The sequence below is a fragment of the Wolffia australiana genome, chromosome 6 (assembly GCF_029677425.1).
Source record: "Wolffia australiana isolate 7733 chromosome 6, ASM2967742v1".
NCBI classification, from domain to species: Eukaryota; Viridiplantae; Streptophyta; class Magnoliopsida; order Alismatales; family Araceae; genus Wolffia; species Wolffia australiana.
The window spans coordinates 4,192,935-4,265,023 of NC_135840.1; the positions used below are offsets into that span (position 1 = coordinate 4,192,935).

At 38.1% G+C, this 72,089-nt stretch overlaps 4 protein-coding genes across 7 annotated transcripts; 3 read left to right on the forward strand and 1 right to left on the reverse strand.

Annotated features, from left to right (window-relative positions):
- Positions 1-4,265: 4,265 nt before the first annotated feature.
- Positions 4,266-9,529, forward strand: LOC144704470 (transcription factor TGA6-like). The gene is made up of 9 exons (XM_078576909.1): positions 4,266-4,328; positions 4,617-4,853; positions 5,673-5,747; positions 6,285-6,344; positions 6,415-6,492; positions 6,887-6,950; positions 7,047-7,318; positions 8,295-8,531; positions 9,182-9,529. Exons 1-9 carry the CDS (start codon positions 4,266-4,268, stop codon positions 9,335-9,337), a joined length of 1,242 nt encoding a protein of 413 aa, XP_078433035.1. The 3' UTR covers positions 9,338-9,529.
- Positions 9,530-12,630: 3,101 nt separating this feature from the next.
- Positions 12,631-22,547, reverse strand: EMB1427 (Spc97 / Spc98 family of spindle pole body (SBP) component). Of its 3 annotated transcripts, XM_078577098.1 has the most exons (18): positions 22,423-22,547; positions 22,252-22,347; positions 21,634-21,749; positions 21,150-21,410; positions 20,938-21,035; positions 18,368-18,530; positions 18,175-18,285; positions 16,626-17,600; positions 16,099-16,251; positions 15,932-16,031; positions 15,766-15,860; positions 14,717-14,905; positions 14,580-14,636; positions 14,434-14,505; positions 14,101-14,199; positions 13,893-14,024; positions 12,997-13,170; positions 12,631-12,904 (listed from the first exon to the last, which is right to left on the reverse strand). In XM_078577098.1, exons 2-18 carry the CDS (start codon positions 22,313-22,315, stop codon positions 12,755-12,757), a joined length of 3,009 nt encoding a protein of 1,002 aa, XP_078433224.1. In that variant the 5' UTR covers positions 22,316-22,347; positions 22,423-22,547; the 3' UTR covers positions 12,631-12,754. The 3 variants fall into 3 exon arrangements, with proteins under 3 accessions (XP_078433224.1, XP_078433223.1, XP_078433225.1); XM_078577097.1 differs by having other exon boundaries at positions 22,252-22,544; XM_078577099.1 differs by lacking the exons at positions 21,634-21,749; positions 22,252-22,347; positions 22,423-22,547 and having other exon boundaries at positions 20,938-21,075; positions 21,150-21,266.
- Positions 22,548-45,836: 23,289 nt separating this feature from the next.
- On the forward strand, positions 45,837-48,582 carry LOC144705007 (uncharacterized). Of its 2 annotated transcripts, XM_078577593.1 has the most exons (6): positions 45,837-46,135; positions 47,592-47,674; positions 47,748-47,812; positions 47,884-47,933; positions 48,007-48,081; positions 48,168-48,582. In XM_078577593.1, exons 1-6 carry the CDS (start codon positions 45,924-45,926, stop codon positions 48,487-48,489), a joined length of 807 nt encoding a protein of 268 aa, XP_078433719.1. In that variant the 5' UTR covers positions 45,837-45,923; the 3' UTR covers positions 48,490-48,582. The 2 variants fall into 2 exon arrangements, with proteins under 2 accessions (XP_078433719.1, XP_078433718.1); XM_078577592.1 differs by having other exon boundaries at positions 45,844-46,135; positions 47,592-47,933.
- Positions 48,583-63,833: 15,251 nt separating this feature from the next.
- Positions 63,834-66,234, forward strand: LOC144704657 (glycosyltransferase family 92 protein Os08g0121900-like). Its single transcript, XM_078577144.1, has 2 exons — positions 63,834-64,152; positions 64,442-66,234. Exons 1-2 carry the CDS (start codon positions 63,975-63,977, stop codon positions 66,061-66,063), a joined length of 1,800 nt encoding a protein of 599 aa, XP_078433270.1. The 5' UTR covers positions 63,834-63,974; the 3' UTR covers positions 66,064-66,234.
- Positions 66,235-72,089: the final 5,855 nt, after the last annotated feature.

The following is a 72,089-nucleotide window of genomic DNA, read 5'->3' on the forward strand; positions in this document are numbered from 1 at the left end:
GAACTGGAAGGTGGTAGATATAATGCGAGAAATAAACGAACAGTTTGGAATCACAATTTCGAAGCATACTTGTTATAGAGCTAGATATGCGGCGCGCAAGACGCTTCGAGATTCCTTGATTGACCATTATCACTTGCTTCCTTCTTATATTGCTGAGTTAAAGAAGGTTTACAGCGGTAGTACGTTCGACTTGGTGCTTGAGAGAGAGACTCCGGATTCTTTGGTTAGGTTTAAGAGACTCTATATATGCTTCGATTCACTAGCAAGAGGTTTCCTTGAAGGTTGTAGAAGAGTCATTTGTTTGGATGGGTGTTTTTTGAAGACCGAAATGAGAGGTCAATTGCTTTGTGCTGTGGGCAAGGATGGGAATAATCAAATGTACCCTATTGCCTGGGCAGTGGTTGAAGGAGAGAATCAAGCTTCTTGGACTTGGTTTATTCAACTGCTAATGGGAGATTTAGGAATTCAGGTCGGTAATGGTTGGACAATTATGAGCGATCAACAGAAGGTATTTACATAACTCGTGCACAGTATTGTTACATTATAATTCTTTGAAGTCTCATTGCATAATGTACAACTAATATTCTGATGGTTTCTCACATTGTGTCGGGGCTCGAGAATGCAGTGGCATATCTGTTACCACATGCGGAGCATAGGAATTGCGCCAGACATGTTTATGCAAATTGGAAGAAGAAGGAACATTCAACTGGGACATTGAGGATGTTATTTTGGAACGCGGTGAAGTGCACGACTCATCAAGATTTCCAACGGATCATGCAACAGATGACCACATTAAAACCACAAGCGGCTCAAGACTTTCGTAATATAGGCGTCAAGAAGTTTTGCAGGGCTTACATCAGTGAGACGCCAAAATGCGAGGTGATTGATAATAATGTTTGTGAGTGCTTCAATAGTTATATCTTACAGTATAGGTCATAACCTACCATAGACATGCTTGAAGATATTAGAAGTACTATCATGCAGAGGATAGTTAAGAAAAGGGAGGTAGCTTCTGATACAACTGATCAATTATGCCCTCGGATAAGAAAGTTGGTGGAAGGTAACAAATTGAAGTCTAGGACATGTAGCCTTAGACACGCAGGAGAGTTTCAATTCGAAGTCACGGACTTCGGAAACAGATTTGTGGTTGATATACGTTCAAGGTCCTGTAGTTGTAGATATTGGAATATAAGGGGTATTCCATGCTCCCATGCTATTACTTGCATTCACTGGATGAAGCAGGACCCTGTCGGTTTTGTCACTGACTGGTTGAAGAAAGATGTCTACAAGCGAGCATATCAAAATGGTATCCGACCATTAAATGGAAGGAGCTTATGGACCGAAGTTGAAGGGAACTATCTATTCCCTCCTATAGTCAAGAAACAACCTGGAGGGCCCAAGCAAAAGAGAAGAATCGACTCTAGTGAGAAAGTAGTTAATGGTCAACGATTATCCAAGAAAGGTGTGCAGATGACGTGCTCTATTTGCCACCAGGTTGGCCATAATCGGAAGACATGCATGGCCCAAATCGAAAAACATGCACCGAGTTGAGTGAATGCATTGTGGAAGGTATACGCTGGTATTTGCTACTTTTTCTCTAATATTTTCAAATTTCGCATCTCCTTGTTGATCTCTAGAATTTCATCTTCCTCTGTTTCCTTTTTTAGTGCGTGAAGATGAAGGGACGCGTCATTCCAACTTAGCCTTCCATCACATCTTTCCACCTCAACATCAAACTTTCAGCAATGCTGATTCGGCAGGCATGGCCTACACAAATCATGTTTTTTGTGATGTACTAAAAACACATCTTGTACATATTTAACCACACATCATGTTTTTTGTGATGTACTAAAAACATTCAAATAGTATATCATTTTGCATGTGACCACGTTATGCAAGGCAATATGCAGGTTAAATTAGTTCCAAGCCAGGAGCAAATAGAGGATGCTCTAGCCAAGCCCCTCGATAAAGCATGATTCAAGCATGCACTTAAGGGGGTTGTCAAATTACTTAAGAATTTATTTATGTCACGAATTCATTTTTTTATACCAATTTTCTTCTTAAAATAACCAAGACAAGTACAGTTGAAAATTTTTAGGAAGTCTAATTTTTTCGCCAATCCAAGTTTCCTTTAAATCTTACAATCTGTTAGAATCAGGAAATTTGCAGACAAGTCATTTTATTCAAATTTTATGAATCTCTACTAAATCCTGCATGTCCACACATTAGCTCAAAGGGAAGGTTCAGGTAGGGATCTTGCAAACTGGGGGCCTTAAAAATCTGTCCCAGGTCAGTCTCTCTCGTCAACATGGTGCAAGTGTGTTAATTAATCAATCGATTAAAATTGCAGAAAGCAAAACCTGACATTTTTAGGGGCCTCTCTCCCTCAGTCATGACTATTCAACATGACGTGAGGAGGCTGGCAAACCTTTGGCATTATTGTTTGTAGGAATGCTCTTACAAACTTTATTGTTTCCGTGATAGAATTTGAAAAATTGTGAGCTTGCTTTCACCAAAAATATCAAAGAGTGTTGTGGTCTCATTAACAAACTTTAATTCATTGACATCAAAATCTGCTCGTAAACTCACCCTCCAGGAACCTATCTAAAATGCTATTAGATGGAGCCACATATGGGATGAAACAAAGTTTTTTACTGCACTTTCTCAAAATCACCAATCAAACTCTTGGCTACTGTTTTATGTAGCAAGGCCCTTTCAGCTACACTTCGATGGCAACATAGTCATCCTTCCACATCATGATTATGAAATAAATGAAGTTTTCTCTTTCAGGATTTTACTTTTAACTATCTGTCCATCATGCCTCACAAACAATGACAACAATGTTATTTTTAAGAAACATAATTCAAAAATCTGTTTGTCTCATATTTATAACAAATAGATCTGGTCTGGACGGTCTGAATTGAAATGGAAACCAACGCTGGAAAATTAAATTTGCAGCTTCAATTGAATGAGACGCAATTTGTAATTGGATGATGTGACGATTCATACTACTTTCTTGCAGTTTGAAATTTCTTCATTCCCCTCAGTCAAGTTATCATGCACAAGTTTTATGACTCTGCTTTCATTGTGACGTGTGGTTGGATTTGACTCCAGCTCCCCATATCATTTGGTCTTTTTCAGTGCCTAAGAGGGAGTACTTTGAGCACATGGTTCTGAAATGAAATCTAATGACAAATCTTGTTCCTCTGGAATGGTTGGTGCTACCACAAGGAAATATGTACCATATATTTCTTGATCAGTGCCATTTCTGGAGTGATTGAAGGATAGAGAAATAGAGACTATGATGAAATAAATAAGTACTGAAAGATAGTTATAGCGAAAGAGACTATCGTTCCACCTCATGAACAACAGTTAAACACCTCACAACAACCGAGTATGTAGAAGATTTGTGCAGAATTTTTGCTAGCTGCCCTTTTATTTTTGAAGAAAAAAAAACGTGGCAAATTTTGATGAATGGAATGCTAACAATCTAAATATAGCCCAGATGAAAACATCGTTTTATTCACGTAAAATAATATAATGAATCTAGAACGGGATTTTAGTAAACCAGATGGGATTTAACATCACAAATAGTCGCACATCTGAACACTATAAATAAAGTCAACGAACATTACAGATTATATAATTTGTGGCTAGAATTTTCAAAGAAACTCTTTTCACAACATCTGGTGCTCATTCCTCTCCTCAATAAAATTCTTTTTTTGCGCCTAGAGAGAATCAAAGAGGACGAACAGCCATGGGGGACCAAGCCAAATCTCCCATCAAACCACTGTATCGACGATCTTGTAGATTCCCAGCCAAAGTGAAGATGGAAGAAATCAATGAGCGCGGTTATGGCTGTGAGACAACGTTTGTGATGAAGCAAGCTGGTTACCACTCTATCTGCGTCTATTCCAATTCTGAACAGGCAACTGTTGCCAGAAGGAACAAGACGGCTAGAGAGGAAGGTCTTGGCCCACGTTGAAGGAGATCGAGAGAAGGAGAGAAGAGCCGTAGAGATCGTCGAGGCCGGCGCCGAGGGAAGTATCCCGGCGCTGTCGCTGTCGTCGTCGTCGTCTCCACGCCCGCCGGATTCGATGTTCAACCCTAGAATTCCCTCTGCAACTCTTTCCCTTTCCCTTGCCCTAGAAACATCCTGCTCCTTCTCCTTCTCCTTCCCCTTGTCCGCCGAATCCTTCCCCTTGCCAGAGCCCCGGCGCCGGCCCTCGATCTCTCTGCGACCGGCGGAAGACTCTGTGCTGTCCATGGCCCTCGCCACCCCTGAAGAAGCGCCTTCTTCCTGCGCCTGCTTCTGCGTCGGAGAGGAGGTCGAGGCAGCGCCCTCTTCTCTCCTTCTCTCGATCTCCTTCTCTTCTCCCACTCAAACGCGTCTCTCTCTCTCCCCCTTCCCTTTAATTAATCTCAAAGTGGCTATCCCGGTGATGACATGGATATCCACGTGGCAGGCGACGTGGAGATCCATGACGTCACCGCGATAGCCACTTTTCAATATCATGAGTTGGGGATATACGGTGCTAAAAAAAAAAGTTAAGGGTAGATCTCAGATTTTCGTAACAGTTTGGGATGTACCGTGCTATTATCCCTAAAATAATTGAACTCCAACTCTTCCGGAGAAGATTTTGTCTCGAATTCAACTGAAGATCTCGAAAGATTTCAACCTTGTCTCTTCGATCGATCGAAGAAAGAAGTTTTGGCGATTCAATGCATTTATTGTCTACGATAATTGTAGATTTGACGCGGTATTGATCGTTTATTCTTCTTCCACACCGCTCGTTTGCGGCGATGTGGTTGCTCGTTGGAATGTAATAGACGGGAATGTGTCTTCTTTTTCGGTAATTCGAATTCCATTGTAATTTTTTTTCTGGGTCAGTTGTTTGGATCGGAGAATTTAATTTTTTCGGTTCTGATTGCGTTGTTTTTCAATGATTATATCCTGGGATTGTTGCTGGGATCGTGTTGTCTTGCCTCTGAAAGTATCTCTACATGATTGCATCGATTGGTTTTTTCTGAGATTGATTTATAAGTCAAAATTTTCTCTCTTTTTGGAAGCATTCTAATGGTTAATGGTTGGAGAGACGTCGTTCCTCTTAGAACTATGTGACCCTTTGACAGAATATGCATACAAACAATTCAAAAGTTGCATTGGACTTATATTCGTATAGAGGTGACATCAAATGTAATGTATATGACCTTCCGTCGATAGATGTGGCTTGTTTAGAATAAGTCATTGAGAAAAATAAACAGTTTTTGGCTTCTTACATGACTCCTTTCGTTGTTATTGATGGTTGACACCACTTTTTTCCTGGCTTTTACTTATTTATTCATAGTCTTCTCTCATAGCTAGCACACTAAAGTACAGTTTTTCTCCGTTTCAGTCTGGATAAAAAGAAAGGATTCCTTCTTCAAACCATTTATTAACCTTAAATATGATGGATTTATATGGATCAAACAACCAGTTTGGCTTGTGGGGCGACTCATGTATGGGTGGCGGCAGCACACAAGCGGGTTTATCCATTTCACTGAATGATAATTCAACTACAATGGATCATAGGGTGGATGCCATCTCTTTTTTCCGGTATTTATAACTTCCTCAACTGGATTATACTCTCCTCTGACAATCTTCCTTTTTGGTCTGTCTTATTTGTTACTAGTTGGAAGACATTGTTCTGGAGACGCCTGGTCTGGATAATAAATCGGATCAGGTAGCTGAAAAACCTAGGGAAAAGGTAAAGCTGTTCGTTCAATGGCTGTTAAATCTGATTTACATCCTCATCTCACTCTAAAGATTCGTTCTAGTGCTCGAGGCCATCAACGATGCAATGTTTGGCATGATTGTTCTTGAGGTTTATGATTTTGATGTCGTGATTGATGGTCAGCGTTTTAAAAGTGTGTTTCAAACGCTAATCATAAAGTCCTATGATTTTGAATATTCTACTAGATACCATTTTTTTTCCTTGCTTTGAGCTTGTTAGTCTGAGAAAGTATTTGGTCATGGTGCTCCATCAGAAAGTTGGTTGGGTTCATTCGTCATTAATTGTAATCCAGATAGAATAAATTTTATTTTCTCAGGTCACGAATTCATCATCGAGGGATTAGCTATAATCTCGAAGGACACATTTTATAGAGAATAACCTTCATACTGAGAAGTTGGTCGTTTCTGTGTTAATGTTATCCAAGTCAAGCAGAATGAACTAAATATTCAGCATAGAGTAAATTTTTTTAAAATATTTTCTGTTTGTCGGCTGGTATTGAGTTGTGTACAGGTACTACGGAGGCTTGCACAAAATCGGGAAGCTGCTCGGAAAAGTAGGCTAAAGAAGAAGGTAAATCAAAGAATTATTCTTCTTTTTTGCCAATTAGGAGCTATCCAACATGTGTAATTCTATGATTCAGGCATATATCCAGCAATTGGAGTCAACTCGTGCAAAATTGTCAAATATCCAGAACGAACTAGATAACGTCAAGAAGAAAGTAAGTTGAGCATTGATATGATTGCTATATTTTTTCCTTGTCATGTCTGATAATATTATTCTGGAGGAGGCATTTTTTGCTTACATCAGACACATTTATTTTTAATTGGATATTTACTCCTATCCTGTACAAAGAGGCATAATGAGAACTAACAATTTTCTTCTGCCGATAATCTATGAGCCATACAAATGCTTAAAATTTTAATTTGCATTTAATCTCAACATAATTAAGCATTATCCCATTCATTTCCATGTTCAGCTTTTGAATGGGCCGTATTTCAGTTGCAAATTGAGTGTCCTCTTCACCAAAGTTCCGGGCAACAAATTTCTTAAAATCTTTGGAAAGCCACGGTTAATCTGAGATCATCTGATTCAAGCGGTTGGATGTCCTACAGGGCCTTCTGGGCGGTGTATATGGGGCAGATTCTGCGTCTGGTTTACCATCTACCATTAATTCTGGTCAGTGAAAATCACATTTTTTCAGTTTTTAACTGCCAGCCTCCTTTTTCCAGAAAATCAAACTCAGTTTTTAATTTCCTCTTCCATCTGAATCAGGTCTCGTGGCATTTGAGATGGAATACAGGCACTGGATTGAAGAACAAAACAAGCATAGATGTGAATTGAGGGCTGCCTTACAAGCTCATGTCTCTGAGATAGAACTTAGAATACTTGTGGAGAGCGTGATGCATCATAATGATGAGCTTTTTCGCATCAAAGCGACTGGTGCAAAGGCAGATGTGTTCTATCTCATGTCTGGCATGTGGGCAACTAGGGCAGAGCGATTCTTCTTTTGGATTGGTGGATTTCGCCCCTCAGAACTTTTGAAGGTGATGGTCGAGTATAAAATTAGATAATTTACAGTGACAGTAATAAGCTGGCAATCTAAGATCAATGATCCTTCGATTTCTATTTTTTTCGTTTTTTACAATTAATTTCTCTTCAGTAAAATCTACAACTCACTGAACTTTTCCAGTAGAGATCCCCCACTCTCTCGTTGAAAATCCTATCAAAGAATGTTCACCATCTATCTCTTTTTATGATGCTTCCATCCATTTTTTCCGTAAAAATAATGACAACCGCAGATGCAACCATATGGAAAAAATTCTTAGGAAAATATTAACTTATTTCAGGGGTAAGATTCGAGATTATTTTTTGACTGAATAATTTATAAGTCCTTGGCCAAGCTTCAGTCACACGTGCAGACTAAGGTGCACGTGTGAGATTTTGAATGAAGAGGGGGAGTGCTATATAAATCAGTCGGGGGGCCCTCCATCGGACATCAAGAAAGCATTTGCTGTTAGTCGACCATCAAGAGGAGGTCCTTTTCCGTGGGAGATGAAGAGTCTGATCCGGCTTCAGCTAAACTACCTCGATCAGGGAGTTCCTTCACAGCTACTCATTGGATCTGGTTTTTCGTTATCTTTTATCTTCTATCTACTGTGTGACTTCATTGAACTCTTGGATCTGGAAATAATTCAAGACTCTTTCTTTGTTATGGTACAAGTGTTGATCGGGAAATAATTCAAGGAGTTATTCCTGAATATCACTGTTCAGTAAAAATTAGTCAGTATCTTAACAATAATCATCATGGATCTTTTGGTCCATTCATGTTTTTTCTATGGGTGTGGATTTTAAAATTTTCTGCAACAATTGGAGGATGATAGTTGAATTGACCTGGTGGAGCCAAATCTGACTGAATCCTGTCTGCACCTTGAATTTAGTGTATAAGACTGACCATGATGGTTTGTCTTCAACATTGATGTCAGTCGTTTGATTTTTTTTAAAACTTCGGCCATTTTCCAGGTGCTGATGCAGCACCTTGAACCGCTGACGGAGCAGCAGACAATGGCAGCTCATAGTCTGCTGCATTCGTCACAGCAGGCGGAGGATGCGCTATCCCAAGGAATTGACAAACTTCAGCAGACTCTAGCCGAGTCTATCTCGTCAGATTCTTTGGGTTCTTCAGTTAATGAAAAATTGACAGACCATATGGCCTCTGGAGTGAGGACTCTTGATTCCCTTGTGGACTTTGTCACACAGGTAAACAAACTCCCATTTTTCTCTCCCTCTATGTATGTATATTAAGCGGTTGGTCTTTTTATATCATTCTTTTGAAGGGATTTCTTAATATTTGTTTCTTTTTCTTTTAAGAAATTCTTAATATTTGTTTCTTTTTCTTTTAAGAAATTCTCAATATTTGTTTCTATTATGTTTTTCTTTCCGTCTGTCTCGTCTTTTTATACTATTTTACACATCTTTCCTGTCTTTATATATTCGATGCTCTATTCATCGTTCCATGTAGCCCATTTCTGTTGTTTCTATCATTTCTTTCTCTGTATTCACTCTCGTTAACCTCTCTATATCTTGCCAGCTCCAAATCTATCTATCAGCATGTACTCATCTCTACTTCTCTTTTGGCCTTGTCTCTCCTATTATCTATAAATCAGAACATTCAGACTAATTCAGATGGGCTTTGTACTTACCCCGCTTTCCGGTTATGTTTTTCTCTGCTCGTCTTTCCTCTTTTCATCATTTCTCTCCGTTCATGTCATAGACATCAGATGACGACCCAAATCATCTTCCCATATCTCAACCTTCTCTCTCTCTCTCACTAATCCTCTCTCTATCTATGTGTTTCTATCTCTCTTTGCATGTGGGTTCTTACTTTGTTTACTTATTCATCTGTACAGGCAGACAACCTCCGGCAGCAGATGCTACAGCAGATGCATCAAATACTGACCACACGCCAGGCTGCACGTGGCCTTCTCGCCCTTGGTGACTACTTCCAGCGCCTCCGTGCACTCAGCTCTCTCTGGGCTGCTCGACCCCACCATAGCCCCAATTAGAACATGCCACACGTCTGTCTCCACTGTAAGTAAGCAACCCCTTCACACCCTTTATTTATGTGCTATATAACTGTATCCATAGGGCAATGTCAAAGCCCAAATCTGTCACGTTTGTATTTTTCAATATTTGCTCACATTTATGAGGTCATGGATATGCAGTGGATTAATCATGGTGCCAACCAGAATTACTAATTTCTAGTTTTTGGATTGTCTCAGTCCTTGATTTTTCGATATCTTAAAGTTGTTCGTCTTTTGTGGATCAAGCTCATAGAGCCACTACTGAGACAGGACTCTACTATTATTGGTATAATTTTGCAACTATTATGTCAGTTTTCGTTTCTTTCTAGGTTGATGATTTATGGCTATATTATGTCTGTCCATCCTCTTCATAATATATGAAACTTAAAGAGCGTAGGAAAGTTGAACCCATGTTTCCTCCAAATGTTTCTGTAATTCTAATTAGGTTAAAGGCATCTGCTCTTATGAGGTGGTCTTATCGGATTCTCAATGGGCGAAATTAGTATTATCATGCAACATATAATTTCAGTGACATTGTACTTAAGTGATCAGTAGTCCTGTCTAATGAACGCCTGGTTTTTGTGCTGATTTATGTCTCGCAACATTACTTCGGAAAATATGCTAAATTCTTTCCATTAAAGACCTTTTCAAACTACGATGAACTTCATCAGGTCTTCAACAACCTGTTGGTTTTTCTTGACACTGTATAATATTTCTACTTTGTTCCACCGCCAGAATGAATCAACCAACCCATCACTGTACACCATTGATTATTCAACTACTTTTTACTCCCTTTGCGTCATCTTACATATCAACCTGGGGTTGTTCTTGTGACGCTAAACTTATTCTCCTATGATGTGAACATTTATGGATCTTTTATATCTGTTATATTTAATTTCTGTTATTGAAATAATTAGGCTTGATCTTACAGTCTGGTATCATCTTGGCTCATTTGCAGGTATCAAGAATAACATGTAGATATTCACCCAATTTATCATGTAGAGGGATGGGTCAACTTCCTCAGATGTGGTCCAAAATTTTTTATCCATCACTGAGATACAAAATTTCATGCAACTGAAATGTCGAATAGTCTTTACTTAACCTTGCTATCACAGTGGCTTCATAACGGGTCAGACATCTGTATCTAAAAATTAATTTGTTCTCAAAATCACAAATCTAAGAATTATTTTTCCGCACATCTGTTCTCTAGGGTTATGGTTCTTGCTCATCCACCATTGTTTTCCAATGTTTTTATTGTCTTTCCATGATAATCTTCTCCTAAGTAAAAGAGATCAGGTTCAGTCTTGAAATATCTTTTGCTAGAATAATAGGTCACATTAAGTGTCCCCCATTGGTTCTGTATACACTTTGGGAAGACATCAGAAGCACGCTCACACGCACAAGGGACATAATAAATTAGCTTACATAATTAAATTATCAGGTGTTTTGAAAAGTCTATTTAAGTATAAAATAAAAGTCAATTCCTTGGTGTGAATCCCTATCCATGGGCATCACCCTTCTCATCTACTTAGGTGCCAAGGTGTGATTAAGAATTGAGAGAGAATGAATTTTCTAGCCAGCCCATGTTCCTACATAAACCTCCATGATGCTCCATCACTTGTCTGACATATAAAAAACTCCACTTTGATAAAACTGAGGTATTTAGTGGAGTTCCAACAGTTTTATTTTGCGTGGCATCTCTGCTAGGAGTAAGGGCACCACAGATTTAACTCATTTTTGGGGTGAGAAAACAACAGATATTTTATCACTTCTTTGATCCAAAAGGTAGTTGTCTCTTGCATATGATCATTCATCAACCATTGATATCCAGACTCAGATTCTTCAAGTGTAGGAACTTTCCATTAGATGAGTGTTATAATCTGGTCTTATAACTCAAGATTTCTCCATTATGAATTTGTATCTTTCATAGGCCATCAGTGTTCCTATTATTTTCAAATAACTTGAATACCAGTTTCATTTTCAAACACTTTCATAATCCCCTGAATTTGGTTTACAAATTATTGAAGTAGGGCAACAATATTTTCTTATTCATTCATTTAGGTGGGCATTAGGGGAACTATCATGGATGCGTCAAGAAAAAATGGGGTTCTCATGATGGATAAGTTGATAAAGTCCTGCGGAGTTAATAATTGAATAAACGGAGTCCATCATTAGCTAAATGGTTATGCCATTTTGGGCTTTGTTCTAACTGATTCCTCGCGTGGGATGTCCTCATCAACAGGGGCTAATGGGGCTCCATTATTCAAAATGGTACCTATAATTGGTACAGAATATCGAGTCTTCTAAATAATGGAGGGCACCGAGCAATAAGAGATATTAGTGGGTTTGGTATGGGAGAGGGAGATCTAGAGACTAAGAGCAAGCAAGCAACTGAAAGAGAGAGAGAGAGAGAGAGAGAGAGAGAGAGAGAGAGAGATTAAGAGACTGAGAGAGAGGACTAAGAGCAAGCAAGCGATTGAGAGAGAGAGAGAGTGAGAGTGACCAAGAGAGAGAGATTAATAGACTGAGAGCGAGCAAGAGACAGAGAGAGAGAGTTAGAGACTAAAGAGCAAGCACGCAATTGAGAGAGAGAGAGAGACTGAAAGTGAATAAGAGAGAGAGATTAAGAGACTGAGAGCGAGCAAGCAATTGAGAGAGAGAGCTAGAGACTAAGAGCAAGCAAGCAATTGAGAGAGAGAAAGAGAGTGAGACTGAAAGTGAACAAGAGAGAGAGATTAAGAGACTGAGAGCGAGCAAGAGATAAGGAGAGAGAGAGAGACTGAGAGAGAGAGAGAGAGATTAAGAGATTGAGAGCGAGCAAGAGATAGAGAGAGAGAGAGACTGAGAGAGAGAGAGAGATTAAGAGATTGAGAGCGAGCAAGAGACAGAGAGAGAGAGAGAGAGCTAGAACTAAGAGCAAGCAAGCAATTGAGAGAGAGAGATTAAGAGACTGAGAGAGAGACTGAGAGACAGAGATCGAGAGACTGAGATCGAGTGAGAGACAGAGAGATCGAGAGACTGTGAGCAAGCGAGTGACAGAGAGATCAAGAGACTGAGATCGAGTGAGAGACAGAGAGATCGAGAGACTGAGAGCCAGCGAGAGACAGAGATAAAGAGACTGAGAGCAAGCATGAGATAGAGAGAGAGAGAGAGATTAAGAGACTGAGAGCAAGCAAGAGATAGAGAGAGATCGAGAGTCTAAGAGCGCGCAAGAAACTGAAGGATAGAGCGAGAAGAGAGAGGGTGGGAGTCCGGCGATGATAATAAACAAAAACTCAACTAAAACGAGAACTCCCTACCCTTCTATAGAAATAAAAAAGGAATTACAAGAAAGCCTATACCTATAATAGGGTCCTTGATTGCCATCCCCCCATTAATCTAAGACAGACTTAAAAAATATCAGTTCTTCATTACCTTGGAACTCAACTCAAAACTTGGGGTGGTTTGCAGATTGCCACTGCTGGACATGTAAAAGTGATTGTAGTTGATTCTGGTGACTAGATCTGCCAGATGAGGAAACTGCCCGACATTGAGTCTAAATGACAAGATCTGCAAAGTTTTTTCGATTAATTTATCCGCGTTGTCGTACCAAAATATCAATAAACAGATAAAAAGTGAAGATACGAGAAGAGATTTTTTACCCTCAGGAGAAATGATATGCAATCATCAAACTGTTTCTCTATCCGATCCACCTCCATCTCACATCTTCTTCTGATGGCAGGAGCAGTTGCCCCGGTTTGTAGCGTTCGTTGAACGGAGTAGAAATCAAAAGCCAAGGACAAAATGACTTTGATTCGGCTCGATATTAAAGCCCACTGCAAGATAAATAAATTACATTTATATATTATATACATTACAAAATTTTGAATTTTGAATTCCTCAGAAACTATTACTAATGTCATTCTTTAATTTTTCGCTCTCTGCATATTATGTAGATTTCTGCAAAACTTCTACGTATGGGATACTCTATTGGTCTGAAAACTATCTACTCTACAATTCAGCATTTCATTTATGATTTATCTCTGAACTCAATTAAGTGAAATTATGATGGTCCGGAAAACCAGCTCCGAGTCGATAGAAACAAATCACTAAAGAACTTCAAAGCTATTTTCAAAATAACTAAACTCTTTGGCAGAGAGCGTTTCTTTGAAGTGTCCAAATGAGGTGTTCACTAGAATCCTTGAAAAGTTTCTAGAATCAAAGGCCATCGAGAATAAAATAAGACAGAGAAATCTCAAAGGAAATACAAGTCATTAGTAGGATAAATAGTAAATAATTAGGATAAAATACTTGCTAGAATCACAAAATCATACTGCTATCAGAAGATTGTCATGTCATAACGATTATCCAACGGAATTACTCAACGAAGGGATTCTCAAGAAAATAAAACCAATTTTATGAACTGATGATGATACTGTTTAACTTCAAATCATTACATTATTGGGAAGAAGTAAAAGTTAAACCGGCTAGCAAATGAAGAAGAAAGATTAATGAAACAGAAGCGTAGAAAAAAATAGGGGAACAAAATATTCATTACCAGTTTATCTGGAGCCACAAAGCACTGGCGCTGAATAGAAGAAAGGTAAGCCTCATGAACTGCAATAACTTCATCAAGAGACCCCGCTAAAGCCATATTATGGCAGAGCTCAATCCAGGCACTATGGAAAACCTAAATATTTCACACAAAGTCGATCAAGATTACAAGTGTCTCTCAGAATAAATTTTATATGTGTGTTCTGGCCTACCCTGTCCATGACGTACTGATGAAATGCGTCGACAAAATGAAGAAGTTTCTGTTCCACTAGCAACTGGCGTTTTTGGTTTCGTGTGATGCAACTTTTCCTCTGAAAAACAACCAAGAAACGTTAAAAAACAACTCAACGGAAAACTCGATCAAAAGATGGCAGATGATAAGAGCATCTCCATTGTTAGGTTATGAACAGCAGAAAAATGGCAGATGATAAGAGCATGTAATTTGACTTTTTTATCTCATAGCTTTTTACATGTTCTAAAAGGGGAGACTATCCCTATTATTCATTCACAATACGAGAAAAACGAAAAGAATTTGAAGATACCACCTTCCACATCCACATCCTGACTTTATCAAGGACAAATTTTGCCCGCTTAACCCTTAGTAAGAACCGCATCACCTGCATTCAGGGAGGTAATAACAACAGAGCTAAGCCTCTTAACAACGGAATAATTCACCTAAAAATTGACATACCTGGCTATACTTCGTGATGGCCTCTGCATTGACGATAAGATCAAGGGGCCAGGGAACCTATTTATTGCATTACAAAATTAAATTACTGTGAGAAATAGACGTCCAAAAATATAGAGGACCTTTTGAAAAACAGTGACCTTATAAGTAAACTTTAGAAAGTCCAAGTCGTGGAAACCGATCCTCAGGCTGGGAACCTTTTGTGGCAGAGAAATAAGGCTCATTCCGAATCCTTCGGTACCAGGTGTTTCCTCTTGAGAGGAGATTGATACGGTTAGAGAATCAGGGGCGTACAGAATGGAAGCATCCGCAGAATTTCTAATTGAATCCTGAATATTGTAAGGCAAAAGTATCTGTCAGAACCCCAGAATGGTTGCAGAATGTGATTGGGATGGGTGTAAAGAGATTCATGAATGAAGACAGAGAAGTGACGATAACATGGATGACCAAAATCAAGGTCTGATTCCTCTCCTCTCTTTCACTCCTTTAAATAGGGGACCACAATAGTGGGCCCTATGCGGTCCAAGAGTATCATTATTGTGAAGAATGCAGAGAATTCTGCCTTTGGGAACAGATAGGACAAATGAGGCCTTTTTGAGACAAATGAGAAATATGCAGAAGAAGTTTATTGAGATTTTTGATACAGAGAAAAGGGGAAAAAACTCACATATAAACAGGTTGGGAAAGACTTTCCTTTATAGGCTAAGTCCTTTCTCAAGATAGCCGTTGGGGGCAACGGTCATATAGCCGTTGCCCCAACGGCTATTTTAAGGGGCAAAAAGGTCATTCTTTGGGGAGCGATAGAAAAAGAAAGAAAAAGAAGGAAAAGAGAAAGGAAAAAGGAAGAGAAAGTAGGAGAGAGATAGGTGGGCCATTTATAACTCATGGCCCACCTTTTTACATGTGTGTCAAAATAGAAAAGGATGAAATTAGATGTTTAACAATTATCATTGATGGTGATAAAATTAATTAGCATTGAGAGGGTAATTTTTTGAGATACTGTTCAACTCTCTCCCAAACTACTACTCTCCTCTCCTTCCTCTCCTTCACTCCTTTAAATAGAGATTCACATTAGTAGGCCCATGCTATCTGGTGGCCCATGATAAGATATACTAGGGGTCTAACCGTATCATTATCAATGAAGATGATAAAACTAGTTAGCATTGAGAGGGTATTCGTTTGAAATAACCTGTAAGATCGTATTCAACTCGAAATCATCATCACAAGGCTCTCCCTTCTCATGCTTCCCAAAGATGGACATCAAGAACTGGTGCAAGAAATCGCCTGTCGGGTTTTCAGAGGTCCTCAAATGGGAAGAACAATTGTCTCGTTAAATTGAAAGGAAAGATCTTTACCAGATCCACACAAGTATATTGCACGCAACACTCGGAGCTCCTCCATCAGTTGCCATTCATCCATCAGCTTCAGCAGTATTTGCTTCCCGACGTGATCAACCTGAAAAAATGTTGAACGAATTAGCATTTCGGACCAGGTCTTTTTTGCCAAGTTTTTTGAATTGTACCTGTTTCCCAATGAATATTTGCATACAATTCAGAATGATCACAGCAGGAAGGGGTTTTGCCTTAAGTTCTGCATTTTGAAACCAATTTAAAACTCTTGATGCAAGGGCGCTATCTTCTTGGAACGGCAGAATTTCTGGTATTGGTAAATCATCCTGGGTTAGGAAATAAATCATCGTTAGAATCCCACTACTAGACCATCAAAATCAAGACGTAGTATTTGCCTTATCTCATGACAAAGGAACAATTATGAGTCATCATTGTCCCTGTCATTTGTCTTTGCCAGGATGATGATGAAGAAATTGTCATCATTATTGTCCGTAGTCCACAGGTAGGACAATAACAACTTTGTCCCGTCATCGTCTCTGGTCCCTCTCTCTCTGTTAATCATCGTTGTTACGATTCGGTGACCAGGACAATATGGAAGATGATGAAATCATCAATCTACATTCAGGCTGCAGACAATGACGATGACAATTTTTGCCATCATATGCAAACATTATCTAGAAAAATTCTTTAAAGAACTCACCGTCCCACCCGGGAGGATAGTCGGGAAGGGAAACAAGCTTCGTAAAGATCTGACATCTGCCATGTAACGGCGATAGACATATTCATTATGTCTGAAACCGAATGCATAATCTGTCCCTTTTTGACAACTGACACTCGATTCAGTATCCTCGCCAAAGATAGCTAACCGAAGAATTTCATCAAGCAAGGGAGGAAGTTGGAAGCTTCTACTGATGTTCAATGCTTCTCTGAAGTCTGAGGTCTGACCATCCAGTTCGTGACATACAGTGATGGCTGGATTTTCCGGATAGAAGGATTGAAAACTAGGCTCTTTCACTGCGTCCAAGTTCTCAGTTGAACCATCACAATTTAAGTCCACCAAGTTTAATTTCATATTTTTCTTCCTAATTGTATCAATAAAGAATTTTAACCATAAATTCTCAGAATCCGGCTTCACAGGCAACTCTCCACATAATTGTTTCAATGTTATTTCTGATCCCGCATGTAACTCAGAGAAAGAATGACATACCCTGGTGATATCATCTAAAATATGACTGCCATCAGAAACTAAACCCACGAAGGAAACCAGGAAAATTTCTGACAAGGTCAAAGATCCAACATCTTGCAAATAAGACATGTTTTCACGGTAAATTCTGGATTCCAACTTTTGAGGTTTTCTTTTTCTACAAAAATCTGAATGAGACTCTTCATTCAGAAACTGAACCAACTTTAATGATTTTCCCGCAGATATGATTCCCCAAGCTATATCCTTGAGAAAAACCGGGCATGCCATGTCCTCGATATTGCAATTGTTCTTTCCTTGGGAAACAACTTTGCGGTGCTGTTTTGCTTCTTTTACTAGAATGGCAGGGTTTCCGTCAGAAAAGCTCATGGTGATATCATGCAAGGTCTTAATCGTCCATGATCTAAGAAGATAACTCTGACTCCAGAAGGCGGCCTGATCTATGGTGACAGAACTGTTTTCATAAAAGAACATCTGTTCAGAGGTAATAGTGAGATTAATCCGTGAAATAAGCAGAGACGTAGGGAGAAAACATGAGGTCCAAACTTAATGCGCATGAAGAAAACATCATTCAAGAACGTTTTGTTTTCAAGCTAAATCTTTACCAAGATACGATGCCTCTTGGTAAAAACGATGATAACAAAACAATGTCACAAAATTGACTGAAATTCGAAATCCTTAAAAATCCAAAGGAAATGTAATTTATGATTTCCACTCACTATCGGATATTACCAGTTCATAATTCATAATTATATAATTAAAACTAAATTTTTTGGCAACATGAATACCGTGCAATGAGAATAAAAGCAAATAGACGATAAGAAATTGTTATCAGTTTTAGCCGTAATGGGCGGCCACAAGTTGTTCTAGGAAAATATAGCCATTTAGGCTTACCATTGTAATTTGGGTGCATATAATCAGTTTAAGATGCATAATAGATTAAGCCGTTTTATGATGCATTCCCAAGTATATTCTCCATTCGACGTGTTCCAAATCTCACATCAATGAAATAAGAGGTTATATGAGTTCAAGAAGATAAGTAGCATGCCTCTTCATATGGATCATCAAGAACCCCATCAAAAAGCCAAGAATTTAGTCCTTTAAGATAAGGCAGACAACTTCCAATGAAAAGAAATGTGAGCATATGATACGCTTCCTCCTGTAACAAGTCAAGAAATCAATAAATGGTACATCATAGTTGATTGAAGCTATTGGTCACCTCAAAAAAGGAAATTTTCAACCTCGCCGCCTAATATAGGAGAAACTTCATTCAGTCTTTCGTAAAGATAGTCCAGGATATGAACCGATAGATCAGCTGGGGGGATGGATACTTCAGCATTAAAAAACTCCCTTGGAACTGCCCCGTTAACTACTTGAAGTAAGCTTTCTCCGCCTGAAAAAACACTGGACAAGCAAGCAACTCGAATGAAAACAAAATCACCACCTTCTGATAATTGGTTTCACGAATTTATCCCAAAACTAAATAACAAAAAAAGAAGAAGATAAAGTGTTCAATCGGATTGTTCAGGAAAGCCACATTGACACAGTGTGGTACAGAATCTCCAAAAGGTGTATCTAGATTACAGAACGCAATATTAGTATAAAAAGAACTAAGCGGTGCTTAAATAGGGGGCATTATGTAACTATATATTTATCATAAATGATATCCTGGGGAAACACAACATCCTTGATAGTTCATTATCTCTACACATTAAAATAAATTTATGAGCGATAATATCAGGACGATAGCATTTAAGTCAACTATGTGGCAGATAAGATACCACTGGGTATGTATCGTCTTCAATAGTAATTTGACGACAAAAAGAGTTCCAGGGATGAAGAAGAGCACAGGAATGGTCGGCCTGGCTGAGCAGAGGGGTAGGGATTGGCCGAGGATGAGCCGCCTGAAGACGCGGTGAAGAGGAGAATGATCACGAGAGAGGGGGATCAGCGGGGAAGAGGAGAACCTCAGACACAGAGGGAGGAAGGATGAGCACTTTTAATTGCAAATACTTCTCTGGCTGCCCTCCTAAAGGGAGGGCAGCCTATGTAAAGGGAAAGATGCAAGATGGCTCAGGGGCCTCGCCGGACAAGGCATCAGGAGCATGTGCTACCGGTCCTAGATCATCAGGGTGGGAGGAGGGGGGGGGGGGGGGGGAGGGGATGGTGGGGTGGTATGTGATGATGTGGATGTGCAAGTCCTTGCAGCAGTGATGTCCAGGTAAGAAATGCTCATTGCACTGATAGCATATGCCCTGAGCTTTGCTTTGGAGGAATCTGTCTTCTGTTAATCATAGGTGTTGGGAGGCTGAATCCTGGCGGTTCCCCCCCTGGGTAGCCCCGTACGGGTGGTGGTGGGCACTCTGGTCATTAGTCATCGAGACCCCCCCAAATCAGCTAAGGTGGCTTCAGCTTCGAATGCGCAGTCAATGAGCATGGCAGTGGACCGAGGTTGAGAGCGGTTGACTTCAGCTGTATTGCCAGATGAAGGGCTGCATCCAGGGCATGCATCACCGTGTGGTCGGCCAAATAGCCCACAAATTCCATGGAGGCGGCTACCAACGAGACTTGTTTGAGTGCCAAAAACAGTCTTCACCCTGAGGTTCTGGACTTGACAATGTGTCCTGAGGCAAATCCCTGTGCTTTTACTTGCACAATGATGCGTCCCCGCAACAGCCACACTGGAAGCTCTGATACCATGTCGACTGGAGGATTTGCTGGCGCCAGATCATTGGAAAACCTGCAGAAACCCTAGCAGATAGGAAGAAAAAGAACAAACATAGTTCTCTATTCCATGAAAAAAAGTTATATCGTTATGTGAGAGTACAATGTGGGCCACGCTACTAGAGTGGTCCTTACTGGGCCTATAAGAAAAGACCCTTTTCATGTGAAACAATTGACACTCAATTAAACTCCTCAGCTGACAAGTATAACCTAGATCTACTTCGCGAGACAGGTAAACTAGGAGGCAAGCCAGCCAAAACGCTTGCTTCTGTTGCATAAGTATTAAGGATTGGTCAACTGGCTTTCGCAGAATTATAACTCTTGTATTTATGGAGGACCTGCACAAATTGATAATAGTTTTTATTTCGATCTGAATTGGGACGGAGCATCAATAACTCTCCACCAATTTCAAGATTTTCACAAAGAGGACACAGTGCAACCGATGCTGGAAAAAACTTTTCAGCTAAACATCAACGGACTTATTTTCCAAGAATTTCACAGATTCAGACCAATGAAAGGCAAAACTGGAGGATTTATAAAACAATATCAAGACAAAGGAGCCACTTAAAAAAACTCCAAGGAAGCTCCTTAAAAAAAGAAAGTCTCAATAGAAGGAGGGACAGGAGACGAAAACATCTATGCAAGTTGGATACTCTTAAAGGCATGGAAACTAAGCTTTTTTGCAGTCCACGTTGGTTGCAGAAAAAAAATTGATCAGCCCAGACCACGTCCTTTTTTTCATTCCTCTAGTGGAACGCTCAATCCAATTGGATCAATCCCATTTCATTCAATAGATTTCACCTGTTTTCTTGCCTTGGAATTCATTTTTAATTTTTCGGAATTTCAAAATCCTATAATGACAAAAATTACGATCAAAAAATATTTCATAAAATTGTTGCATCAGCCCAAAAAAATTAGCAGCAATGTCTGTCACGAATATCTTAAAACTTTAACAGTAGCCAACAGTTTAATGTGAGGAAAACAAAAACTGTTGTTTACAAAAGTAGGGTATATGCGGAGAGAAGCTATCAATACATGTCAATTTACACCTCAAAGAAAGGTCAAAGGGGAAGCATAAAAATCCAACCTTGATAAAGAATGTGTCAACCCCAAAAGAGTTGCTGTGCTCTCTGAATCTGACCTGGTCAAATTCATTTCCTCGAGCAATGCCCTTGCCCTTAGCCTCTTTCCACCAGAAGACAATTCCCAAAAATATTTCAAATAACTGTGTGTGGCATAGAATGCACAGAAACATAATTTCCCATTAATTAGTTCCAAAATAACCAAAGAGATAGGTACCTTTAGCCATGACGAAACAGAACCAGCAAAAGCCTCTAAGGTAGGGAAACCAGTTTTCAATGCTTCCACTCTTTCGACAAAAAATTCCAAGAGCTTTAAACAAGTTCCGCTGTGTATAAATTGATCTAGGATGCAAAGAAGGCTAGTTTGTGATAAGTGAGACAAAAATACCCCGCTCTTTACTTGAAATATTTTCCCCCTTTCATCCCAAGTAAAAATAGAGCTAGAAAATCCTTGAAGCATCTGTGTGATACATTGCACCTGAAAAAGAAAATAAATTATCAAAGCAGTTCAAGCATTGATTGTTAGTTATAGACTATCCCTCATGGGCTAATGGGCCATATTCTATAAGCCCATTAGCCCTATTATCCTCTCTCCCTCTTAGGGTACATATACCCTTACATGTACTCTGTTCATATTTATGTCATTACCTTCTTCTTCTCTTCCCCAACATTGATACCCAAAACAAAGAAAGAGAGTCTACCAGGTTAATTTCATCTATTTCCGAGGACGATGCCGGTATCACAAAATGAACACCTTCACATACACTGGACGAGAGTTTGTCAATAAAGCTTCGGCAATCCTCCTTTTGTTGGGAATCTATTCACCACATGAAAGGCAAAAAAAGGGGACGATGAATATCTCTCATTAAAAATAAAAACTTCAAACAAAAATCGACTTCTCTCAGTCGAACCGCAGTATTTATACCATGCTCATGTCCAGTTAAATCAAGATACGTCAGATTCAAAAATAAAATATTCGTTAATGCAATTTTCTATCGACGAGAAGCGCCTCACGTTACAGTTTAGAATTGTGTGTGTCATGCAAACAAGCTGAGCATGAGCTTTCATCACGGATACGCCGAGAAAATCCCATAAAATCCACTATACTAAGAGCTCCAATATATGTGAAGGAAATATAGTTTTGCGCATCAATCAACTGACATTCCATGGAATACAGACACCAAGTTAACCTCAAAGGATGCGTTGCACCGACGTTTTAAACAGGAAAAGAGTACCAAACCTAGATATGCTGTTACCAGAAATTGAACAAAAGAAAAATGCACCGAGATTACAGTACAAAAATTAGAGGCATTACGCACCATAAGGTCTTTCCAGCGAAGAAACAACCGCTCTCGGAGAAGTGCGAGCTCTAGATGTTGCCATCGTTGAACATCAGGCAATCATCCACCAGTTACCTACAGCCGGAAGGGATCCGTTTACTCGATTTCTCTGATTCAACAGCCACAAAAAGAGATCACTGCATCTCATACTTGAATCCAGTGCCGATCTAGACCGTCCGAGACTTGATCATGGCGATTTCTTGCCTGATTCAACGAGCCGCCTCTCTAATCTCGAGACCTTTTTCGACATTGGGGCGGACAAATTTCTTTCCCGCTCGTTCTCGCAAACCAAATAAAATATAGTGCAGCAGTGTATAGTTCAGGGACGCGGACGGGGACGAATTTTCGTCCCAGGACGAAAAATCGTCCCGTCCCAGGATACAGACGAATTTTGGGACCCAAATTCGTCCAGGGGACCACCGGAATCTGTACGGAAAACCGCGGGATTCACATCCGACGGTTGAGATGTTGCCACGCGGCCTCACAATGACAATTTGTATCACAGTCCCTATATTTTTACGTGAGTGCAAATGGATGCCACTCAGAAATAATTGTACATATGTCCCTTTGCGTTTTATGTCCTTAGTGATTCCCTAAAAAACTTGAAAAAAATACATATTACTTAATTAAAAATATAAAATGGGTTTTTTTTCATCCGGGACGAATTTTGGGACGAAAATGTGTCCTGGGGAATTGGATGGGACGAAAAACCGTCCCAATCTGTCTGGACGGGACAGTTTTTTTATCATAGGACCAAAAAAATCGTCCCAGAACTTACTCTGGACATCGAACGGGACGAAATTCATCCCGTCCCGTCCATCGTCCACATCGGGACGATCCTAAACTATAAGTGCAGGGACGCAGACGGGATGGAAATTTCGTTCGTGGACGAAAAAATCGTCCCATCCAGGACTTCGGACAATTGACGGGATGAATAATCGTCCGCCCGTCCCTGGACGGAACAATTACTTCATCCATTAGATGAAATAACCATCCCGTATGGGGCCTTGGACGGGGGACGGGATGGTTATTTTGTCCTGTGGGAGTATAGTATCTGCCTGCTCGACACACGTGCTGCGCCACGTGTCAAATTCTGAGTGGTCTAATGCTGACACATTCCCTGTTTAGTCCTGGGACGTTGGACGGGATGAGAATTTCTCGGACGGGACGGGTTCGTACGGGACGGGATGTGGACGAAAAAAGAATGGGACGGAACAATTTAGACAAAACTCTAAAATTGGGACATAGGACGGGACAAACTTCGTCCTGTCCCATCCCGTCCAACCTCCACGTCCCGGACGATCTGGAACTTTAAACCAAAATGAAGAACTCTTTCATAATTAACTGTTTATATAGCCCAAACTTCACTTGAAAACCAATTAGATTAATGGGCTTCACTTGAAGCCCATTAAAGCGTTTGACATGAGACTGATATCGGATGATGATTGACAGTTACTGACAACCTTTTGTCATCCTTCGTGTCTTCTGTTTATCCCTCTACGTTCGTCTTGACCGTAATTAGTCCTGTTTAGTCATTTGTCTGTTTGAGCAGGGACGGATGATGGATGACGATAGACGGTTGCTGCCACTTTTCATCATCCTTCAAGTCATCTGTTCATCCCTCTACATTTCGTCTTGACCGTACATCCATTCATATGATTACATCTATTTTGACCATTGTTTGTCCACATTTTGGCATCGCCACCATTCAATCATCAGTCCCATTCAGTCATGAAAATGATTTACTCCCTCTCTCATGCTCTCTCACTCTCTCCCCCTCTAGAAAGGCGCCCAATCGGCCATTACTTTTATCATGACTGTCATGTCAGGTATTCACTCGGTCTCCCGACCACCTCTCTTACTTTCCCTCACATTCTCTCTCCCCATCTAAATGTAATGCTCACCATCTTTCTCTTGGTCTCTCTCTCTCCACCCACCACATTCTCTTTCCCTTTTGCTCTCCCCTTCTCCCAATTATCTCACACTCTCTTTCCGTCTCTGTCATCCATCCATCACTTCCTATCATTTTTTGTCCATCGGTTTCTATCATCAGTTATCTGTCATATTGGACAAATTACTGATGACTAATGGCTATTAGAAAATGACTTTGTACTGTCCGCTAATAGAGAAAAAATAGGTAGGCTAATGTTGTTGTTATCAATTCACTTCTATCAAATAATATTTATGAAGTTTTAATCTCACTCAAAGATGTACAGTTGAGAGTAAGGTCGTTTCCTCAGGGATTGGCTCTTAGAGTTAGAATTAATTTATGAGCTAAAAGATAGGGATAAGAATTTCCGGGATAATAATAACCATAAGCAATTTTATGATTATTGATATTCGAATTCCAAATAGGAACATGTGGAAGAAATCTCTGAAGATGGTTAAGTAGAATATAAAAAGGTATTTAGGGCGATGAGAATTAGCAAGAAATGAATAAAATCAAAATCTCAATTAAGGAAAATAAAGAACACTACTGAATATTTGTAGAAATGACTAATAGAAAGAGCGAGCTTGTATGTTTTTATAATGAGAACTTCCCCAAATGATTTTATTAGTACCTCAAAATTTGTATTATGAGAGTATATGTATATTAGAGAATTAAGGTAATTTTTATCAACTTTTTAGAAGTCAATTTATGGTAGAAAATTCAGAGTAAACATTTTGAAAAGGATATAATAATAAGTGTTAGATGAAATGTCTTAAAGAGAGTAATTATATTATGTTTTTATGCAGAACACAAATAATTTCTGTGTTTTTTTAATAACCAAGAAGTCGATAGAATAAGTTATGTAATTTTTTCATAGTTATTAGGTGCTTTCAGATATTTTAATTGGATAAGGAATATTCTTTAAAAATGATCAGAGTTTGTTTTGGAAAACACTTTTGATTGGTCTGTGTCAGCCACCTCTGCTGATTTGGCGCATGTAAAAGATAGATATATATATATATATATTAAAGAACATAAATTTCATTTGACAGTTCGATCTTCTAAGAGAAGATCAACATTGAGGATTAAATCATTGGCTTTAAGAAAAGAATTAATCCCATATCAAAAGAAAATAAATAACAAATTCATATTAGGCCCGCAGGCCTAATATGAATTTGTTATTTATGCCCTGGCCCAGCCTGAAACTTTCTGAAAACTCTAGTTTGTTAACCCCATATCAAGATAATTAAAATCCCTCGAAATCCCTCATTTTGTATTTAAAAGAAAGAAAATAAAGAGCTTCCTGCTCGTGTCTGTGCAGGGACTAATGCTGGTTACCTGTTGCGGTTCGTGCTTGCCGTGTACTCCCATCACCTGTGGCCTGTAGTAGTTGGGTTGAGGTTGTGGCTCTGGCTGCAGCTATGGCCCTTAGCAATCTGTGGCAACGGCTGCAGTTGTGGCTTGGTGGCTCCTTCAAGGCTAAAACTTTTTTCTTGCTTCTTTTTAACAATGACCAATTTGTATTTATCATGTCTAGATCATATTCATCGTCATAATAGTGATAAATTCATAAAAATAGGAAAGTTTACATAATATGGGAATTGATTGATGAAATGGAATTTATTGATCACATATCAAGAAATATGTATGCTGATTCCATCATATAGACAACATTTAACCTTAAAAGTAAGAAACTACAAGCATGAATTTGAATATGTCATCCACCAGCTATACTTATGATGGATGAAAAATTGGGACAAAACTGATGACATCCACCATCCATCCTTCAGTCCAAGGTCTAGTTAATTTTATATAAAAAAAAAATGATGAAAATAATTGGATCAAGAAAAATATCACTTAACAGTAATGTTGACAATCAGTTTCACTTTTTGCTAAGGTCTATAATTGATGGCAGTAGAGGACGTAATGAAAGAGAGACTACAATAACATAACGACATAAATTTTTTGTATTATTTCAATTACTTGTGAAACACACGATGAATTAAAAATCAGAAAATTTTAAATGGTGATTCCTATATATGTATGCTGTCAAGAGCCATCTGTGTAATTTTTTTTTGATTTCTTCAAGTCTTGCATCATCTATATCGTAGGTTCCTCATATTTTGTTTTCAAAATGGAAATTCCAATCCTATTTAATTTTAATCACTTTACTATTGACTTTTATGGAGAAATGTGGACATTGTTACACAACACAATTTCACAACCTTTCAGTTATGAATGATATTTCATCCTAATCAAAATATTTGGTATCCTCAGACATATCGATAGAGTGCTATAGGCATACCAATAAAGCACAAAAGTACAAATAAATCATGTCATTTGAACACAGAAACTGAGTTATAAAAAGGAAAAAACAAGAAAGTTTATTGGTAAGTGAAAATTGTCGTAATGTTGATTATAAGATTGGACTATATGTACAATAACATTGAAGTTCATTGGATAGTTTATCATTCTACTATACCTTGTAATTTATAGATTAAAAATATTAATATTAATGCATACCAGGAGGAAACCCTAATATTGTTTTTAGTATTATCTTACTTTAAATTATTATGGGTTTTTTGACTTTGTGTCATTTTGAGAAAGCGCTAAGTGTAAAATCACAAAGAGTGACTATAAAAGTTAAGGACTAATAAGCTTATTAATTTCAAATAATCAATAACATAAAATTTCGAATTAAATCATTAGCAATATCAACACCCCTCTTGATGAGTTTATTAAGTATTAAATAAATAAAACGAGGTTATATTCAATTAGGATGTAGAACACAAGTGAACAATACATCATTTATCACATTAAACAATTATTTTTATATTTTGTGAGATATATAATGAAAACTATAATTTTAACATTATTAATTAAACTCTTCAAAGTTTAGTAATTTATGAAATATTTCGGGAATGGAATTTTATTGCTTTCATTTATTAGATTTGGTGTTTTTTATATGTTTTCCTTAATACATATGATTAAGATCTCAAACAACAGATGATGCTGCAAGAAATTTACCACGTGTTAATGTAAATTTTAAATTATGCTTTAGTTTCCAGATTAGTCATGTTTTATTAATTTTTCTGACACCAATCGCTATACTAAGAGATCTAATTTCAATGATAAACTTGCAATCACAAATATAGTTTTATTTATCACCCAAATATGGTGATGTGATTGGCCAAATCTATTGCCTGTAACTCACAGTAGCTTGTTATTGGCTGGATGAATAATTAAAATGATGATATAATTAAGTCTCTTCTTAGAAAATGACTTTATATTGTCCACCGGATAGACTTATGATGGATGGCTTGGTACTGTAAGACACCCACTTTCTCATCTTTAACCCTACAGTGCCCTCCTTTCTTAGTTTTTGGAAGAACCTTGTCACATGCACCAGGAGGGTGCCTTACAGGTGTTTACATATATCAAACAGGCTCCTAAGAAGAGACTTAAGTAGAGGTATCATGGTCACCTTTGTATACATGACTAATACGACTCTGGTTCTACTAGAAACTAAATAGATAAAAAATTGACAAATGGCTTGTAATTTTGAGCAATCAAGATGATCCTGCATTCATGGAAAGAAAATATGGTAACTTGTCCCAGCATTGAATCTGGTTATATAACAAACATATGTTTTATTGGAACAAATCATCTTCATATTTATCCATCTGTAATAAAAAAATACAAATTTCATCATCATCATAAAAATAATTTGACTCCATTTATTTTATTTACCATGTAAAATTATACTAGAATCTTGTGGGATATTTCGGAAAAAAAAACAATCCAAAAAAATATGGATCTATGATACAAGTTATAGTTCCTAAATTTTCTTGGGACTAAAATATGAAATATCACAAGGGAGAGGATGGAAAAAAGGAAATATGGTGATACATGGGATATGATGTAAAAACATATCTATGTTAAAATTTATTAAGTCCATTCATTTAACTCGTTTAAAAAATATTTATCCACTCTTCATAACTTTTGGGCTTTACTTAAGATCCTATTTTTTAAGATCAGGGCGGCACTTTAAAATTTTACTGACGATAGTCATAATTTCTCATCAGATAGCTTACTTTTTATGGATTTTACAAGTGTTAGTTGTTCAAAATAGTAGTATATTTTTGGTAATTTATAACATGATAAAGGGTAAAAGAGTAGCTATATGAGTTTTTTAAGGTTATTTATGCTGTTAAAATGATAGCAATATTATCTGAATTAATACCATTTAGAGTCTAGGACTTATTGATAGTCAGGAAACCTAATAGAAAGTACTAATTTTGGAATAACAAAGTATTTAGATATAGTTTTACTTATATTTTTTTACCAAAAAAGCTTTCCTAGTTTTATTTAAAAATGTTAATACTTTATCATGAACGCTGATGTCAAATTGCACTTATTGTTACTGACCTTTGGAGTAGCTTTCTGAATGTTTTTAGTTCCTCAATCAACTATAAATTATGCTAATGAAGACGGTTCTCAGAGCCTATACCAGATTTTACACAACAAAAAATTATATGAAAAATTATGCCACGATCCTTCCTCTCCCAGTCAAAATCAAAAAGGTCACACAGAAAGAAAATAAGCCTTACTATCACCAAAAGTTTCCCTGTCCTTTTTTCTTGATCGAAAAGTCCTTTGACTTTCAAGGTTTTCACACAAATAACTTCTCACAAATATATGAAGTCTAAAATACGTGCACAGGAACACCCCCCCACCAAAAAAATAGTGCATATAGTCTTAAGTACTACTCTGCGTTTCATTTTGCCCATATCAATAACTTCTCACAAAGATACGAACATATAATATCCACGGAGGAACAAGTGAACTTATATTCACATTTATCTCTCCATAACTTTCAAATGGTTTCTTGTTTTAGAGAAAAAAAAACAAGGGAGAACTTCCCTTAGGTAGTGCCTCAAAGAATGAACCTGGCCTGTTTTTTCAGTTGAATTCATGAAAGAAAAAGACCAGCCGATGGTAGGCTGTCTTATTCATGAGGGAGCTTCTCATCTACTGATGTGACATTCTCTTCTTCACATTGCATAACACTCCAATATAATAACACTCTCAATAAGCTTGACATGATAAATCCTACAATAGAAACATATTTAATATATTTTGCAGTTGTACGCAGGAGCAACTTGACGACCAGTATGACCTCTCTCTTCCCCTTATTCTCTCTATCTTTCTCTAAAAACAAGGATGAGATTATATCTGTATTTCCTCGGTCTTATCTGCCAGCTAACTATGTAAAAAATGAAACTAACGAATACCCATGTTCGAAAACACTATTAATTTTCCAAGGGAAAGAGTCTCGTGATCATATCTATAATTACAGAAACGAACAGAATGTGAAGAAAGTTTTGAAAACGATAGAGCAGAGAACTTGCATGAAAACGAGACGAAGTTGCTCGTTAAAAAATTAAGCTAGGCCATCAGAAGTTCAAAACATAGACCAGGTTCAACGAATATGGTATCCGGAAAGTCTTCGGTGGGTGTTGAAGGCTATATTAATAGGGAGAGAGATGGAGAGTTTTTCAAGCGGTGGGTGTTAACAGGTTTGCAAGAGTTAGCCGGTGAAGATTTCAAGAAGATTTTGTTGGGTTTCTCCTTGAGTTCCCCTGAACGCTTCATTGGGTGGAAGGAGTTATTTTCCTTTGTCCTCTGCAACTCCCCACTGAAGTGTTTGGGGGAACTCTGGGAGGTGCTCAACCTCGCTTCTTCTCTACCTCGTTTGGTATGATATGTGCATGAAATTTTATCAAATCTGCAAACTCTACGTAGCTTTCTGGAGCAGTATTATTGCAATTGGTGTTTCTAAAGTGCTACATATATAAGGAAATCTGATATCTATATGATTCTGGTTGCATTTATTTTCGAGACATCATGGGTATCAGATGTTAATAAAAATTAAACGCTGGTGCAGATAATAAAATTGTGGGTATCTTTTTTATTTTTATTCCTTTTCAGAAGCTGCCCCTTCTGAGATACACCATAATTGCTGATCAATTTGGGGGGGGGGGGGGTCGTTACCAAGTTCCTCAGGCACTGAGGATCTACTTATTATGCATTTTTTATGTATAATAAAAGGGTATCCCGCTCATGTTTTTTAAACTTAAAATTCTACTTCGGTATTACATTAGTTTTCAATATTTTTTTTTACTCACCAATGTTAACCCTAATCAACTTTTGTAAGGTCTATTAATGACTGTAATCGTTTGAAGCTCTGATATTGGAGTAAGGTCTATTATTGACCCCATTTAGTGTATTTGAAAATAAGGGCAAAATCATGAATATAGATGCTTAAAGTTTAATGCATTACAACTTAGCCATTCTCTATGTAATATTGGATTCATTTGAATGCTTGATAATTATGGAAATTATTGACTTGCCCCTCTCCTATTCGAAGTCAGGCTAGACAGACTTAATCTTATTTTTATATAATATATTCTCTCTCTCTCTCTCTTGGTGAAAAGGACACTAAAAATAGAAAGAAAGAGATCTATCCTTCTGAATAAATCTGTTGGAAAATTTTGGGAATTTTTTCTACACATATGTTTTCATAACATCATCGCAAATCCATAGGACTTTTTAATTATGGTTTTAGTGCAGGTTTCAAGAATTTATATGGAGGACAATATTGTATCCTAGAATTCATGCCATCAGACACCTTGGGCTAAATATTCTATCTAACAGCCATACTGCATAGCATCTATAATGGTAACATTTGATGCAGGGTTGAAGAAATTACAAGGGAACATAGGAGAACACTGAGAAATCATGGGGAAAATAAAACAGCCAGATTTTGGAACAATTTATGGGAGACTCACTAAACAATTCTCATGAGTCCATGGATAGTTTATTGTATTTCTTTCAGCAATATTTTGAAATATTCAGGCAAGAGAACGTGGAAATATCCAAAGGCATTGTGGGAAATTTTCAAATGAGGAATATTGATTTCAACACATCTTAACCGGTTGTGAATTTGATTGCGAGGAATAAATCTACATCTTCATAGAACATGAGATAGAGATTACAATAATAGATGATAAGGGGATAGGTAAAAATAAAGAATATTGAGATACTTATTTGAATATTTTCCCATGAAATTTAATGAGTACTAATTGAATATCATTGAATATGTCTCTGGATGAAATTAATGTATATGAGTTTTTGGCTTAAATCAATATGAATAATTTAAGTGGATCCTTGAAAGAATATGGGGTCAACTAGGTAAAGGATTTGTGGGCTTCAGGGGCCAAGCTGGAGGAGGCCACACACCTTCATTCCATGTCATACTTTGAGGTCACAGATGCAAGAACTTCACCGCAATTTTTATTTTCTTGGTATCCTTAGTACTCCGCATTTCCAAGTATTTTGCTTGAGGGATATGCACACAAAATTGGTTAGATCTCATTATCACCACGGCCTGGATGCCCTTGATCAACATTAAGGACTAGCCAAAGTTGTCTATAAAAATAACTGAGTCTACCCTATCTTGTTTCTCATTCCATAAAAATGTAGACCATATCTCTCCTAATTAACTAGATTAAAACAAATTAAATTAAAATGACTAAATTAAATTAATGGAACTGTAATGAATACATTTGGATTATTTTTAGAAAAATATATATTGCAAAAGTTGTACACATAACATTCTTTCCAACCGAAGTTTTTATCTGAACAGTTATTTTGATTTGAATAACTTTTTATATAATAAAATTTTTTATATAATATTTCATTTATCTACCCTTACTATTACTAATTTTATTATAAATGAATAAATTTTCATCGACATCATCTTCTCATCATTCGTCACATTTTTTTATGCTTCTGTTTCTTATTTGACATATTTTATCTTTTATTATAAAGATACCTTTGATTTTATTTCGGGTTATGAAGAATCTATGTGATCCTGAGCTAATATTTACTTTTTATAGATATGATTTATTAATAATATTTAGAAGTAATAATATAATACAATAATTTCTATTCATAACCTTATTAATGAATTAAAAAATTTTAATAAAAAAATTAATAATATCTGTTGCAATTTAATTTTATCGGCTATTTAAATTACAAATCCTTATGTGCCTATTTTTTTTATAAAAACATGTAATAATGTCGTGTATACATAAAACTTCTCTTTAATAAATTCTTTGATGTCTAATATTATAAAAGGGCATACTTTATACCATCACTGTGAAAAAACACAACGTAGACCCTTTAAATGAGTAATATTTTAGGAGACACACCATACACACATAGAGGCATCAAAATTAGACATCATATCGCATCTGTACCATATTCAAACCCTAAAATATATAGATATATCTATATTTATACATCATACAGATGCAGATCATGTTTATGATTCAAAACTTGGTGTCATTTCCATATTGAGGAATGTGAAATTTTTACCTGGCTTGCATTAGTATATTTAGTCTGTTATATCCTCACAAATGGAGAGTAAAAATAGTCCATTCACAAAGAGAGAGAAGTTTTATAGAAGGTGACCATAGGAAGTCAAGCATGCTAATGCAGATTCGACCCAAAGTCATGCACAATTTATGTATAGTTTCCCAATGTTTTTCTGGAGATAGTAGGGATGTCAAAATTCTTGATGTAATTACACGTGGAAAATTTTATACTTTCTCAATGGATGAGACATAATATATCTCAGCATATGATATAAATTATCTGTAGAGTATAGTTTAAGGAAAACATTTAGAAAAATTCAGATCGAATGCACATAAATTGAGGCTTAGATGGGACAAAAACCAGGGATGCCTCTTTGTTACCTATGAAATTTGAGAAAAGACTTTCACAATTATTAATGTTAAGCCTTGGAAGTAAATTACACTTATCTATGGAGACAAAATTAGAAATTGGGTCAACTATCAATACCATGGCATCTTAGATCTCAACATGGAGAGGAAAAAAACAGAACTATGTATGAAAGTCCCAGAGTATCTTATTTAAGTAGTTGTGGTAGTCAAAAGGATATTTTTGTAATAAGCACAACTATGTTGAGTTAGAGAAGGATGAAGTGGATATAACTGTTAGGCAATGAGGTTGTATTCAATATTTATATGTTGATCAAGTATATTATGCGTTGACTTTTGAATATTTTGGTGCACTGTATCTGATTGATGAGCACTTGACTGAGGAAACATTAAATAAAGTCGTACCCTAACTCAACATATAAATATTCAAAAGTCCACCTTACCTTTAGTGCACAAAGGCCCCTCTAAACTCCATCTTCATACTCATTTCAAACTATAGTTATTTTATCATATTCACAAGTTACCCAACCTAAGTAAATTATTATGAAGGAATTTTAAATTATATCTAAGACATCATAAATATAATCACAAATAGATTCAAGCACAGTATATTTTCGTCACCATATAAATATAATGGCAGATTTAAACATAATTAAATACCATTTATAATGATATCATTTCCAAGAGACTAGAAATGATGCAAATTCAGGTTTAAAAACGTGGAAAATATGGATTGTGATCATATTATTTCATAATATTTTATTTTTAATGTATTTATTTTTTACTTTTATTGAGGCTAAATTCTAGAATACGTTTCTCAACAATATTGTTGTTTTTAAAATGTTTATATTTTTATCAGATACAGTGGTTTCAGTTCACACATAATTTGTGTATAAGTATAATGGAAGTTTAAAAATAAATTTCGAAGGTATTTACATGCATCTTTTGATTTATTGAAACAAAAATCAACAACCCTGGGTCTATATGTATGCATCTACACCATAAAATATGCGGACCATTTTATAATCACAGAAGTGCTTCATGAAATTAAAGAAAACATTTAACGTATGTATTAATAAAATTAAATCATCCATATTGTTTGCTGACCCATTTTTTTCATTTTAGTGTGGCACAAGAAAATTTGTTAAATAAGAAAGAAAGGGAAAAGTTGATGATGAAAGGAAAGACACCCACATTTTCAGAAATAGATTATTTAGCATTGATTTTAAATTTTAATGATGAAATTATGATTAATGTTCTTGAAATTTTCCCGGCATTTTTATGTTAAAAGTTTAATATGGAATTATCCCTGCATTTTCAGGTAATTATGACTAAGATCACATAATTATATGATCTTGATGTTTAAAACGATACATTAGCTGTTATATTTCCTTCTAACATTAATCATTGCAAATTAAATACAATTTTTATATATATACTTCCTATATCTTACATTTTTTGTCAAGAGATCCGAGCAAAATTAAATGATAATTTGGGCATTAATAATCTGTTGTTAAAATTTTGAAAATTCTTTCTAAAAAATATATATTTTAAAACTATGTTTTAAGTAATGAGTATTTATTTCTATTCATAAGATGTTTAATTTCCAGCTTTTGGTTGATGAAATATTGAAATTTCTAAGGACTTGTACTCTTTAAACGTGTATTTTCAGGGGAATAACTATTTTTACACATAAGCATGAACCAATCAACTCTATAGAATAACATTATAAGATTAAAATCAATGATAATTTATGATTAATTAGTGACAAACAGATAATATATTTGAAAATAAAAAGCAATTTGATTATCATATCATGGTGTCACCGTCTACTTATACACTTACATATCAACATCTCAGTGTTTGGTCTTGAAACTACTTTTCTAGATGGTTCATCCTCCCTGAATGACATGAGAAAGATTTATGAATCCTTTGTGATGCCTTATTTTTTTATAAGTGAGAGAGACATAGAAAGAGAGAAGAGCAAAAGAGGAGAGAGAGCGAGAGAGACATAGAGAGAGAGACATAGGCATAGATGGGGACAGAGAGAGATAGAGAAAGAGGAGAGAGAGTGAGAGAGAGAGTGAGAGAGAGAGAGATAGAGAGCGAGACATTGGCACGGACAGAGACAGAGAGAGACAGATAAAGAGAGAAAGAGGAGAGAGAGGGAGAGAGAAACATATGCATGGACAGAGACAGAGAAAGAGAGGAAGAGGAGAGAGAGTGAAAGAGAGATAGAGAGAGAAACATATGCATGGACCGAAACAGAGAGAGACAGAGAGATAGAGAAAGAGGAGAGAGAGTGAGAGAGAGACCTAGGCATGGACAGAGACAGAGATAGACAGAGAAAGAGAGAAAGACGAGAGAGAGCGAGAGAGATAGAGAGAGAGGCATAGCAATGGACATAGACATAGAGAGATAGAGAGAGAGGCAAAGAGATTGGAAGAGATAAAGACAGAGAGGGAAATAGAGAGAGAGAGACTGAGAGACCAAGAGGAGACTGAGATAGTCTACAATTTTTAGTCAAGTGGAAGAATCTACCCAACTTTGAAGCCACGTGGGAAGACAAAGAAGTGTTGGCTAAACGCTTCCCAAACTGGCAATTCGGAACCAATTATTGTTCGGGGAGGGAAGTAATGATTGAAGCCCCATCAGGACTTATTAGAGGACAAAGAGGCATCGATGGCCGGAGCACCTTACACGTGCCTCAGGAGAAGCGCATGCGACGCAAAATGATGGGTGAATACTAAAGAAGAGTCTTATGAATAAAGAGGAAGGAGCTCAAGCGGGGGACATGGTTTTGAGAAAACAGTTGCGCCTTTTCGACGGGAGTGGAGACTCTCCAGCTCGGAGGGGAGACGACATCCAATCAAGCCAGTCCTTCTTCCTGATCCTTGTCTCTATCTCTGTTCTTGCGTTTTCCTTCTATCACTCATTTGGACTTCTCGTACACTTTTTGGTTACATTAATCAGTCATATTGGACAGTATATTTGGGTTATTGTGTTCAGTCACGAGTATTGCTATCGGGAGGTAGAAGTATCTAACATCCTCGGATTGACATGTCTGATCTCGAGTCTAGAATAAAAGATCTGCCAAACCGGGTAGCAGCTGATCAAAAGCGGATGACAAAAGTCTTAGATCATCTGATGCAAGAAGTGGCGGCATTATCAGCAAACAAGGCCACTGTATCTGCGAATCAGGTCAACGGAGAGGTGGATGTTGAAGCTCCAAGACAAGTAGTGCCGCAAACCAATCCTGAAAGAAGAATTGAACCAGATTCTCGTTTTAAACGAGGGGTTCTACCAGTATTTGGAGGATATCAACCTGAATCCTGGTTGAGGAGTGTGGATCGTTTCTTTTGCCTCCATCCTCTTCCCGACAAGGACAAGTTGAACCTTATTGCTCTCAACTTAGACGAGCCTGCGCTGACTTGATTTTTATATGCAGAAGTTGAGTTTGGCATTCTTACATGGCTAGATTTCAAGACGCAATTTATTGAATGGTATGGGATGTCGACACACTCCTTACCTCAGAGCTTATTTGAAGTCAATCAGTCCGCAATTGTTGGTGAATACTGGACAGAATTCGAGACAATTGTATTGCAACTACCTCAAGTGACTCCAGAGATAAAAGAGAGTGCCTACCTAAGGGGTCTCTTGCAAGAAATTAGGCATGGAGTTTTAAAAAGCAGACCTTATAATCTCAAGGATATGATGGATTTGTCAATTATGGTGGAAGAAGGCTTGGGAGTATTATATCGAGCTTGTCAAACACCTCCACCGTATGCTGATTACAAGCTATAGCTCCTTTTGCTCCTAAACAGCACTCACTTCAAGTCACTCACCAGACTACTCAAGTCCAAAGGCAGCATACACATTTTGATGCCAGAACAAGTTCTTCAAATGCGGGGCAACCTTCAGCTATTCAACAGCCCTATGATAGAAATCCTAGAAGGCGAAACGTCAGAATCACTAATACAAAATTACAGCAAAGAAAGGATAAAGGCTTATGTTACTACTGCAACAACCGTTTTACTCTTGGCCACGGATGCAAGGAAAGTTTAAATCTCATCCTAGTTCGTGAAGGCGATGTTCCATTCGACGAACCTGAAGATGTGGATGATCCTACGCAGACAGATGAGGAACAAATTACTAATGGAGCTCTATTCTTAGCATGGGTTCATATCAGACCTCACCATCGGCCGCTACCTTCTGGATCTCTTAAAATGTGGGGTAGCATACGGGGTGTCCAAGTGCTAGCATTGATTGATGGCGGGGCCACTCACAATTTTATCAATCCTGCCATCCTCTCTATTTTGGATATTCCTATTCTTGAAGGACCAAAGGTTTGACGTCATGTTAGGAATGGATTCATGAGATCTTCATGCAGAATTTGCTTCAATATTCCTATTTATAAACAAGGTCTTACTATTGAGCAAGACTTTCTACCATTACCAATTGGGGAAGTTGGCGTCATCTTAGGAGTGCAGTGGCTAAAGTCCCTGGATTGGTTTATCTCCAACTAAAATCTGCTGACCCTCAAGAGCCTACGGAATGACCGCATTCATACTTTGCAAACTGATGAAGAGTTCAGGACAAGTGATTTTCCTGATAGATCAAAAACAAAAACGTACCTTCCATTTGAGTCTCCTTTGACTTTTTCTTGAGGGTGGAGGGTCCTTCTTGATCCTTCACAGAGGAGCTTCTTCCTCGAGGACGATGGCACCTTGGGGACTCCTCTCGATGGTGGACCAAGGGGACCCGAAAACTCCTTAAAAAGAATCCCAATGGGATTCAAAAGGGTGGCAGTTGCAAGCCCCTCCATCAAGGGCTTGCAACCGCCGGTATACCAAAGATTGCAACCGTTAAGAAAACAACGGTTGTAGCCCACTTTAATGGAGGAATTCCAACAATCTCCCACTTGGGCTACACACCTTGACTTTCCATATTTAATGAGACTCAAACGGTTACTATTTCTCAAGGTACAAATATTCATCTCGTCCATCAACATATTTAGCATAGGACTGAACAGCTTTCATCACATTATTGCGCAATTAAGCCGCCACAATCACTAATGCTATAATGTAGAATGACATAGATTAAATTTTATACGAGTCCCACTTTATGGAGATCTTATAAACAAAATGGATAAAAGAAACTTTAGTTCTGCAGAAAATGTATACATGTCCACATTAAGAACACTTCATACAAACTCCCACTTAAACTCACTATTCTTCCCAATGAAGAATGCCCATGTGAGTAGTATGCTCCATAAATACTTTAGGCAATACACCTTTCGTAAGCGGATCCGCAATCATTGAGTTTGTTCCAATATGCTGTGTAGACAATTCTCCATTTTGTATCCTTTCCTTGACAATTAAGTACTTGATGTCTATATGCTTAGACTTTGTCAAGCTCCTATTGTTGTTGGAGAACAGAACGGCTGACTTATTGTCACAATATATCTTCAACGGTCTTTCGACACGATCTAGAATTCGAAGCCCCGTGACAAAATTCCTCAACCATACTCCATGATTAGATGCCTCATACATAGCAATATATTCTGCGGCCATAGTGAATGAAGCTACAAGTGGTTGCTTTGCACTCCTCCATGAAATGGCTCCTCCAGCCAACAGAAATATATAACCTGACGTGGATCTTCTTGAATCTTGGCATCCAGCAAAGTCAGAATCAGAATATCCAATGATCTCCAATTGATCTGACCTTTTATATGTGAGCATGAAATCCTTAGTTCTCTGTAAATAGCGCATGACTCTCTTGGCCGCTATCCAGTGTTTCATTCCTGGATTGCTCAAATATCTTCCAAGCACTCCAAGTATATATGCAATATCCGGACGCGTACAAACTTGGGCATACATCATACTTCCAATAGCTGATGCATAAGGAATAGTATGCATTGCTTTTGCCTCCTGATTATTTTTAGGGCATTGACTAAGACAAAAATTGTCTCCTCTTGATACAGGGGTATTTCCTGGTTTGCAATTTTGCATGTTAAACCTCTTAAGGATTTTATCGATATAGGTCTTTTGTGATAACCCCATAATATTTTGAGTCCGATCTCGGTATATCTCTATGCCCAAGACAAATGAGGCTTCACCGAGATCTTTCATCTCAAAATTCCTTGACAGGAATGATTTGGTTTCACTCAATAATCCCATATCGTTACATGCAAGCAAAATATCATCCACATACAAAACTAAAAATATGTACCTACTCCCACTGAACTTATGATATACACAATTATCAACGCTATTCATCTCAAAACCATATGAAATGATAACCTTATGGAATTTGTGATACCATTGATGAGAAGCTTGCTTGATTCCATAAATGGATTTCCTTAATTTGCAAACCAAATTATTTGAATCTTTGGACTCAAAATACTCTGGTTGCTTCATGTATATCGTCTCCTCAATGTCTCCATTGAGAAAGGCGGTCTTTACATCCATTTGATGAAGCTCAAGATTGTAATGTGCAACTAGTGCCATTATTATTCTAAAAGAGTCTTTTAAAGAAACTGGAGCAAAAGTCTCTTTGTAATCAATACCTTCCCTTTGAGTAAATCCTTTGGCTCACTTAGACGTGCTTTATGTCTCTCCTTGTTACCTCTTGAATCCCTCTTGGTCTTGAATATCCATTTACAATCTATGGATTTTGCACCATCAGGTAGTGGAACAAGTTCCCAAACGCCATTATCATGCATGGATTTGATCTCTTCCTTCATGGCATCAATCCACTTTTGAGAATCTGAGCTTTCCATGGCTTGACGGAAGTTGATTGGGTCATCTTCCTCGATGCTCATGTCTACTTCATGCTCTTGAAGATACACAAAGTAGTCATCCGGAATAGCTCTCTTTTTCTCTCTAATGGATCTCCTTAATGGTATTGATTCTTGAGGTTGTTGAGTTTGAATTTCAGGGTTGGAGGATTCTTGATTATCATCTTGTACTTGAATTATTGTTTCACCAATGTCAAGCGATTTTTCTTTATCTTGAGCATTGTTGTGAACAATAGGAGGCATTGTTAAACAATCCTCTTCAAAGACGATAGTTCTAATCTTATCTCCCCCCACAAACTCATCATCCTCAAAGAATATAACATTCCCCGTCTCAAAAATAGTTCGAGCTGTAGGATCATAAAATTTGTATCCCTTGGATCGTTCGGAGTATCCAACGAAATGGCAGCTTAATGTCCTAGAATCAAGTTTCCTTTCATTAGGCTTATAAGGTCTTGCCTCAGCAGGACAACCCCAAACACGTAAATGTCTTAGACTAGGTCTTTTGCCCGTCCAAAGCTCATAAGGGGTTTTTTCTGTTGCCTTTGTTGGTACTCTATTAGTCAAATAAACTGCTGACTTTAGCGCTTCACCCCATAATGGTTCAGGTAAAGAAGTCTGGCTCATCATGCTTCTTACCATATCCTTGAGTGTACGATTTCGTCTCTCGGCAACACCATTCATGCTAGGAGATCCTGGCATCGTGTATTGAGGGACTATCCCACACTCTTCCAAATACTTAGCGAAAGGTCCTAGACGTTGTTCTCCCGATCCATCATTTCTGCAGTAATATTCTCCACCACGGTCAGATCTAATGGCCTTAATCCTTTTGTTGAGTTGATTTTCAACTTCAACCATAAAGTTTTTGAACACGTCAATGGCTTGAGATTTCTCATGAATGAGATACAAGTAACCATATCGAGAATAATCATCAATGATAAAATACTGTTGGCCATTCCAAGAGGGTATAGGAAATGGACCACAAATATCAGTATGAATCAATTCCAAGATGTCTGAAGCTCGATATGAACCATATTTTCTAATATTTGTCCGTTTTCCCTTAATGCATTTGACACAGGTGCCAAAATCCTTAAAATCTATGTAATTAAGAATTCCATCTGACACAAGCCTTTCAATTCTCTTTTGAGAAATGTGGCCTAACCTTTTGTGCCACAAAAATGATGAAATCTCATCACCCAACTTTCGCTTTGTACCAACCGTACTTAATTGAAAGGAATATTCCGAAGAGACTTTAGTGTCAACCAAATACAAATTATCAAAAGCTCCTAAATTTCCTGTACCTAGAAGTACAGAATCCTTATAAAGACCAAATTTTCCATCCCCAAATGAATAATTGTAACCAGATTTGTCCAATACTGAAACGGATATTAAGTTACATCCAAAAGATGGCACAACAAAGGTTTGATTTAAAAGCAAATGATAACCAGTTTTAAAAACGACTTTAAAGACTCCAACGGCTTCAACCTCCTTCGCTTTCCCGTCACCTTGATAGATGAACTTTTCACCGTTATTCGGTTTGCGATGGCTGAGGCAGCCCTGCAAGGATACACTCACATGAGTAGTGACTCCAGAATCTACCCACCAAGTGTACCTTGGTACAGAAGCTAAGTTAACTTCCGAACAAACATAACAAAGAAAAATACCTTTCTTCTTGAACCATTCTATGCGCTTGGCACAGTCTTTCTTCATGTGTCCACCTTTCTTGCAGAAGAAGCAACACATCTCCTTATGCAGCTTCTTTTTAGGTGGAACGCCAGCAATTTGTTTGCCCTTCCTTTTTCCCTTATCCTTAGATTTGTCAGAAGAAGCAACTGTAAGATGAGCACTTTCACATTGTTCTGACTTCAGTCTCTCTTCCTCTTGCACACAATGCGAGATGAGCTCATTCAAGGACCATGGATCCTTTTGACAATTATAGCTCACCTTGAATTGACTGAATTGATGTGGGAGAGAGTTTAAAGCCATGTAAACAATGGATTCCTCCGGAAGTTCCAAGTTTAATCCCTTTAATTTGGAACGTATGTGAGACAATTCCATAATGTACTCTCGTATATTGCCTTTTCCTGTATACTTCATATTCGTAAGGCGATTCATGAGAGTACTAATCTCAGCTCTATCTTCTTTATGATACCGTTTCTCAATTTCTTGAATGAGAATTTTGGCATCTGTTGCCTCTTTCGCTAAGGTGTCCCTTAGGGATTCAGGAATGGTGCACTTGATTACCATTAAGCACATCCTATTGGACCTTTCCCATGTTTCATGGGCCTTCTTTTCTTCAGGAGAAGAAGATTCCTTTATGGCCGATGGTTGTGCGTTCCGGAGGGCATAATCAAGATCCGAAGCACCCAAGTACAATGATAAGAATTCCTTCCATTTCTTAAAGTTTGCACCATTTAACATAGGAATGGAATTCAAATTCGTGCAAATATCAGAAGATTTTGAGCCTAAATACAAAGAATAAATAAACTCACATAAGAACGTAATCAAAATTTACGTCAACACCAAATAGTGAAATTTGGCACAAGCGATCAAATGCAACATCAATTTCATCTTTGGATGATAATCAACTTGCGAGCGATCCACTTCGTAAGATAGTTAAATTCAAACAATCATAAATAATCATTGGTAAGATCTCCTTTGGGATGACTTATCCTGATCATTTACACATAATGATCGTTAAATTTTCTATCATGAACATGGCTTACATTCGGCCAAGCACTCATTTTCCTTTGGGCCAATAAGTGCTTGCATGAACAAAATCATTTCTTTATCTTAGTATTTTAAGAAATAACTAAGGTTGATATAGCCATCACATTGCATGCGAAAATACTAGATCCATTTCAAATTTTAGTGACCTAGTGTGCAATAAATTCTGCCAAATATTTCCTCTCCTTTGGGTTAGGATATATTTGCATGAATTAAAAAAAATAAAAGACTTTAAAAATAACAAGGATGTCATTTTAACATAAAAGAATTTAAACAAAATATTATTTTGGAAATATTTCTATGTTGCATTCAACCTTTTCTATGCCGATATAAACTCTAGTGGGCCACTATTATAAGGCCAATATGAGCATTAAAAAGAATGTCATATATATTTCCAAAGAAAAGAAAAAAAAAAAACTGTTTTGGGATGGTTTTGAAGATGACCTTATGCCCTTTCATGAAGCCCAATTCGGATGGACCTTTCTTAATGGGCTATATTTTCAGTTCCTTTTTAAAAAAGAAGAAAAATCGATGCAGGAGGGGGGGGCTCGAACCCACGACCTCCCCCAACCCACCATTCCCTCAAACACCTTAACCAACCCAGCCACCATCATTTTACGAAAATGGGTATATTTGGAGATCCTTTGACTTGTGGGAAGACGAAGACGAAGGCCATTTTCGTAACCCAGCCACCATCACCATCATTGCGAAAACTCAATGCGGAAACGGATTATGGAGATCCAAAACGATGAAGATCATCACTCAGAGTGATCGATTTTCGTCGACCTATCATGCTCTGATACCACTTGATAGATCAAAAACAAAAACGTACCTTCCATTTGAGTCTCCTTTGACTTTTTCTTGAGGGTGGAGGGTCCTTCTTGATCCTTCACAGAGGAGCTTCTTCCTCGAGGACGATGGCACCTTGGGGACTCCTCTCGATGGTGGACCAAGGGGACCCGAAAACTCCTTAAAAAGAATCCCAATGGGATTCAAAAGGGTGGCAGTTGCAAGCCCCTCCATCAAGGGCTTGCAACCGCCGGTATACCAAAGATTGCAACCGTTAAGAAAACAACGGTTGTAGCCCACTTTAATGGAGGAATTCCAACATTTCCTTCTCCTAACCAAGCTCAAGACATTTTGAGGAATAAGAGGCAGTTCCGAAGACTTCATGCAAAATGTGACCCATAAAAGATTGCGATATTATCTCTTCTATTGATAATCTTCAAGTTTTCTATCCAACCATATTTGATGAGTCACATAGATATCCGCCCTAACGTTTGTGTGATCATAAGATACATTTAGTACCAGGATCAGCACCAGTCAACATCAGGTTATATCAGTACTCTCATTTACGTAAAAATGAGTTAGAAATGTTGGTACAAGAACTTATCGATTATAGAATTATTCATCATTCTACAAGTCCATATTCTAGCTCCGTATTGTAAGTAAAGAAAAAGGGAGGTGGTTGGCGAGTATGTATTGATTACCGTGCTCTTACCAGAATCACAATCCCAAACAGATATCCGATTTCTGCAGTCGATGAATTATTAGAAGAGTTAGATGGAGCAACAACATTTACCAAACTGGATCTCAAATCTGGATATTATCAGTTTCGTATGTGTGAAGATGACATCCACAAGACAGTTTTCAAAATGCACCACGGGCTTTATCTTCCTAAGCAAATGTCCCCAAGAGCATGAGGAACGCATTAAAAAGGTTCTACACATACTTCAACAGAATCAGTTGAGAATTAATATCGATAAAGGTATTTTTCTACAGCAGCAAATTGAATTTCCGGGCCATTGGGTCTCTAGGCAAGGGGTCTCTGCTGATGATGAAAAGGTCAAAGCCATTCAGAATTGGCCGATGCCAACAAGTTTAAAGCAGTTACGGGGGTTCCTCGGACTCACTAACTACTACAGATGTTTTGTACTCCACTACGCTGCCGAGGCTCAACCCCTTACCAAACTTCTCAAGAAGAACTCATTCAAGTGGTCACCAGAAGCTGAAGAATCATTCAAGAATCTCAAACGAGCCATGATATCCACTCCAGTTCTTAGCCTCCCGGACTTCTCAAAAACCTTTATAGTGTAGACAGATGCGTCTGGATCTGGCGTGAGAGGGAGAGAGACAGACAGAGAGACAGAGAGAGAGAGAGAGGGAGAGAGACGGACAGAGACGGACAGAGAGACACAGAGAGAGAGAGGGAGAGAGACACACAGAGAGAGAGAGGGAGAGAGAGAGAGAGAGAGAGAGAGAGAGAGAGAGAGAGAGAGAGAGAGAGAGAGAGAGAGAGAGAGAGAGAGAGAGAGAGAGAGAGAGAGAGAGAGAGAGAGAGAGAGAGAGACACACAGAGAGAGAGAGAGAGAGAGAGAGAGAGAGAGAGAGAGAGAGAGAGAGAGAGAGAGAGAGAGAGAGAGAGAGAGAGAGAGAGAGAGAGAGAGAGAGAGAGAGAGAGAGAGAGCGAGAGCGAGAGCAGAGCGGAGCAGACAGGCAGACAGACAGACAGACAGGCAGACAGACACAAAGAGAGAGAGAGGGAGAGAGAGACAAACACAGAGAGAGAGAGAGGGAGAGAGACAGACAGAGACAGAGAGAGAGAGAGGGAGAGAGACAGGCAGAGACAGAGAGAGAGGGAGAGAGACAGACAGAGACAGAGAGAGAGGGAGAGACACAGACAGAGAGACACAAAGAGAGAGAGAGGGAGAGAGACAGACAGAGACAGAGAGAGAGGGAGAGAGACAGACAGAGAGACACAGAGAGAGAGGGAGAGAGACAGACAGAGAGACGCAGAGAGACACAGAGAGAGAGGGAGAGAGAGAGAGACAGAGAGACACAGAGAGAGAGGGAGAGAGAGAGAGACAGAGAGACACAGAGAGAGGGAGAGAGACAGACAGAGAGACACAAAGAGAGAGAGAGGGAGAGAGAGAGACAGAGAGACACAGAGAGAGAGGGAGAGAGACAGATAGAGAGACACAGAGAGAGAGGGAGAGAGATAGAAAGAGAGACACAAAAGCGAGAGAGAGAGAGAGAGAGACAGACAGAGAGAGGGGAGAGAAACAGACAGAGAGACACAGAGAGAGAAGGAGAGAGACAGACATAGAGACTCAAAGAGAGGGAGAGAAGGAGAGAGAGACAGAGAGACAGAGATAGAGAGAGATTATATAGAGAGAGAGAGAGGAGGTGGGTCCCAGGCCAAAGTCCGCGTTATCCGTCCCCCAACCGTTACGCCGACTGCTAATCCGTTCACTAAGAGGCGGTAAAACCTCACCTCACACCGAATTCAAAATAATCGACCGTTGATCGACGCCTCTCAAAACCCCGACTTCTCTATCCAGAGAGAGAGAGAGAGAAGAGGTAAAAAGAGAGAAGACTTGGAGAAGAGGCCATGGCGGACGAGGCGACGGGGTCGGCGTTCCAGTCGGCGGCGTCGCTGATGGAGGAGAGTAGCGGAGTCGTCCTCCTCAGTCCGGGCTTCAGATCCGTCGCCGCCATCGCCGGCTGGGACGAGGAAGCTCTCCTCCTCGCCAGCCTCGTCGTCGAGGACACGCCTCTTCGCCACTCCAAGCTCCGCAAGACTCCCTCCGACACCTCCCGACGGTAAATCGATCCTTCACCGACGAAGATTGTCCAGTTTCTTCATTGAATCCTTTTTTTTTTCGTTGAAGAACGATGAAGTTTGCCTGTTGATCTTTCATTTTTAGAATGACGAATCTAGAAAGTTACAGAAATCTCCAGATTAGATCTTTTTTTTTCGATGAAGAACGATGAAGTTTGCTTGTTGATCTTTCGTTTTTACCACGACGAATCTAGAAAGTTGTAGAAATCTTATCCGATCGAGAGACAATAATTTCTAGCGTACATCTTTTTTTTTCGTTGAAGAACGATGAAGCTTGTTTGTTGATCTTTCGTTTTCAGAACGACGAATCTAGAAAGTTACAGAAATCTTATCCCATCGAGACAATGATTTCTAGATTAGATCTTTTTTTTTCGATGAAGAACGATGAAGTTTGCTTGTTGACTTTCGTTTTTACCACGACGAATCTAGAAAGTTGTAGAAATCTTATCCGATCGAGAGACAATAATTTCTAGCGTACATCTTTTTTTTTCGTTGAAGAACGATGAAGCTTGTTTGTTGATCTTTCGTTTTCAGAACGACGAATCTAGAAAGTTACAGAAATCTTATCCCATCGAGACAATGATTTCTAGATTAGATCTTTTTTTTTCGATGAAGAACGATGAAGTTTGCTTGTTGACTTTCGTTTTTACCACGACGAATCTAGAAAGTTGTAGAAATCTTATCCGATCGAGAGACAATAATTTCTAGAGTACATCTTTTTTTTTCGTTGAAGAACGATGAAGCTTGTTTGTTGATCTTTCGTTTTCAGAACGACGAATCTAGAAAGTTACAGAAATCTTATCCCATCGAGACAATGATTTCTAGATTAGATCTTTTTTTTTCGATGAAGAACGATGAAGTTTGCTTGTTGACTTTCGTTTTTACCACGACGAATCTAGAAAGTTGTAGAAATCTTATCCGATCGAGAGACAATAATTTCTAGAGTACATCTTTTTTTTTCGTTGAAGAACGATGAAGCTTGTTTGTTGATCTTTCGTTTTCAGAACGACGAATCTAGAAAATTACAGAAATCTTATCCCATCGAGACAATGATTTCTCGATTAGATCTTTTTTTGTTTGTTGAAGAACGATGAAGTTTGCTTGTTGATCTTTCGTTTTTACCACGACGAATCTAGAAAGTTGTAGAAATCTTATCCGATCGAGAGACAATAATTTCTAGCGTACATCTTTTTTTTTCGTTGAAGAACGATGAAGCTTGTTTGTTGATCTTTCGTTTTCAGAACGACGAATCTAGAAAGTTACAGAAATCTTATCCCATCGAGACAATGATTTCTAGATTAGATCTTTTTTTTTCGATGAAGAACGATGAAGTTTGCTTGTTGACTTTCGTTTTTACAACGCCGAATCTAGAAAGTAAAACCTTTCGTTTTTGCTTGTTAAACCTCCGGTTGATCTTCTTCTGTTCATCTGATGCAGAAAGAGAAAATCTCGACGTCAGAGCTCGTGGATTCCTCCGGTTACGCTGATTCTCGACGAGGACGACGCTTCCGCCGGAAAAGGTACTCCTCGAATCCTACGATTCTACTCCTGTTCTTGCGATTTCTTCAGCCGATTACTCTGTCGCGAGATCAGCTGCGGAGAAGCAAGAACCAACCATACCTTGCATGGACAAGCTACGAGAAGAACTCTCCTGCGCGGTGAGGAACACTTTCTCTCTTCAGGATTTAGGGATCTCCGATCCGCGCTGACGACGAAAAAATTTCGCCAGATCTGCTTGGAAATCTGCTACGAGCCGAGCACAACGCCCTGCGGCCACAGGTAGATCCGATCCGATCACTCCCAAAAGAAAAACTCCACGAAAAACCTCGATCTATTTCAAATTTGAACGCAGCTTCTGCAAGAAATGCCTGAAGCGATCCACGGCGGCGTGCGGGAGGCGATGTCCGAAGTGTCGAGATCTGATCGGGTGAGGAAGAACAAGAAGAACACGAAGAACAGAAATTCAAAAACGAAAATTCGGAAATCGCGGATCTGAATTGCGGATTTGTGCAGGAGCGGGAGATCGTTGGCGGTGAACAGCGTGCTGTGGAACACGATCCAGATGTTGTTTCCGGGGGAGATTAGGGCGAGGAGGAAGAGATGTGGAGAGGAGGAGGAGGAAGGAGAGGGGAAGGGGGTTGTGGAGATTGGAGGAGGGGGAAGGGTGAGGCAGTTGGAAGAGGCGGGAATGGCGCAGAGGAGGGAGAGAGAGGAGGTGGTGAGGAGGAGGGTGGGAGGGGGTTCGCAGGAGAGGGGGAGTATTTATATGGCCAGGGCGAATCTCCGGGCCATGGCTAGTCGAGCTGTACAGTTGCGGAGTAGACGCAGACAGTGATGGTATGTGTTTGTGTGCATCTCTCTCTCTCTCTCATCTCTTGGTTTCACTCTCTGTGTCATTGGTCTATCTTTCTCTCTCATCTCTTACTTTCTCTGTCTGTCTCTCTTTCTCTCATTGGTCTCTCTTTCTCTCTCATCTCTTATTTTCTCTGTGTCATTGGTCTATCTTTCTCTCTCATCTCTTAGTTTCTCTCTCTCCTCTTCCTCTCTCTCACTGGTCTATCTTTCTCTCTCATCTCTTAGTTTCTCTCTCTCCTCTTCCTCTCTCTCACTGGTCTATCTTTCTCTCTCATCTCAGTCTCTCTCTCTCTCTCTCTCACTGGTCTATCTTTCTCTCTCATCTCTTAGTTTCTCTCTGTGTCATTGGTCTATCTTTCTCTCTCATCTCATAGTTTCTAACTCTGTCTATCATTGGTCTATCTTTCTCTGTCATCTCTTAGTTTCTCTCTGTGTCACTGGTCTATCTTTCTCTCTCATCTCATAGTTTCTATCTCTGTCTGTCATTGGTCTATCTTTCTCTCTCATCCCATAGTTTCTATCTGTCTGTCATTGGTCTATCTTTCTCTGTCATCTCTTAGTTTCTCTCTGTGTCATTGGTCTATCTTTCTCTCTCATCTCTTACTCTCTCTCTCTCTCTCTCTCTCTGTCTTTCATTGGTCTCTTTCTCTCTCATCTCTTAATTTCTCTCTCTGTCTTTCATTGGTCTCTTTCTCTCTCATCTCTTACTTTCTCTCTCTCTCTCTCTCATTGGTCTATCTTTCTCTCTCATATCTCTTACTCTCTCTCTCTCTCTCTCATTGGTATATCTTTCTCTCTCATCTCTTACTTTCTCTCTCGCTCTCTCTTTCATTGGTCTATCTTTCTCTCTCATCTCTTACTCTCTCTCTCTCTCTCTCTCTCTTTCATTGGTCTCTTTCTCTCTCATCTCTTACTATCTCTCTCTCTCTCTCTCTCTCTCTCTCTCTCTTTCATTGGTCTATCTTTCTCTCTCATCTCTTACTTTCTCTCTCTTTCATTGGTCTCTCTCTCTCATCTCTTACTTTCTCTCTCTCGCTCTCTCTCTTTCATTATTCTCTTTCTCTCTCATCTCTTACTCTCTCTCTCTCTCTCTCTCTCTCTCTCTTTCATTAGTCTCTTTCTCGCCCCTCTCTTACTCTCTCTCTCTTTCATTAATTTCTCTCTCTCATCTCTTACTTTCTCTCTCTCTCTCTCTCTCTCTCTCTCTTTCATTGGTCTATCTTTCTCTCTCATCTCTTACTTTCTCTCTCGCTCTCTCTTTCACTAGGCATCAGGGATCGGATTGGATCGGATCATTCGAATCTTGATTAACAGATTCGAACGAACACAAGCTGATTCGAACGATTTGTTCGAATCTTTCGATCGAACAAACCCTTTGTTCGTGTGCCATTGAATGTTTCGAACGAACAAATTGGGTTGTTCGTGTTTGATTGCCATTTGTTCGACCTTGTTCCAACAAATGGCCATCGGCGCCAGCGACACTCTCTGGCCGGCGCAGCCGGCGCAGGCGGCCGCTGGGGGCCACTGGCCGGCGCAGGGGGTTGCTGGCCGGCGTTGGCGGCGTCTGGCCTGCGCAGGCGGACGCTGGCGGCCGCTGGCCGGCGCTGGCGGCGCTGGCAGGCGCTGGCGGCCGCTGAACTGCGCGGCGGCGCTTGCCGGCGCTGGCGGCCGCTTGCCAGCGCTGGCGGCTACTTCCCGGCGCTGGCGGCGGCTGGATGGTCGCTGGCTGGCGTTGGGCGGCCGCTGGCTGCCGCTGGTGCCGCCAGATTCGAACATTCGATTCGATCCGATTCGAACAACGTGTTCGAATCGGATCTTATTCGAACATTTGATCCGAACAGCCACCTTGTTCGAACAATCCGATCCGAACAGATGCTCAGATCGGGTTCAGATCGGATTTGAACGGGGCAGATCGTTGTTCAGATTCGATTGTTCGAATGCCCGATCTGATCGAACATTTGAATGATCTGTCCGAATCCCCGAAGCCTATCTTTCATTGGTCTATCTTTCTCTCTCATCTCTTACTCTCTCTCTCTCTCTCTCTCTTTTTCATTGGTCTCTTTCTCTCTCATCTCTTACTATCTCTCTCTCTCTCTCTCATTAGTCTCTTTCTCGCTCATCTCTTACTTTCTCTCTCTCTCTCTCATTAATTTCTTTCTTATCTCTTACTTTCTCTCTCTCTCTCTCTCTCTCTCTCTCTCTCTTTCATTAGTCTCTTTCTCGCTCATCTCTTACTTTCTCTCTCTCTCTCTCATTAATTTCTTTCTCTCTCATCTCTTACTTTCTCTCTCTCTCTCTCTCTGTCTTTCATTAGACTCTCTCTCTCTCTCTTTCATTGGTCTATCTTTCTCTCTCATCTCTTACTTTCTCTCTCGCTCTCTCTTTCATTGGTCTATCTTTCTCTCTCATCTCTTACTTTCTCTCTCGCTCTCTCTTTCATTGGTCTATCTTTCTCTCTCATCTCTTACTTTCTCTCTCGCTCTCTCTTTCATTGGTCTATCTTTCTCTCTCATGTTTTACTTTCTCTCTCTCTCTCTCTCTCTCTCTCTTTCATTAGTCTCTTTCTCTCTCATCTCTTTCTTTCTTTCTCTCTCTCTCTCTCTCTCTCTCTCTCTCTCTTTCATTAGTCTCTTTCTCTCTCATCTCTTACTCTCTCTCTCTCTCTCTCTCTCTCTCTCTCTCTCTTCATTACTCTCTCTCTCTCATCGGTCTATCTTTCTCTCTCATCTCTTACTTTCTCTCTCGCTCTCTCTTTCATTGGTTTATCTTTCTCTCTCATGTTTTACTTTCTCTCTCTCTCTCTCTCTCTCTCTCTCTTTCTTTTTTCTTTCTTTCTCTCTCTTTTCTTCCTCTCTCTCTCTCTCTCTCTCTCTCTCTCTCTTTCATTGGTCTATCTTTCTCTCTCATTTCTTACTCTCTCTCTCTCTCTCTCTCTCTCTCTTTCATTAGTCTCTTTCTCTCTCCTCTCTTCCTTTCGCTCTCTCTCTCTCTCTCTCTCTCTCTCTCTTTCATTAGTCTCTTTCTCTCTCATCTCTTACTTTCTCTCCCTCTCTCTCTCTCTCTCTCTCTCTCTTTTTCATTGGTCTATCTTTCTCTCTCATTTCTTACTCTCTCTCTCTCTCTCTTTCATTGGTCTGCCTTTCTCTCTCCTCTTACTCTCTCTCTCTCTCTCTCTCTCTCTCTCTCTTTCATTGGTCTATCTTTCTCTCTCTCTCTCTCTCTCTCTCTCTCTCTCTTTCATTGGTCTATCTTTCTCTCTCATCTCTTACTTTCTATGTGTCATTGTTCTATCTATCTCTCCCATCTCTCTATTTCTCTGTGTCATTGGTCTATCTTTTTCTCTCATCTCTTATTTCTCTCTTTGTGGCATTGCTCTATCGTTCTCTTTCATCTCTAAGTTTCTCTCTCTTTGATTGGTCCATCTTTCTCTTTCATCTCCTAGTCTCTGTCTCTCTTTCATTGGTCCATCTTTCTCTTTCATCTCTTAGTCTCTCTCTCATTGGTCTATGTATCTCTCCCATCTCTCTATTTCTCTGTGTCATTTGTCTATGTTACTCTCTCATTTCTAAGTTTCTCTCTCCCCTTCTCTCTAGCCATTCTTTCTCTCTCTCCTGGAGGCCAATCTCTCTCTTCCTCTCATCTCTAAATTTAGAGCTGAAGCTTGGTCATGTCTTGGTCTTAGTATATCCTCTGTCGAACATGTTGACTAGTCAATGCGCAAGTCAATGTCAAGTTGACTTGGTCATCTCCCTGCATCTAACTGGCCTTCATCTGAATGTTGCCTGAGGTGCCAAGTGGTGTTTGATAATGAGAGAGGAGGAAGAGAAAGAGAGTAAGAGGATAGAGAGGGAAAAGTGAGGGAGAATTAAGAGAAATTATGAAAGTGAGTGAAATTGAGAATGAGAAAAAGAGACAGTGAGACTGAGATAGTGCAGGATGGAGAGAATACGAGACAAAGAGGACGAAATGGGGAGGACGAGACTGAGAGAATGTGAGAGCGAGATTGAGAGTGTGTGGGGGAGACGGGGAAGAGTGAGGGAGAGTATATGAGGGAGGGATTGAGAGAGGGAGAAGGGGAGAGTGAGAGAGAGCACAAGAGAGAAAGAGTGACAAAGGGAGATTGCAAGATGGGGAGATGTGGGAGAGAGTGAGAGAGGGAGAACTAGCAAGCGAGAGGGAGAGACTTCAATATGGAAATAGGTGGAGAGGATAGAGTGACAAAGGGAGATTGCAAGATGGGGAGATGTGGGAGAGAGTGAGAGAGGGAGAACTAGCAAGCGAGAGGGAGAGACTTCAATATGGAAATAGGTGGAGAGGATAGAGTGCAAGAGGGATATATAACAAGAGGAAGAGTGAGAGAGAGAACAAGAGGAAGATAATAAGAATGAAAGAGATGTCAAGACAAGAAGAGAGGGGGAGAGTGACATAAGGAGAGAGAGAAGAAGAAAAAGAAGAAAGTGAGAGTGGGAGAGTGTGTGGGAACGAGAGAGAACGAGAGGGAAAGAGTATGAGAGGGAGAAGAATGAGAGGAAGAGAGTGTGAGTAAGAGAGCAGGAGAGAGGGTGAGAGAGAGGTAGAGAGAATGAGAGGAAAAGAGCAGAGAGAAGGAGAGAGAGAGGGAGAAAGAACAAGTGGGAGAGGAGAGATTACTAGAGAGAGAGAGGGAGAGTGTGACAGAGAATGAGCGGGAGAGAGGGCGAGAGAACAAGAGGGAAGAGGAAGAGAGGGAAAGAAGGGAAGAGTTACAGGGAGAGAGAATGAGAGGGAGAGAGGGAAAGAGAATGCGATGGAGAGAGGGTGAGAGGAAGAGAGGGCGAGGAGAGAGAGTGAGAAAGGGAGAGGGAGAGAGGAAGAGATGAAGAGAGAGGGCGAGAGAGATAGGATGAAAGGGAGAGGGGGGAGGGTGAGAGTGGTAAAGAGGGTGAGAGAGAGGGAGACATAAGCAGAGGGAGAAGGAGCGGGAGCAGGCAAGAGGGAGAGACTACTGATATTATTTGTATGTTATATCTATACGGATGGTCTTGGGTCTGCTTCGACGTGCAAACCTGACCCACGCCACAAGTTCAGTCAGCCCTATAAAGACTGACCGACGGTCAGGTTTGGTCCGGTCTGACCAAATTTCTCTGCCAGACTATGTTCCTGTCAATCACCCACATTTCCTTTATTTTTATCTTTATATCCATTCCAACAGTACTTTCTTCTATCCTCTTCATTGGGAATCATTTTCTATTTCCTCTCTCTCTCTCCACAACCTCATATCTCTACTTTTCCCCTCTCTCTCCCTATCTCTTCCCATATTTTCATTTGCCCACATTATTTAATCTTTACATCTTTCTCTCTCAATATCTGGTTATGCTCATGGAGTGTTTTATCCCTATACTTTTCCCCATTAGTCAACAAGAAATAACATCAAAAGTTAATGATCGATCAACAATGGAGGCAGATTCAATAAAACTACAACGGTTGAAATAGTCATCCCTTAATGGTATTATAAATAACGTATTTAAAACTTTCTCCCCATCATTCATTATGTGCCCCATACTCTTGAGAAACATAACTATTTTGTAAAATGGAGGATATAAACGGTCACCGCCAACATGATCGGGTATGATTACTAGATAATAATATAAATCTATTGATGAATCCACAAGGTCAATAATGTATAACAGAATCTTGATATAAAGCACCATAACGACACCCTATGATATTTTATAGTAGCTAGAGTTTGAGAGATAAATATGTTGTTGGTAAGCCATCACATTTTCCATGTATTGTTTAATGTTTATTAAAAAAAAATTCATTATAGTATCTATTTTTAATGCTTATGATGAAGTTTGTGCCGACACAATGCACTCCTTTATCTTCTAGAGCATGAGGTGTAGCTTGACACCTCACGGGCCGGAGACTTGACCTATCAACTGGGTTAAACCAATCTATCAATAATTAATCTATATGATCAAATAGTTAATTAATTTGCAGGCCAGTAAAGGTTATTGAGCCATTAGAGCATTATCTAGACTGATACATAGGCCTAGATGGTTACACAAAATGGTCTTTTGGGCGTCAGAAAATATACTTAATAGGGAATTTTTAAGAAAAATAACCACTTAATATAAATAGGGGAAGGCCCTGAACAAAATTCACCAGGCCAGAATTGTTTAGGGCCCTTAACCTTATTCTCCATTTTCGATGCGGTCGGGACAGCCCAACGGCGACGATTAACAGGTCTTGTCAAGGTAAACGAGGAGATTAAATGTCGAAGGGATTGCATGGTTTGTCTAGAGACTACATACTTGGGCAACTCAACACATCTCGCCCGAGGATCCAATAAATCACAGATCCTAGCCATGCCCAAATAATTCGAGATGTCATTTCAAATCCCTTTCAAGTCTATGGCCCCAGGAATCCCTTGTGTTTCATCCTGATCAACACCATAGAACCCAAAATTATTACCTCTAAACACTTTATGTATTCATCTCATCCAATGAAATTTAGTATCCAAATAAAAAATGTCAAAGAGGTTGTTAAGGAATAGGAATTCCATTTCAATATGGCAATAGGACGTGGTCACATCTTTCCAAGAGAACTAATTAACTCATGTCCATTGATGACAAGGATTTTGATACTTTCTTAAATATAGAAAGAAAAAACCCTGAGAGAAAAGGGGCCGCTTGAGCTTAAAATGTCTTGAAATTGAGAAATACATACATTTTGGACTATTCCTTACATCAACCAGGAAATATTTATTTATCACTATCCCTGAAGACTATTCTCTTCATGGCCACCATATATATCTAATTCATGAGAAAGTGAAATCTCGAGACATGCTTAGGAACTATAAAGATGAAGTTTCAACCTCATCTCAACAAGCAAACTAAAATCACTAAATTAGATAGTCTAGGAGAATTCTGTGGTAGATTGTATGGATCAAGTGCATAATATCAATGACCTTTCACTAACTACCTAACTGAGTGTGTTACTGTTCCTCAATACATCATTTCAGGTTTGCCATACATGAATGGTTTAGCGGAAGGACAAAAAGAACATTTCAAGATATGGTGAGGAATTTGATTACAGAACTCCTCTTCCCTTGAACCTTCTGACAAAGAACAAACCACAATAGCTTACTCAATATATTACAACAAAAGTAACTATCAAAATAATTAACTAAAATTTAGGGATTTAATTAGTTTGATTGTTGGCTTTTGACTTTAATCAACAAGATTTGTAAAACCTTTAATCATAGAAATATATCTAGATCACGATGAATAAGGATTGTATACACATGGAGCATATATAAAAAATTAAAATACTTTACGTGATGGTTAAATATATGAGATGAGATACTTCTAGAGTACGAGATAGTTGAAAAAATGAAATGGTTAGGTGAGAAGGTGATTTCTAATATTCAATAAACTTAAGAAACTTTATATGAATAATAACAAGAGAATGAGTGAGAGGATGACAGTTCGGGATGCAAATGTGAATAGAGGGGCAATGTATCAGTGTAAATGGGTGTGAATTTTTAAATTTAGTGACAGTGAGAAGATAAAGTGAAGTGATGATGAAGGGTTTAAGTGGAGATGACGACGACGACGACGATGATGATGATGGAATGAGGTAGATCTAACCCAATGATGATGATAACACCTCATAAAAGTATAATTACTCTAGATCCTTACGTATTTCCAAGAACATGATAATATATCGATGCAGGTAAGCTCCACCTTTTCTCTGTTGCCTCTCCTAAAATACCAAAGGCCCAAAGGAAGAACTCTTGATGGATATCTCAACTTGATTTCTTACAATTGCCTAAAAATAAATAAGCCAAGTTCAAAGAGAATACTTACAATGTTTAGCATCTCATGCTGTAGATCTGAGGGTACATATGGAAATGGGTATAGATGCTCTCAAATTTTCAGCTCAATGATACTTCTAGATTATCATATATTGAAGCTTGAATTTGGATAAATCCTGGCAATTCATTTGATTAAAATATTATTTCTTATCATTGCTGCCACAGTTGTGTCATATCTAGGGTTTCCATCTAACTTATTGGACATTCAATGCATGGTTGGTTCAGATTTTGTTGCATCTTTCTTGATCTGTCATTCAAGAAATGACACCTGTCCTTGCACATAAAAAGAAAAAGCCCATCAATGCATTATATGATGTGTGACATGTGTGAGGATGAGCTATATCAATGCATTATATGTTGTTCCACCTAGCGGGCTTGAGATATGTGTGCCACATACACACATATATACGTTGTATGTATCTCACATTTATATGCCACAAGTTTTGAATTCCGGACCATTACAAGACAAAAATACAATTTTTTAAGCACTCACACGTGTCCCCCTTTATCATTCTTCTCGATTGCACTTAAATTTGAGCATTTTATCTATTGGACCATGCCACCCTATTAATTAGAAAAATGATAAATGTGACACCTAATGAATAGCCATTACGGCATTGCAATTTTACATACCATAATGACATTTTTTCCAATAGTCAAAACATTATGGTTGTCAAATTGAACTGCCACACGTGGCAGCTGCCAAATAAGACTGAAAGCCAAATAAATAAATCCCATAAAATAAAATATAATTTGTGAAAATATTTAAAATATATGTTCTGACTTAGTAAAATCCTAAAACATTCACAAAAATGTATTACCTTCAGAAATTTATTTTCTTTCAGAATATGATGTGTAAAAATCATAAAAAATACCACAGATGGGATATATCTTTAAAAAGTTGACTTAATAACTTTAGACATTATGGATACATATATAATTATTATACTATAAATAAACCTATACAATTCATGGTAATAACATAATAATTAATGTGTTATGAAATTCCCGGTATGCACTTTAGACATGTAGAAAAACCTAGTTTGACAAATTTAGGCACTTGTTTTTATCAAGATCTGTCAGTTACTACTTTGTTGGTGATTATAAAATGTCTGTAAGTTTCAAAAGTTTCAGGAACCCATTTTGATAGATGGGAATCAATCATTTATTTAATGATAATACATATTCGATGTGATAAACTCAAAATTAGGATTTTAATTTGTCGTTAGTGCTTTTGAGTTTAATCAATAAAAATAAAGAAAATTAATCACATAAATAAATCTAGCTAGTGATGAGACTGGATCTTATCTACAGGGAACATTAATTAAGGATATAAAAAAATAATTAAATAATGATTAATGATATGAGGGAATGTACAAGTAAAATATCAGGTAGATAGATGAGGAAAATATGATAATTGTCAATTGGGATATGAAGGATATTTGTGATTGGGATTCTGGTAATGTGATGAAGAGATGGTGATTTGAAAGGTGTAACACATGATAGAAAGTTGTAAATATGTGAAGTGATAGTAAAATGTGATGATGCGATGGATTTGAGCTAACGATGATGATGGAAAGAACCAATGTAAGCTCTGTCTCTTCCTTGTCTCTTCTCAAACACCTAGACAATAAGAACAAGCTTGATGGATATAAAAAACATACTCTCTTTCAAAATCTAAAAGCATAAGTCAAAATCTAAAGAAAGAAGAGAACAAGACGTATAATTGGAGACATCTGATTGGATCTGTCAATGATGAGCAAAAGACTATAAATAAACTTGGTTCCAGGAGACCAGCTTGTAGAAAGCCATTACATTTGACTCTGTTTGGGATCAAATTAGATTCAGAATCAGAGAATAGGGACACAAGGAAATACTGTTTATTTCGATGAAGAAGATTTGGCCAATTTTCTTTTCTTGAAATGAGCGAATTAGCTCAGTTCTTTGTGACCTTACAACCTTTGTTAGGCAGCGTGTGGAATGGCTGAGACCTTAACCCATAAAATTTCTACTGCAACATATTCATAGATAATAGAGGTGGCAAATAAGGGATCAAGATAAAACTGCAGTCAAAATTTCAGCTCAATGAACCTTCAATATTGTCAGATATCCAGCTATGAGGTTGGAGAAATCCAAGCATCCATTTGATTAAATTTTCTATTTCCTCATCAGAGACATTGTTGCTTCCCCTTTTTCCATTGGACGTTGAAAATCTCAAGAAATTATAATTTTTTAATAATTGGCACAATATCCTCTTCGGAATATGAATAAAACATAAAAAGTAAAGGAATATGAATATTAAATGAGTAATGTGGTAATGCACTGCTGACCACAATGTAAATGCATTTCCTATATTCATTTTTTGATAACTGAGTCGTAAATGCATGTCAAAAACATATTTAAGAAAAGTGTCTCAATCATTGAAATAACGTGGTGACACAGATTGTACGCCATGTCAACATGTCTTATCCATTTTCTGCCAATCACGCGATGCCATGCATGCATGAAGGTTTTTTTGAATTTTCATATTTGAAAAATTCATAAAAATAAAGAAAAATTTTCTGTCTCCACACACATGAATAACTATTTAATTGCTTTATTTTTCTAGTGGTCCTTGTGATTGTATGGAATTACAAGAAAAACTGTCAGCTAATCACTAACTATTATGGCATTGCTCTTTGAGATGCCACAATATCACCTTTTCGCAATGGCTCAAGATGTTAATCATTGCTGAAAAGCATGATTGGTCACCATTCAATTGAATTAAATAGCAACACATTTCAGAACTGGAATTTTAAGACCACAAATGACTTAATAAATTTTATTTAAATGAAATAAGAATCATAAAATATGTAAAGTATATTTCTGAGTTAGACAATTAATATCTTCATTAATATAATGTTAAAAACTATAAAAATATATTTGAAACCAGAATAATAATTATTTAAGAATATAATGTTGAAAAAATAAGTAAAGTACCAATAAACAATCCGTAAAAATTTGTAAATTTCAGTAAACATATTTTTAAAATATATCTAACCATTTTAGGCTTGATAAAATTCATACATAGTTATTTTTATGAATAAAAAACATGTAAATTGTTAATATTTACACAATAATTTACATGTCATGAAAAAGAGATAAAGAAATAGAAGCTAGATATAATCATTATATATAAAAATGGAGATTATTCTCCTTTTATATATTTTCAGCCAAACCTTACTCAATTCAAGATAGTGATGTTAAATCCTCTCTTGAAGGTTAAAAAATCTGCAACCTTAAATACAAGTACCCTTAAGAAGATCAACTAAAGGAAAAGAATCAAATTCCAGATATTTACATTGAATTTCTCTAGAAACATAAGTATGATTATGGGATAAAATCATGCCGAAATTCAACTCTCAAAAGTGGATAATACCCTAAACACGAATATTGTATCTATTGCATATAATGACATTTTGCATGTTTTGATGGTACCTAAATGTATGAAGCCCCTTGATTATACATAGTATTTATTAATAAATATGATTCAAATAATAATATGAAAACGTACAAAGCTTGTGTTGTTACTCAACAAAGAAGGCACACACAACCGTGATAATTTCTCTCTAGTTTCATTAAAACAGTCCTTTAGACTATGACAGTACCTGTAGCACATTTTGGAATGAGCTATTCTATATGGATGTCAAGACTGCATTTTGAAATTTATGAGATAATATGTTTTTAGTCATTTTGAGATGAAGGATCTCAAGCCTTTAATGTGTTACACATTCAGATATATCATGATCATTCTCAAAGTATTTTAGGTTTGCCTCAAAAGGGATACTTAATAAAGGCCATCAAAAGGTTACACACAGAGATGAGTTTAACCTCAAAATTGCCAATATGTTTGATATACTTTATCTATCAATAGAGCCCAAGGAATAATTTTGAAATTCAAAAGATAAAAAATATCTCTTATGCATCAGTTCTAGTAAGTCCTATATATGACAGTTTTTACACATCCATAAATTGCCAATATGTTTGATATACTTTATCTATATTTGAGTAATCCAGGTATAGGCCATTTGAAGGTAGTCAAGAGAGTCACCTGATATCTTAAATATATTAATCTCCTCATAAATATATTAATCTCCTCGTTAGCATAAGAAAATCACAGTAATTGGGATCCATCAACAGTATCTTAATAATGTGAAACTATATACATGTGTTAATAAGACATATCTAACACTCTCTGTGTGACTTTTCATGATTTCAGAAAGTTTGCGTTTGACTATATTTTTCTGCTATAAGGAGTAGCTATATCTTGAAAAATGGAAAAAGTACTTGTAATATTTTTTACTCTATGGTAGCATAATTTACAGCATGTTATGAAGCATCAAATCATAGTAAGTGGATGAAGATTTTCATTTAAGGCCTGAGCATTCTTGATGTAATTGAAAGAGCCCTAAAGGTCTATTGTGATGATCAGTCTGCATTACATTTTCCAATGACAATTAGGGCTTAAAAAAGTCAAAACACATTGACATCAAGTTCTTAGCTGGGAAAGGAATAATCCAGAATGAGATGTTGTGTATCAAGCCAATTGGGACAAACTTCATGGTAAAATATCCACTTAAAAAATGACTAATGCTGAATGTCCTTCAATAGGCACACTAATATGTGTTAAATATATAATAATGATATATAAGAACAGGAGTTTTGACTTTCATGCACATTCAAAAAGAGACATATTTTGACATATCTCATGCACAAATAATCTTTTCTATTTTTTTACCATCAGAACAAACTCCTGTTGATCTCCATTCAGAATTTGGACGACTAACTTAGAAATGTACACGTTAATTTTTTGGGTTTAGTCACAACTATGGACGAGATTGACTGAAAGATATTAAATAAAGATCATAAATTTGAGATCAAAAAATAATGATAAATGAACTCATGTTACATATGTATGCATTTCCCAAGAAGTATAGTGTTAGATATATCTTATTAACACATGTATATAGTTTCAAATTATTAAGATACTGTTGATGGATCCCAATTACTGTGATTTTCTTATGCTAACGAGGAGATTAATATATTTATGAGTACACATTTTTAATATCATTCAATGTGTTGAGGCTATTTTATTATTATTATTTTATTACTATAGAAGACTAAGTTTCTTCTTGTCCTATAAATATGGGAAGGTCATTAGGTCATAAGGTTATTGACATTTCACTTGGACATCCCGTTACTTAGAGAGACATCATATTTCTATCTCGCGTAAACTAAAAGATCTTCCATCAATAACCTTATTTTTGCTCTCAAAGAGGTGATCAATAAATATGTAATTGTTGATTCAATCCACTTGATCTGATAACTTAAAACCAAATAAAAAATGAATTGTAAAACCAAAGTAGAAATGGTGACATCCCCTTTGCATGAATCAAGTTTCTAATTTATTGGTTCCTTGAGAGATTCTCTTTGAGATTTTTAGATGTCCTGCTGCTAGATATCCATATCTTGTGTAGGATCTCCTCATAATATCCTCAAAATGTGATGCTATAAATATGATTTCCTTGCCGTCTAGTCTCACTAGAAGCAACATCAAGAGAATAAATGGAAGGGGATTCATAAATGACCCATCTCTCTACCAAAAGAAGGTGCCCTTTCTATTTACATTGTTTAGGATATTATCATCAAAGTATCTACTAACATTTCGTAAAATTTCATAGTTTTAGAGTGTATCCATTAACATTCAAATATCTTATGAGTGAGATCCTATAGGCCCATCTATTAGACTAGGTAATAACTTTAATGGCTCACTAATTTTTATTAGCAATCTTTAAAAAAAATGAAATATACCAACATATAAATTGAGTAGTTAATAATTTTTTTAACCCACTCGATAGGTTGAGTAGTCAACCAATTTGGTGCCAGGCTACACGTTGGTCTCTACAAGATACATATGAGTATGCCAACTATCTGATGGAACTTTTACTATGAATGGTCACCAAGTAGGTATAATTTATCCATTTTAGACTCTTGAATGACTTAGGGTATGATTAACCATCAAAACTTAATTAGTTACTCTATTTATAACCGATGCGTGGTGAAGTCATTGGAGAGCACCTTCTATGATATTTCCAATACCTGGAGAAGGGCACACCTAAAACTTATTATTTGGGTCAATCTCTTTTTATAACAAGGGCATACAATCCCATCTTGGCCACCTAATCACTTTCAGAGTCTTCTTACTGCATCCGAGCTAAGATTGATTTAAATATTCTCTTGAGAGACTCATAAATCATATTCAAAACACAATTACCCATCAAGGGTTTTTGGTGTCCCTGGTTCACGGACCACATAGACGGATGTGACATAAATCAACATGATTGGTAGTTAGGTATAATACCATTAACAAATTCATAGAAATAAACTCAGTGAACGCTTTCCATAAAAAGAGCACCCACAGGTAACCCTTAGTGTATAAATGCTAACGGATATTAGATTGACCACATTCATCACGTCCGAATTCATAGAAATACCATTAAAAAATTCATACCATTAACAAATTCATAGAAATAAACTAAGAGAACTTTTTCCCAAAAACAGCACCCACAATCAACCCATAGTGTATCCATGCTAACATATATTAGATTGACCACGCTCATCACATGTCAAAATTCATAGAAATACCCTCTCTCTCCCTCTCCCTCTCTCTCTCTCTCCCTCTCCCTCCCTCTCCCTCTCCCTCTCCCTCCCCCCCTCTCCCCCCCTCTCCCTCTCCCTCCCTCTCCCTCTCCCTCTCCCTCCCTCTCCCTCTCCCTCCCCCTCTCTCTCCCTCTCCCTATCTCTCTCCCTCCCTCCCTCTCCCTCTCCCTCTCCCTCTCTCTCTCTCCCTCTCTCTCCCTCTCCCCCTCCCCCTCCCCCTCCCCCTCCCGTCATAGAAATAAACTCAGAGAACTTTTTCCATAAAAGAGCACCCACAATCAACCCTTAGTGTATCCATGCTAACAGATATTAGATTGCCTCAAAGCTTTGCCACTTTATAGTATCCATCACCGAGATCCACCACCAACAGCAGGATGATGATAAATGTCCTCATATTCGGTAATAGCTATACTTCCAACGTCCGACACGATATTCGATATCATCACCCGAAATCATCTTATTTTCCCTAGATATTGGATACCATAGTGGCACAGATCTCGAAGAGCAAACACAAACAGTGACCGTACAAATCATTGTCTTGGGTATAATTGTTCTGGCCCTAGAATAAATTATTGTCCTCATGCAGTTATCAATGTATATAAATTCTCTTGCCCATAATTTATTATTCCCTTACTCTCAAGCACCATAACAGCAAAGACCCAAAATGAGGGGAGATCCGGTCACCGCGAAGGAGGATAAGGTGCGGTTACCGCACTATAATATAAGGATATTGACAACTCTTCTTCTTCTTCTAATCTTCTTCTTCTTCGTCTTGTTCTTCGTTTTCCTCTTCGGTCGTGGCGATTGAAGATCAGATTTCTGCGATTGAAGGTGAGATTTCTTCGGATTCGTCCCATGAACAGGCGGAAGAAGCTTGATTGGCGAGGAAATCCGCTCCCGAGGTGGTGATGAAGGATCACCGTAGAAAATCGCTGCATAAAGGAGATCCGGACGTTGGATTTGCGCCCAAGGGGAGATCCTACGGCGGGGACAGGCTGAGGGCGTCGTCGCTATGCAAATTGGCTGTGGTTTTCGGCTGCCTCGTCCTCTCCGTTCTCACCTTCTCTGCTTTCCGGCTGTTCGGAGGTACCCTTTCTCTCTTTTGTTAGACGAGGGATTTCTCTGCTTTTTGTTTTTTTTTTTTGCTTGAATTATGTTCCGTCGGTCGATTTCCTTGCGGTTTCTCTTTATTTTGATGATCTGGCTCTTGTTTTTGAATGAAAAATGCCGGATTTTTCTGTTCTTCCGGATCTAAGCGATTCCCCACCTTGTTTTTCTGTTCCTTCTTCTGATTTGAGGGGTGTTTGACAGATTTTTCTTGTTGGGGTTTCTGATTGAGATCTAACAATCCATTTTCACTCGATTTCTGGCGCAGTCTCCGTCCACCCCGTGCTGGTCACCCCTTGGCAGCAGTCTCGGACGCTCAATTCCATCTCCGCCGCCGCCTCCGGCAATGCCGCCGACCTCCCCGCCGTTCACCTCCACCATCAAATTCCATCCCCAATTGCCCTCCGCCGCGCCGTGTCGTCCCCCGACCTCGTCCTCCTCTTTGTCACCCTCAATGCCTCCTCTTTGAACCCAATTTCCTCTTCTGATCTCCTCTGCCTCTACTTCCCCCCTTCCTCCTCATCCCCAAACCTCAGCCTTCGTCCCGTCTCCTCGGACCTCAACCAGGGCATCCTCCGCTGCCCTCTGCAGCCCCCCGGCCACCTCGTCTCCGTCGGCATCAGCGCCGCCTCGTCCGCCCCCCGGCCAATTCTCCCTCTCCAGTGGGACTTGCTCGTCTACGAGTCCCTCCTCGACAGCGCCGACAACTCCACCATCGTCTTTGCCAAGGGCCTCAACCTCCGACCCGGGCGGCTCTCCGATCCGTCTCGCTATGACTGCGTCTTCGGCTGGGACCTGTCACGGCCTCGCTTCCTCATCACCTCTGCCGCCATCACCGCCGCCCAGGAGGTGATCCGCTGTGAGACCCCTCTCAGCGTCCTCCGCCGAATGGCCAACGCCTCGCCGAAGCTCCCCCCCATCATGGTCTCCATCAGGGACAGAGGAGGCCGAGGCGCCCATCCAATTCTACCGTCTGTCGCCATCGCCGCCGCCACCACCGCCCATTCAGTTCTGCCCTCTGGCTCTTTTGCCGGGATCAGCAAGCTACGTCAGAGCGAGCACCGTCATCAGATGTGCATCTGCACCATGCTTAGGAACCAGGCCCGATCCCTGGCCGAGTGGATCATCTACCATGGCCAGATCGGGGTTGGCCAGTGGTTCATCTATGACAACAACAGCGACGATGAAATTGAAGATGAACTTAGCAAGCTGTCAGAGTACAACATAACCCGGCGGGTGTGGCCTTGGGTCAAGTCCCAGGAGGCAGGTTTCGCGCACTGTGCGGTCATGGCTCGAGGCTCCTGCGACTGGGTCGGCTTCATTGATGTTGACGAATTCCTCTTCTTGCCGTCGCCCGAGCTGACTCTGGACAAGATTCTGACCAATTACACCGTGAAGACGCCAGAGATCGCCGAGCTGCGGACGACGTGCCACACTTTCGGGCCGTCGGGGCAGAGGACGGCACCGCCGGAGGGCGTGACCACGGGCTACACATGCCGAACGGCGGCACCGGAAAGACATAAGTCAATAGTCCGGCCGGCAGCTCTTAGCACATCTCTGGTCAATGTCGTGCACCACTTCCATCTCAGATCCGGGTTACGGTATGTGAACATTGACCGGTCAACGATGGTGGTCAACCACTATAAGTACCAGGCTTGGGAAGTGTTCAAGGAGAAGTTCTACCGGAGGGTGGCCACATATGTGGTTGACTGGCAGGATGAGGAGAATGCTGGGTCTAAGGACCGGGCGCCAGGGTTGGGGACGAGGCCGGTGGAGCCTCCTGATTGGCCGAGCCGCTTTTGTGAAGTCAGAGACAAGGGCCTGAGAGACCGGGTGCTGAGGATCTTTGCCGACCCCAGCACGAGACGGCTTCCATGGCAGAGGAGTTGACTGCATCGACGATGCCACAACTGCTCCAGGTCAGGTCAATTCTCACCACAATGAGTGTTCTCACTATTCTTTATGTAGATAAGCCGCATTATTCTTGATTTCCACACCATGCAATTTATTGCCGGTGATGACTCTGTAGCCAAATAAATGGGTAGAAAAGGTTTTGGTTGATCTTCCCTGTTCGTCATAAAGGTCAAAGATTGAAGGTTTATAATAGGGCAGGTTTTCTTTTATTTTTTATCCCGTGCAATTATCCTTGGGTTTTCATTGAGGAGCCAGTGAGTGAGTTGGGGTGAGCGAATACTGTCATTATCATGAATTGTCATTTAATAAATAATTTAGAAAACTTTGAGTGACTAGGAAGCTCTCTTCATACTCATCTTTAGAGAAACTTTATAGAATTCTACTGGACGGTTCACTCCGAATTTTCTAAAGGATGTGACTACTTGCATGAATGATTTGGCTTCAATGGATGACGTAGAAGGAGAATATAAAATCCCAGACGAGTTTCTTTCAAAGATATCAGATTCATTATTATTATCTATTGGGTCCAACCGCTTGTTCAGAGTTTTTGTCCTCAATTAGATTGAATCTTACCTGAATCTGCTGACTGACCGAAGAAGAACAGTGAACTGGAAAATATAGAACACGCACTAAAAACACACTCCAGGAGTTCAATAAGAGGGTATAAACCAAGAATTGAATAAAAAATAGTTTTGATGCAAGTTTATGTGAATACTTTGATCTAATAAAAAATATTTCGATCATTATAATAACAATCGATTTTATTGAAACTATCTTCCCTCCAAATAGATATCCTGACGGCTAATGGCGCAGCTTAGGAAACTTAATATATTTCATACTTCGAAATACAAGACTGAATTCACCCTTACGGTTTCTATCTAAAAATATTTTCTCTACAAATATTAGACCGTGAAGGAAAACTTTATAGGTTTTCTCATTATTTGGTTTATTAGTTTGTTCTTTTATGAGTTTTGGTCACTTGCGTTTCATTTGTTGTACAAGAAAATAAAGAATAACCTCTTCTGTAACTTGGGGTAATTTGTGTACTTCTATGCCGTCTAAATCTCAGCCTTCTTTTCTGTGATTTTCTACAGTTCTTAATTCTAGGGTAAAAAAATCCTTTGATAAAATTATTTCTGGTCTAAATTAATAGTTTTCACTTCTAGACCATGGATTTACATCAAACGTGTATCATTTGACTGAACCATGAACGAAGATATATCTATTACATGACTCTTATTCCTACAGAACTTAATTAACTATGAGTTGATACAGGGAAAATCGTTTTTAACTAACCAACCACACGAGATTATAACAGTAATTTTTTTGTCATTCAATAAATGTCTTGTTGTTGTTTAGATTACTCCTATCTATCACTGTACTTATGTTCTTGTTTTTGAATTTTCATAAATTTAGGGCTGAATATGTTTGAACTATTTATTGATAAAATACCAACCAAGATGTTATGCCATCAGTCTTGATTTTTTTCATGAAACTTCCCTTGCAGATTATTAATCAAAACTTCAGGAAACATAATGATGAATCTATGCCTCCAAATGACGAAAATATGATGTTATAATTGTGCTGCAGTCTTTATTGAAATAAGCTTTCTCAATATCAACTTGTAGTCTTGTTTCATCATTTAATTAAAGAAGCTTTCTGAATATCAACTCATAGTTTCCTATGTTCTATAAACACAATTGATCAAAAAATTACTAAAGGACCCAAAGAAATATGGAATTATAGGCATGATAATAAACTCTTTACAAACTGATATACCCAATTTATATTTTTTCAATCTGGTCAGAATCTTTGAGAAAGCTTTTGGACCTTGAATCTAGTCAACTGAAAGACCATGTAGAATTGTCAAAAATTTATCATAATTCTTTTCCTACAGATTTATTGCATTGAATACTATTCCTTCTATTTTCTTGAGAGTTTCATGAAACACACTTCTGAAAGAGTTGAATAAGGAAATATATGAACCTCAACTTCTCGAGCAATCATCTCCAAAATTCTAAAATTTCAAATTGTGCTTTGTGCAAAGAAATCTTAACATTATTTGGAAATTAAAATATTTATTTTGAAATTTTCAATTTCTGATTTTGAATTTATAATTGTAGATGAATCATAGAATCATTTGTGTCCGGATAGAGGTACAATTATATAATTTTTTTAAAATTAGAACAAATGTGTGAGCTTTGATATTCCAGTTTGTGTGAGTTTGGTGATGAGATTAACGAAGGGATTAAATAATATTTTGGGGAAAAGTAAAATTTAAAGACATTTGATAACAATGGGAATAAAATATTAGAAAAAAAATTGAGGAATATTTTTAGTTAATCTACCTAGCGTTTATCACAACCCAAATTGACTGAGAGTAGTGACTTGGTAAATAGTATTTTTTATAGAGTTAGAATTATAATAAGTGTCCCATTATTAAAACACATGTCCCCATATTTCATTTGTCTCTTTCTGAAAAATTATCTACTTGAGCTTTGAGAAAGAAATAAACAAAATATATCATATTCCAGTGGATTATCAGTCATGAGTTTATGATGTAATGGATCTTGAATTGTTATGAATTTTACGAATAAATACTCATTATGTGATGTTAGGGTTTGGTTGATGTGTGAGCTCTCAGCCCAATTATTTTCTATATGCGCTTGTTCAAGTTTACAATCACATTATGTCAATGAAAAATCATATTACTTTATCAATTATACTTAATTATACCATATTTTTTTAGCTTACCATAACACCATACATCAAATATTAAAATGCTAATGGTTTTCAGTGTCTTTAAGAAAACCTGTTATTATTTAAAATATGTGAAAAATGAGGGGAAATTATTTCAGAAGAGTCCTATTTAATAATTGATGTCCTAGATCTCAAAAAATAAAATTGAACTTTGAAGTAGATAGTAGTCAAGTTAGATAATTTTCATTCATAATTAATTCATACATCCATTACATTTCTAATGTACAATTATTTCCTACTTGGGGATAGATTGAGGTCTATGCAACGTTGTATTAATTTATTATTTCATCAATTAATATTAATTAAAAATCAATCCATAAAGTATCAATGAATGTTATAGCTTCTACTGTTTATAAATTATAATTGAATAGTTTTTACTTGTAACTGGTATGTGTACATTTATATCCTATATTACTGTATAAATTAAAAAAAGTTTTTTGACCCCAATGTTTCCATATACACATTCTTCCTATTCTCATTTCAAGGGTATAATTTTAGTATTAAAAGGTCCCTTTGAAGGTCTAAGTAAATGGGTTTGAATATGCTCAATCAAAATAATATTAACACAATAAATATAATATGAATAATTTATAATTAAAAAAATTTATCAACAAGGTAGGTGTAAGAATATTAAGTGACAGAATAAATGAAAATTATAGATCACTCCTAGATCATGTTTTTGATTAGGGATACTTTGTCTTCTTTGTATCCATCATATTTAATACTATATAAACACATTTCTCAATGTGAAATTGGGTACGGTTCTAGTTGTAAACACCCCCCCTTAGCATTAAAAAACTCTTTCTGTCCTAAAACAATGTGTTCCTCCATAGTTCCACTATATCTTCAATCTTCATATGATGACACATTATTATCTCATTTTGTGTCAGATTGATAATCTTGCTTTAGGTTCCAATGTATATAGTCTCCATTTTATTTATGTGTAGAATATGGTATTAAATTTAATCTTTAATTTTTATCTCAAATCTCATGAGCTTATACATGTTTTTGGACTTTATTAAATTTGACTATGTGGCATCAATTAATCTGATGTCAAAATATTATTCCAAATCTAATGTTCCACAAGTTTAGTTAAAAATTATATATTCATAAAAATGAAAATTATATGGTTGAAAAATGATCTTAACAAATAATATTAAAATATACCGTAAAATAGTCAATATCCTATTAATTACAGACATAACATAAGATGTCAGTAAATATTAAAATCATGTGAAATTTCCCTACTTCACTGAATTATAGAATTCATCATATATCAATAAAATCTAGAATCCAAATTGGGTTCATTATTTTACCTCAAATTTAAGTAAAAATTTGACACCATTTCTTTATAAACTGCCTATATTCACGAAGTATGTCTTAAATTCAAATATAGAGTGAAATACAAAATTTCTCGCCCTAATAAATCCTAATTTTCTTCTTAAAATGTTTCATGTAATGCAACCTATACCTTCCATAAATTTGTGTTGAAATACTGGAATGAGATTTTCGCTAATTTATTCCTAAAAATTATCTTCATCTATATTAATTTCTAGTTTTCTTGTTTGCTTGTTTAATTTCGGATTTTTCAGTTAAAAAAATTAAAATGAAATGATAAGTGATCAAATATATTCTACTGTCTCATAGATAACAAATACATCTTAAGATATAATTAAAGTAGATGGATGTATGAAAAAATAATTATTAGATGTCAGGAGTTAATGAAATAATTGAAACACAATTATTATGTATGAACCAAAGAGCTATCTCATAAATCCATAGTGTTGGATTTTAAGATCGTGATTGACAAGCTCCATATATGATTCATGTAGTAGAAGACAAAATAAATCGTAATAAACCTGTACAATATTTTAAACACATATATCGAATCACCTCTTTAAGGATTCAATTTGTTGTTTCTTGGTTCCTCAAATGCATCATTTTGAGCTGTTGAAGTATCCAAGAAATCCTTGATAGCTGAAATTTTCTCCCTATGAATGAGCCCTGTTATTGATTTAAAATCATCATTTAGTCATTCTGATGTCATTCAGAGGGAAGAGCACTCAAGGAAATAAGGCATAAGAAGAATAGCCACCTGAGGAGCTTTTGCATCATCAAATTTTATTCGAGGCTTTCTCCTATTTATACTTAATAGGATTTTTTATTAAACCACTAAATCATTTATATCTTTTGACATCCGATATACGACTTGTGTGTGACCTTCTAGGCCTATATTTCAGTCTAATTAATGACTAAAATGGCAAAATAACCTTTCTCGATGGATCAATTCAATCCAACAGATGGGTTGAGTTTCCTCTCCATGGGATGCTAAGCTACGCTTCATCACCATTACTAGGAGGTACAAAGGAGTATATAAATTATCTCATGGAACCTTTACTGTCATCAATTACAGTGCATGCGTGGACCCCGTACTAGTTGACACCCCAAGATGAGTCAGAGAATTTTCAACTATCAAACCTTAATTGTCATCCTACTTAGTATTTGTGAGTTGGAAAATCATCAAAGAATTCTTCTTTAATATTCCATAAATCATTGAGTTATCAGTCGTGCAGTACCTTCGGTATCTCCAACAATAAAAACACTTGCAACCATAGCCATCTTGTCTTGCCAAAAGATTATTGAGAGTACCCTCTAGAGAATATTATTAAAGGACAGATTGACTGGGTCTTGATTGCGCAACGCCCATAGAGATTTCTGTTATTGTGAAAAGTTTCTATGTCTTGGCCAAGGACTTCATCACATCATATTCCATGAACTACCTCGACTTGTGCTGAGGGTGGATAATTCCATCTTGACCATTCTATTGTCAGGTTCTATGACCTTGATCTAGATGAAACTCAAGGTATTCTTGTAGCGGAAGAATTGGAACAAAATTGAAAGAATATCTATAAAACCATTGGTCAAATCATTTGGGCATGAATGTATCCATGATTTATTAGATCCTCAAGTGATATGTGCTGAGCTGCTCAAGTATGATCCTTGGTACCTCAAATTTCCTTCTTTGCCTCTATGAGCCCCTTTCTGATCATCATCATCATTACACCATTCTGATCACATCAAGAATGAAATGGACCCATGGGGAGAAAGGAGAAAAAGGGGATGCCCTTGAGAAATTATGACTTGGGTGAATTTTGTTTAGGAATTTCCCCTATTTATACTAAGGAAATATTTTTCATAAAACCCCAAAATACAAGTATATTGTCTAACATCCAAAATACAAT

Excerpts from the sequence above, each read along its gene's own strand:
- EMB1427 (XM_078577098.1), bottom strand. The coding sequence starts at position 22,315 with ATGGCAACATCTAGAGCTCGCACTTCTCCGAGAGCGGTTGTTTCTTCG. Across the intron at positions 21,036-21,149 it reads CTGTTTCGTCATGGCTAAAG|AGGCTAAGGGCAAGGGCATT; the intron begins GTACCTATCTCT and ends TCTGGTGGAAAG. Across the intron at positions 18,531-20,937 it reads TTGACACATTCTTTATCAAG|TGTTTTTTCAGGCGGAGAAA; the intron begins GTTGGATTTTTA and ends TTGCTTGTCCAG.
- LOC144704657 (XM_078577144.1), top strand. The coding sequence starts at position 63,975 with ATGAAGGATCACCGTAGAAAATCGCTGCATAAAGGAGATCCGGACGTT. Across the intron at positions 64,153-64,441 it reads TGCTTTCCGGCTGTTCGGAG|TCTCCGTCCACCCCGTGCTG; the intron begins GTACCCTTTCTC and ends TTTCTGGCGCAG.
- LOC144705007 (XM_078577592.1), top strand. The coding sequence starts at position 45,924 with ATGGCGGACGAGGCGACGGGGTCGGCGTTCCAGTCGGCGGCGTCGCTG. Across the intron at positions 46,136-47,591 it reads CCCTCCGACACCTCCCGACG|AAAGAGAAAATCTCGACGTC; the intron begins GTAAATCGATCC and ends CATCTGATGCAG. Across the intron at positions 47,934-48,006 it reads ACAACGCCCTGCGGCCACAG|CTTCTGCAAGAAATGCCTGA; the intron begins GTAGATCCGATC and ends ATTTGAACGCAG.
- LOC144704470 (XM_078576909.1), top strand. The coding sequence starts at position 4,266 with ATGGCCCTCGCCACCCCTGAAGAAGCGCCTTCTTCCTGCGCCTGCTTC. Across the intron at positions 6,493-6,886 it reads TAGATAACGTCAAGAAGAAA|GGCCTTCTGGGCGGTGTATA; the intron begins GTAAGTTGAGCA and ends GATGTCCTACAG. Across the intron at positions 6,951-7,046 it reads ACCATCTACCATTAATTCTG|GTCTCGTGGCATTTGAGATG; the intron begins GTCAGTGAAAAT and ends CATCTGAATCAG.